Here is a 72,089-nt window from a genome sequence, read left to right as displayed (position 1 = left end):
GTCTCCCTTCCTCCCCTCCTGTCATTTAATGTCTCTGAGTTTCAAAGACTTTTTTAAAAATCCATGGGCTGCAATCTGGCTTGGTGAAAAGAATTTCCATACTTTGACATAGTTAATGTATCATACAAATAGAAATCAAAGTTCCTGACCTCCAAAAGCTAACATCTTGACAGGAGATAGCCAATGGGCGTGGTAGTTCCTTCAAGGTCCACCTCCGTTTTGTATACTGTAGCTTGCATGTTGTCTTCGCTGTTAGAGAGAGCTTCTTGAGGGCAGGAACTGTCTTTTTCCTTTCTCTTTTATTCCCAGGGCGATTACTGTATAGTAGGTGCTTAATCAATGGTTAATGTCTGTGACTGAGACATTTGGTGAGTTAGAGCCTTAGATGACAGGAGGATTCATGGAAGCGTAGGGGTGGGGAAACTAATCCTGAGAACAACAACAACAAATCTAGCACAATTTATTCCTTGGCCTTGCTTCCCCAAATGCGGTTTTGACCCTGCAGCATCCCCTAAGACAGCATGCGTCCATTAAGTAAACAAAACATTAGGGTGAGAACAGAGATGTCAACACTATCTGCTAATTTGCTGATCAGATATTCGCTGGGTTTGCAGGATTCCATGCTGATGTAAAGAAAGAAATGAGAAGGGGGGGGGGGGGGGCAGGGGAGGCAGGAGAAGCTCGCAGTCTTTCCTCCTCTAGCCATTAATCCAGAAGCCCAAGGGTTTACTGCCTGACTAGCCCCCCGCCCTTTTGCCTTAAATACAAGGGGAGCAGTGGGTTTAACGGTGCTGTGCCTTAGTCCGAAATGTCCAGCCCTTTCACCCCTGGCAAGGTGAGAGCAGACACCTTGGAGGGGGCGCGTTTTTGTGCTGTGGGAACCCTCGTGGTTGGTGTGAGAGAGTCAAGAAGGCAGCCCACGGGAAAGATGTTTGCCTCTGATTAGGGAGAGAAAGGCGAGGGAGACGGCGGAGAGCGATGCGTGAGGGTGTGTGTGCGCAGAATGCCAAGTCCAACTGGAGAACAGATTCATAGCTTAGGACCAGCCCCAAGGAAAGGCAGAAGGCCGAACCAGGTGACGCTGCTTTTCGAGGAGGTTCGGAGCCTCTGGGCCCTATCATTGCCTCTCACTCGGTGGGGAGCAGACCCCTCTCTTTGGCCGGCCCTCCTCCGCCGGCTAGAGCTACATGTCAGCAGAACCTTCCATCATGTTTCCTATCTTCCCTGCCTGCTTCCAACCCCGCTTTTGAGACATCTATTTTTCCTCCTGATCTCCCCCCCCCCCGCCATAGTGGCTTATATTTATGGGTGATGAGCCAAGCCTGTCAAAAACCGAGGTGAATACCTCTGAAAATAAATACCCCCTCCCCCCGCCGAGTCCATCCATCTACATTTAATCTACTTTGTGTTGGTTAAGAGGGAGAGAGGAGTGGGAAGGAGCTGACTAAGGAGCAGGCCGGGGCACACTGACGTGACTCCCCTTGCTGCAACCATAAAAACTGGGAATGGAGCGCATAACTTGCCAGGCTCTTGGGCTGTTATCTAACCAAGATAGTCTTTCATTTCACTGTCCCCAGATTATCGGGAATATGAAGGGGGTGGGGTGGAATTCTCCAAATGAGAAATGGAGGAAGGAAGGAAGGAAGGAAGGAAGGAAGGAAGGGAGGGAGGGAGGGAGAGAAGCTTCAGAATACAATTAATACACTCTATCACCCCCAACACACAGATCACAGAAACACATACTAACCAGAAAGATACACAGATACACTGGAAGAAACACATTCCCACTGAGAAATATTCAGATCTCTCATGAAGGTCCATATCATGCAAATGCCTAGGAAAAAGCGAAAGTGAAATTTTCTCTTCCTATTTCAAAAGCCCTTTCTTAATTCAATCTAACATTTAATAATCACAAGTTCAAGAAATGTAGTATTACAACTATAGAACCCCATTTCAACCCTGCTTAATCCATCCCACCCAAATAGCTCCTCCTTCAAGGACTTTGCTCACTTTAACTCTTCCTTAACTCTAATAGTGTTCATTGGCCCCCATTTTGTTTTACTTTGCTTTTAGAAGGGATAGAATTTTCCAATGGTTTTGTCAGACTTATTAAAAAGACCAATATTGTCTTCCCCACTTTGCCCTCCCAACTCCACTTCCAAATCCAGTTTTGTTCACCAAATATTTTTATCTCTAAAGCAGGGACTGCTTATAGCCCTGGATTACTCTCCCTATACACCTCCTCAATTCCTACTCACATGCTGCTAAATAAAGCTAGTGGAACTCGCCCAAGTGTTGACTGGGTATCCTATAAATTCATGCTATAATAATTTCAACCGGACCCTCTGCTGCAGTAAGACAATCCTTTTATTCCTCCCTAAATGATTCCCCATCTTAGTCCCTACAGCAGCTGTTCCAAACTTTCTCTTCTCTTTTCAATGTCTTCTCTTTTCCTGTTTCTCTCCCCTCAATAATTTTTTTTTTAGGATTTTTGCAAGGCAATGGGGTTAAGTGGCTTGCCCAAGGCCACACAGCTAGGTAATTATTAAATGTCTGAGGCCACATTTGAACTCAGGTACTCCTGACTCCAGGGCGGGTGCTCTATTCACTGCTACACCTAGCCACCCCAATTTCTTTCTAATCTTCATTTTCTCCCAACCTACTGTACTGGTTTCTTCTGTATTGCATTTTTGTTCTCTCTTCTTTCACCTAACTACATAAGTAATAAGTAAGCTATGACAAACTTCTCAGCTTTGTTAGCTAATATTTATATAGTATGTTAGAAGATTTTTAAGTAAATACTCTGAAGTGATCATCCCAACTCTGACTTTTACTGTAGGTTTGGGTCTCCAGAGTGTAGCTACTACATTTCCCACTTAGAATTGTAGAGGTAACCCCAAGGAGTTTAGAACAAGTCTTTTCTAGAATTATAAATCATGAGTACCCATCAGTATGCTCCTCTCCATTAATTTTCAGCAATATCATATGGCAAATCAGACTTAAATTATCTTTTAGAAACAGGTAATTACTATGGAGGTATAGTTGGTACACAGTATCCCCCACCCCCATTAAAGGCTTTGATAGACTCTTCCTCTAATATAGTACTAAGTCTAAGAAAAAGCATCTCAAACATAAAGAGCCCATATGGTAAAGGAAGAAGCTTGCTTGGTAAAAAGTCTTTTCCTTCCCTTAATGGCTGAATTTACATTCATTCTATCTTTTGCCCCTTATAGAGGTAGTGCTGTGAGCTGCTCCAGGGTTACTGATAGGAATTTGGGAAGTCTAAAATCCTCCAGACTGCCAAAATTCACCAGGTCTTCCTGTGGTCAAGGGATTAGAAGGAAGAGGAGAACTAGGCTGAGGTTAAGGTGATCTCCTTCCCTCCAAACTTTTTCAGGAATTTGGCTGAAACCATTCTCTCTTGACTTGCCACTCACTGAAAATCTCCACTTCCAGCTAGTTCCCTTGGGTAAAGTCTTACAAGGTATTTCCAAGACTCATGACCCAATTTATCATATATAAAGAGATCTTTTTCAAGCATAGTAAACCAAAGAACAAGAAGATTTCTTCTCACATGTTGACTATATATCAAGGTTAAATAGTATGGAATGATTTTGACTCTACCAAATGAACTAAATATTCCCTAAGGCCTCTTCTAGTTTTGAATTCTTTTACCTTCATGAAGATAAGGGCAAGACTGGGATAGTTTCTGAATAGTTCTCCCTACAAAATTTCAGAATTTTAAATACTTAGCAAAGACAGAGACATAATTAGAACAAGTCTCCCTTAAGGTTCATTCAAGTACTCATACTTCCACTTCTTGGTTAGATCCCCAAAAGGATGGCTGTTATGACTGTTTTAGGGACAATGTGGTGGTTACTTATCTTCCTATGCACAAATTCAATTCCCCTCCCCATTAAAGGAAGCCCCCATCCCTTTAACAATCAGCCAGTAAATTTATTTTTTAGTAAAGGCATTTATTCAAATGGTATAGGAAAAACAATAGTTTAAAAAGTACTCTTTCCAACATGAGAAGCATACTCTCAAAATACATCAAGAGTTGGGCATAGGAGAGGAAGAAAAGGAATTAATTTAATGCACAAGAGCAATTAGACATGTGTATTGAGAACATGCATGAACAAAAAAATCTACAACTCTAAAATTTCAAGGTTTTGTCCTTTTTCTAGAGGTTCCTCATAATATTTTCTGTCAAGGAAGAGTAATCTTGGTGATGGATAACTGTTGCTCCACTAGGTTAGCACTTCCTAGGATAAAGTGTCTCAATTGGATATTTTTATATTCTTATTCTATTATTCTAGTCTATTATAATATTCCATTATTATTATTATTCTATTAATTGGGTCATTCAACTGTGGGATAGGGTCAAGCAGGTCCAGTCAGTGACTGTGCTGGTTCCTTACAAGTTTGGTTGTTGCTGGACTTGGCCAGGTCCATTGCTGGGCTAGTGGTAACTAGACCACTCTATTGCTGAACTAGCTAAACTGACCACTGCCACTGGATAGCTGCTTAGATGCTAGACTATTCCTCCAGGGTACATCTCTGATGGATCAATCAATTCACTGAACCTCCTGGATATACTCTTCCAAGGGTAGGCTATAGACTTTTCCACCTGCAGTCACTGCCTTGGTTAGATGTTACTGAGCTATCTTCACTTAGCATACTACTTCATCTAGGGGAACAACTTTTAGATAAGGACCTTCAGGAACCTCTCCCCCATGACTCAGAGCCTCAACTCAGGTTATTTCTCTTCTATTTGTCCACCTAATGGTGATCAATTTAAATTCAGTCAGTCCCAGCTCCCATTATTCTTAGGAAGCCTTAATATAGTTGAGTGGCTAGGGACACTAGCCAGATATAGATGTAGTTAGTGCACTGGAAGCAAGTTCATGTTTTTGCTGGCCTCTTCACAAACAGCTGAGTTATTCAAGCCTCAGACTTTTTCTTGGGTCAGGTATGTCTATTTTGCATCTGAAGGCTTTCTCCTTTACATTTCAATGTCTTCCAGTCACTGCAAATGCACATCTTGATGAAATCTCAGAGGTGCCTCCTTTTACAAAAGTATAACATGAAATTATAGAAAGTAATTTCAAGAAGGAGAGAAAATTGACAATTGGGATAAATCAAGACAGGTTCCATGATGGAAACTAAGCTGTGCTTTGAAAGAAGCTGAGGATGCTAACAGGTGGAGCTGAAGAATACATGCATCCCACATGTAAGATCCCACAGAGAACAGCTAGCAGGCTAGGGGAAGTAGAACAAAGAATTTCCAAAAGAATAATATGAAAGGATTTTCTCTCTCCTCTCTTTCTCTCCTCTCTCTTTTTCTTCTATCTTCTCATTCCCTCTCCCCCCACCCCCACCCCCACTTCTCTCAGATGAAAGAAATGGCAACACTAATAAAAGATGGAATGAGAAGTAAGAAAAGAAGCCAAGGAGCTTTCTCTGCTCCACCAAATCCTACAGGACCTCATCCCTCAGGGTTCCATTCTACTCTCCAACTTGTGTTGTCCCCTTAAAGTTCTGTCTTTGAGCTTTTCATAAAAACTTGTAACCTTTGCCCTCTCTGGAGCCTACAGGAGTTTGCCAACTGTGTTAGCATGTGCAGGCATGATGCTGAAGGAAATCAGCAGGGTCTGGAATGATCTCTTCCTTTGATCTCCCTAGCTTCAAAGAGGGCATCTCTGAGCTTCCAGGAAGATGCCAGTCTAGAAGAAGAGAGAAGCAAAAAAAAAAAAAAGTCAGAAAACCTCTGCCAATGTGAAAATTTTGTATTGAAATGCAATTAAGGATGAGTTGGTCTATTTTCCATTCCTCCTAAGTTTTCTGCTGAGTTGAATCCTTTAGAAAAAGCTTGAAATTTCTTTTCTTTTATTGCTTTTTGAATTCGAGTGTCTGATACCTAAATCCCACTGCTTGTTTCTGCCAGCCTGAGCCAGAGATGGATTGGCAAAGCCTTTCTATGTGTGGCTTGGACAGTGCCATTCTGGAAGACAACTATCAAACATCACTTGAGCTGATAGATGTCTCTTTTCTTTTTCCATAGAGGAGAGACAAACCCCAGGAAAAAAATTCATTTCTCAGTACTTTAGAGTTGAAAGAGATCTTAGAAACCCAATTTTAAAAAAAGAAATTAAGTTAATTTAGCCTAGAGAATAGAAGGCTTATTGGGGGACATTGTCATTGTATGCAAATACCTGAAAGCTTGTCTATTGGAAGAGGCACTGAACTGGAATGAAGAACAAATGCGTAAAAATCCGTTTCAACTTGCTTCATCACATAGTTGGAAGGGATAGCTGAGGTCATCAAGTCCAATGTATTCCTAAACACGAGACACCTGTATCACACTGCCAGAAAGGGGCCATCTAGCCATTTCTTGAAAACTTCTAAAGAGTGAGAAACCACTACCTCCAGGCACCTTTCCTGTCACTTGTGAATAATTGTATTTGTTTAATTCAATTTAACAAGCATACATTTTGAAGAATTGAAGTGAATTCCAATACTCAGAAAACTGTTTTTTACATTGGTATCTTTGTAACTTCCATTCCTTGCTCTTAATTTTGCCTTCTAGGGAATTGATATGAGGAAAAACTTCCTAACAGAGCAATTCATAAGTGAAATGGTCTACCCTGGGAGGCATTGAGTTTTCCATTGCTGGAGAGCTCCAGACTAGAAAGTAGATGAGTACTTTTTTTTTGATGGGAGGATAGAGGATGGGTGAAGGGATAGCAGGGTAAAATGAGAAAGGGGATTTCTTCCAAATAGAGAACAGAGAAGATTTTAAGAGTGCAGAGAAGCATGATAGTTTAATTAATAAGCAAACTGACTGTGTGCTAAGGGGGGGAAGGGAGGAGGAAATTGTTTTTTTTTTCCTGATACTACCCTGAAGGAGATTATTTTCTAACTGGGGAGACAACATATCTTTGAGTCATTATATAAAAGTTATATATAAAGTGAATGGGGGGTGGTTAGGTGTCACAGTGGATAGAGCATCAGCCTTGGAGTCAGGAGTACCTGAGTTCAAATCCAGCCTCAGACACTTAATAATTACCTTGCAGTGTGGCCTTGGGCAAGGCACTTACCCCCACTGTCTTGAAAAAAAAAATCTAAAATTAATTAATTAATTAAAAAATAAAGTGAATAGACTAGAAGAATCACACTGATTGTTGTATTTTTAATGTAAGCATTTGCACCTCATAAATTGACAAAAAATTGCAAATCAGGGCTTGATTGATTGTTTTGTTGATTACCTAGACTTAAAAAAGTGATGGAGAAAATGATAATAATACTGGTTAAACTTAAAAGTGTATCATGCCTAAATGTCCCTTTCCTCCCAACAAGTTGGAAAAAAATTTACTTGCAGGGCTGGATAGAGGATAGCCTTAGAAAAGAAGGCATCAGCAACTTGGGTGACCAGGAACATCTTCTAGCTGAGGTGGCATTTGGGCTATATACTCAAGGAAGTCAGGTATTCTAAGAAGCACAGTTGAGGAAGGGCAATCAGTGCAAAGGTTCAGAGTTCAGAGATGAAGAATCATGGGAAAGTAATAGCAAGTAAGCTATTATGATTGGACCATAGAGTGTGAAAAGAAACATAATGTGAAAGAGGACTGGAAATATAAGAAAGGACTAAATGCTAAATGAAGGAATTTGCATTTTAACCTAGAAGTTATAGGGAAACACTGGAATTTATTGAGTAGGGACAATGATATGGTCAGACATGCATTTTAGAAAGTCAATTTGGCAGCTTGTGAAGAATGTGAATTGGCACAGGTACTAACAAGTCAAGAAAACCAAATTAAAACTTGCTACAATACTCCATGTGAAGAAGTAATGAACGCCTGTACTAGAATGGTGGCTGTGTGACTAGAGAAAAGGAAAGGTCAAGAGATGTCATCAGAAAAGAAATGACAAGATGTGTCAACCAATTGTCTATGTGGAGAAAGGGAAAGTAAGGAGACAAGATGCAAGGATGCAAACCTGAATAACCCAGAAGGATGATGAAGCCCTAGACAGTATTAGGGAAGTTTAGAAGAAGAGTAGGTTTGGGGGAAAAGACAATGCATTCTGTCCTACATACACTGAGTTTGAGATGTCTATGGGACATCCAGTTTATAATGTCTACTGGGCAATTAGTGAATGAGAACAGAGCTCAGAAGAGAGGCAAAGAGAAAATATATAAATATGGTAGTAATAAAGCTGAGATTTGAACCTAAGAGAACAAATGAGATGGATAATGGAGGCAGTAAAGATACAGACTGAACATTGTGATATGAGGAACTCCATAAAGTTCTGAAAACCTCCCTCTTCCAAAATAGTTCAGCAATTTCTCTGCAATTAATAATCTAGAGAGTTGTTCAGATGACTGAGAGATAAAATTATTTTCCCAGGGTCCCACAACAAGGATAACTCTGAAGAGGGACCTGGACCCAGATTTTCTTATCTTTTGGTTCATTCACATCATGATATATCATATCACAACATATATTATTTATATTATATGATAATATATATTATATTAGTATAATCCTTCACCATAACATACTGTATCTCAGAGTATAGAGAGAAAAGAGAAGAAGGCACAATAGTGAACTACAGGGAACACTCACAAATTAATGGGCACAACAGAAATGAAAATCCACCAAAAGAACTAAAAGCAGAGGAGAACAAGTGAGAGCCATGTCCTTAAAACTCAAAGATAGAGCCAAGATGGCAGAAAGAAGACAGGCACAGTTCTAAAGTCTCCTGATCTTCCTTCATAAATAATATGAAACAAAACTCTTAACAGAAATCCAATCAACAAAACTCAGAAAGAAAAGCCAGGAGAAGGACATCCACTTCAGGATTTGTCTTCTGCAATCGTGAATCCGGGCACAGAAGGTGGATTCAGCCAGGATCACAGACTGGTGAAAACCTGGGAGCCTGGATTAGCCACGGGTTAACCTGATTAGCAGCAGGCTGGAGCCCAGGAGCCTGAGGGCCCGAGAACCAGACCAGCTTGATCATCAGTGGGGCTAGAGCCTGGTTGACAGCAAGGGCTTGGGTCAACTAGGGAGCAGAGGCTTTGGTGGTGGTGCTGACCCTCTGGAGCTTGCCCACAGGGCTAGAGGGAGAGTTCCGGTGTGGGAGAGCTGTAGACATCAATCCCTGGGCTCCTCTGGTCAGGAGGAATTCAGAGTCCAAACCTCCATTTCAGCTGAAGCCTCTTCCCAGAACAAACACAATTACAGACTACTTCTGTCCCAGGCTCAGGTGTGTGAGCAGAAGAACCACCTCAGCTGACAGTAGGGAGAGTGATCACCTAACCCCAGGGTATAGCCCACCATTGATCGAAGACAAAAGTATTTAACAGCTTCAATCACTCCCTCCAGGCCAAAGGAGAGGGTCTCAATCAAGGTCACAGACACTCCAGAGAAAGCAACCACCACCCCCTACTGGCCAGCGGGAGATATTACACTCAGTGAGCAAATCCTCTAGCACCCCCTACTGGCAGCTGGAGATATTATACTCAATTGTAAAGCCTCTAGGGATCCCATACCAAAGGTCTGTGAACCAGTTCCTCCCCAACACAAGGTCTTAGTAAAATAAAGATAGGCCAGCAGAAGGAGGGTCCATAGAAAAATTCTTTTTTTTAATTTCTTTGTTAACATTTTATTTGTTTTAAAATTATATACAATAGTAATATGTACCTATCTTTTTGTAAGGTTTTGAATTTTACAATTTTCCCCCACCCTCCCTTCCCTCCCCCCACAGAAGGCTGTCTGATAGTCTTTACATTGTCTCCATGCTATACAATGATATAAATTGAATGTATTATAAGAGTTAACATAACCCCCCCACCCCGCAAGAAGATGAGAAACCTCAAGAATAGAGAGAAGGAAAAAAATGTACTTCAGTCTGTGCTCAGATTCCAATGGGTATGTCTCTGGGGTGAGTTGCTTTCTTCATCACAAGTGCACCACAGACCTTGCTTCAATATTTTTCCCACAGTTGCTATTACTAGCTGTACCTCCACTCTATTTCTCCCCATTCTCATTTATTCTATTCTCTCTCTCCTTTCATCCTGGCCCTGTCCAAAAGTGTGTTGAATCTGAGTACCCTCTCCCTCAATCTTCCCTCTCTTCTACCACCTATTCCCCACTCCTCCCCATTCCCCCTTATCCTGTCCCCTTCTTATTTTTCTCTAGGGTAAGATAGATTTCCTCACCCTATTAAGTGTGTATGTTATTTCCTCTCTGAGCCATTTCTGATGAGAATGAAGGCTCACTCATTTCCCCTTGCCATTCCCCTTTCTACTCCATTGAAAAAGCTTTTTCTTGACTCTTATGTGAAATTTCTTAGCTCTTCTTCATCTCCTTTTTCTTCCTCCCAGTACTCTCATTTATCACCCATTGACTTGAACTTTTGACTATATTACACCATTATATTCCACTCCTTCCTATACCCTGTCTATATATGTTCCTTCTAACAGCTCTTATAAATGAGAAAGTTCAAATGAGTTATCAATATCTTCTTCCCATGCAGGAATACAAACAGTTAAATATCATTAAGTTCCTCATAGTTAGTCCTTCTCTTCCACTCCCTCTGTGGTTCACCAGAGAGTCCTGTATTTGGAGATCAAACTTTCTGTTTGGCTTTGGTTGTTTCAATAGGAAAGTTTGAAAGTTCGCTTTTTCATTAAAAGTCCATCTTTTCCCCTGAAAGAGGATGTTCAGTTTTGCTGGGTAGTTGATTCTCGGTTGTAAACCAAGATCTTTTGCTTTCCAGAATATTATATTCCAATCCCTACAAGCCCTTAATGTAGATGCTGCCAGATCCTATGTAATCCTGACTATGGAGCCTCAGTAGTTGAATTGTTTGTTTCTGGCAGCTTTACAATTTTCTCTTTGATTTGGAGTTTTGGAATTTGGCCATAATATTCCTGAAAGTTTTTCTTTGGGGATCTCTTTCAGGAGGTGATTGGTGAATTCTATCACTTTCTATTTTACCCTCTGCTTCTAGCTCAGGGCAATTTTGCTATATTATTTCTTGAAAAATGAAGTCTAGGCTCTTCTCCTGATCATGGCTTTCAGATAGCCCAATAATTTTTAAATTATTTCTTCTGGATCTGTTTTTGAGGTCAGTTGTTTTTCAAATGCGATATTTCACATTTTCTTCTAATTTTTGGCTTTTTTGGAAGAGTTTTATTTCTTCCTGATTTCTTGAAAAGTCATCAGCTTCCTTTAGTCCCATTCTGCATTTGAAGGAGTTATTTTCTTCAGAGAGCTTTTTTTAATCTCCTTTTCCAGCAGGCCAATTCTGCTTTATAAGGCATTCTTCTCCTCATTTGCCTTTTATTTTGCTTTTTTTCCCATTAGGCCTAAACTGGTTTTTAACATATTATTTTATTCAGTATTTTTTTGTATATCTTTCCAAGCTGTTGATTTAGTTTTCATGGTTTTTCTCCATCACTCTCATTTCTCCTCCCAATCTTTCCTCCAACTCCCTTAATTGCTTTTCAAAGTCTTTTTTGACCACATCCATACTCTGAGCCCATTTTGTATTTCTCTTGGAGGTTTTGGATATAGAAGCTTCGATTTTGTCATCATCTGAGTATGTGTTTTGATCTTCCATGGGACTAAAGTAATTCTCTATGGTCATATTCTTTTTCTGTTGTTTATTCATTTCCTTAGACCAAGACAGCACTTCCAAGGCTTTGGGTTTTTTTTTTTTTGCGAAGACAACCCACTGGGACCTTCATTCCTCCAAGATCTTATGCTCTCTTGACTGTGCTTTGATATATAGATGGCCTCTGTACTTCCCTCTGCCTTGGAGCTATAAGGAAGATCCTGCTATCTTAGTATGGAAGCCCAAACTGCAACCTGGATCTGAGTGTAGGCTAGCAGCAGAGTCCTACCCCAAGAAAGAGCAGAGAAATCTCTGCCATCTTCCCTGACCCCTTACCGTCTCTGGGGGTGCAGGCTGCTTTCTCCAGATTCTCACTGCAGATTCTACAGCCAGTGCTCCCTTACTCCACACTTATTCTGGTGTAGCAGAGTTCTCTCATTGCCCCTTAAAGCTGTTGCCAGTGATCTCTGAGCTGGGCTGCACTGTGCTTAGCTGTGGCTGTGGCTTTTTTTCCAACCCCCAGTCCTAGTGAAATAGACCTTTGCTGTGGAACTTCTAAGTTATCTTGGACTGGGAAAATGTATCACTCAGTCTTTCTATGGGTTCTGGCCCTCTAAATTGTGGCTAGAGTTATCATTTGTTGATTTTTTGGAATTTGGGGAAGAAGGAGTTCCCCAGAAATTCTACCTTCACACTGCCATCTTGGATCCACCCCCTCATAGAAAAATTCTTAGAAGGAAAAGGCCCTAACTCAGAGAGACCTAGAACCTCTGAGGAGAATATGATCTGGTCCCCAGTGCAGAAAGACCTCCATGAAGAAATAAGGAAGGAGTTTAAAAATCACTTGGAAAATTTGGAAAAAGAAACCCAAGGGAAGATTAACACCTTGCAATAAGAAAACAAATCATTGGAAAATACAATTGGACAAATGCAAAAAAAATAATTCTCTCAAAACCTCAATTGGTCAAATGGAAAACTCTTTCAAAAATAGAATTGACCAATTGGGAAAGGAGTTGCAGAAGGTAAAGAAAATTCTTCTCTAAAAAAAAAAAGAATGGAGTCTGTGGAAACTAATGACTTCATGAGACAGCAAGAGCTTGTTAAACAAAACCAAAAGGTAGAAAAAAATAGAAGAAAATGTAAAATAGCTCATCAGAAAAACCACTGACCTCGAGAATAGATCCAGGAGGGAAAACCTAAGACTTGTAGGTCTTCCTGAAAACATTGAAGAGAAAAAAGGCCTGGACTTAATATTACAGGATTTAGTGATAGAAAATTGCCCTGACATCATAGAACAAGAGGGCAAAATAGTTATTGAAAGAATACATCAAGGGGCAGCTAGGTGGCACAGTGGATAAAGTACCAGCCCTGGAATCAGGAGTACCTGGGTTCAAATCCGGTCTCAAACACTTAATAATTAACTAGCTGTGTGGCCTTGGGCAAGCCACTTAACCCCATTTGCCTTGCAAAAACCTAAAAAAGAAAAAAAGAAAGAATACATCAATCCCCTCCAAAAAGAGATCCTAAAATGAAAACACCAAGGAATGTTGTGGCCAAATTCCAGAACTATCAGATAAAAGAGAAAATCCTGTAAGCAGCCAGAAAGAAACAATTTAGATTCCAAGGAGCCACAGTAAGGATTATGCAGGACCTGGTTGCTTTGACATTAAGGGATCAAAGGTCCTGGAAGAAGATATTCTGAAGAGCAAGGGGGCTTGGAATACAGCCAATAATCCACTATCTGGCAAAGCTGAGCCTTCTCTTTCAGGGGAAAAGATGGTCATTTAATGAAATGGAAGATTTCCAACAATTTCTGGTGAAAAAAACCAGAGATAATAGAAAATTTGGACATCAAACAGGAGGTTCAAGAGACACATGAAATGATAAATAAAAAGGTGGGGGAGGGGATAAAGAAAAAAATGGTATCCAATAAGATGAAACTGGCTATACCCCAGTATGGGAAAAAGATTCTCATAGCTCCTAAGAATTGTAACTCTATCAGAGAGAATATACTTAGCCAGAAATGAAGGTCACTCATGACTTTATCCATGAGACTGCTACACAATGGAATGAAACTGGAAGAAAGACTCTAATAACTCCCAAGAATTGTAACTCTATTAGAGAGAATATACTTAACCAGAAGTGATTGATACTCAGCATTTTCTATGACTCAGATAGAAAGATTTAAAAACACTTCCTCCTTAAAAAGTGGGACAGGAATGAGATAGGAGAAGGAAGGGAATTAAATGGGGTAAGTCTCATTACATTAAGAGATACAAAAGACCTATGGTAATAGAGGGGAAGATGGGAGGAAATGAGAAACAACTGATTCTTCCTCTCATCAGATTTGGCTTAAAGTTAACTTACACACACTCAGCTTAAAAAAAAATCTTACCTTTCAAGTATTAAAAGGGGAAAGGGGAGGGGGTATGGAGAGGGGGAGGGGGAGGGGGAGAAAAGGGGGAACTAACAGAAGGAAGGGAAGGGAAAAGGGAAAAAGGGAAAGGAGAAAGAAGGGGGAGGGTGTGGATATAGCAGGGCAAGCAAATTGATGGGGGTGGAATTCAGAAACAAAATACTGGGAAATATGGATAAAGGAAAAAAAGAGGGGGAAAATACAAACACAGGTAAGATAGCATGGAGGGCAATAAAGAGTTAGTAATTATAACTTAGAATGTGAATTGGATGAACTCTCCCTTAAAACATAAGCAAATATCAGACTGGATTAAAAACCAGAATCCTACAATACGCTGCTTATAATAAACTCATTTGAAGCAGGGAGATACACATAGAGAAAAGAGAAAAGATTGGAGCAAAATATATTTTGCTTCAGCTGAAGTGAAAAAAGCAGGGGGTAGCAATACTTATCTCAGATAATGGAGCTGCAAAAATAGATAGTTAAAAGAGATAAGGAAGCAAACTATATCCTCCTAAAAGGTACAATAAACAATACAATGATTTCAATACTGAATATGTATGCACTCAATGGGATAGCATCCAAATCCTTAAAAGAGAAGTTGAAAGAACTACAGGAAGACATAGACAGCAAAATTCTACTAGTGGGAGACCTCAACCTGCTGCTCTCATGTTTAGATTAATCGAACCATAAAATAAACAAGAAAGAAGTTAAGGAGGTAAAGAGATTATTAAAAAACCTATATATGATAGACGTATGGAGGAAATGGGATGGGGATAGAAATGAATATACCTTTTCCCTCTGAAGTACATGGCATTTACACAAAAATTTATCATATACTACAGCGTCAATTGAACCAAATAATAAATTTCAGTAAGGCAGAAATAGTGGATACATCTTTCTCAGATCATATGCAATATTGGGCCAGGGAGATATAGACCCAAAACTAATTGGAAACTAAATAACCTCTTTTTAAAGAATGAGTGGATCAAACAACAAATTATAGAAAGAATTAATTATTTTATCCTAGATAATAACAATAATGAAACAACATACCAAAACCTATGGGATTCACTCAAAGCAGGTGTCAGGGTGTATATTATATCTTTAAATGTTTATATGAATAAATTAGAGAAAGAGGAAATCAATGAACTAAATATGCAACTAAAAAAATTAGAGAAAGAACAAATTAAAAACCCCAATTAAATACCAAATTAGAAAATCTAAACATTAAAGGAGAACTTAATAAAGTCAAAAGCAAGAAAACTATTGAACTAATAAATAAGACCAAGAGCTGGTTTTATGAAAAAAACAATAAAATTGATAACTCTCTGGTCAATTTGATTAAAAAAAGAAAGAAAATCAAATTGCTAGTATCATCAATGAAAAAGATGAACTCACCACCAATGAGGAGGAAATTAAAGTAATAATTTGGAATTATTTTGCACAACTGTATGCTAATAAATTTGATAATCTAAGTGAAATGGGCAATTATTCACAAAAATATAAGTTGAGCAGATTAAATGAATAGGAAATTAAATACCTAAATAACCGTATCTCAGAAAAAGAAATTCAACAAGCCATTATTGAACTCCCTAAGAAAAAAATCTCCAGGACCAGGTGGATTCACAAGTGAATTCCATCAAACATTTAAAGAAAAATTAGTTCCAATTCTATGTAAATTCTTTGGAAAAACAGATGAAGATGGAACTCTGCCTAACTCTATGGCACCAATATGGTGCTGATACCTAAACCAGAAAGAGTTAAAACAGAGAAAGAAAATTATAGAGCTATGTCCCTGATGAATATAGATGCAAAAATCTTAAATAAAATCTCAGCAAAATGATTGCAACAAGTTATCACTAGGATAATACATTATGACCAAGTAGGATTTATCTCAGGAATGCAGGGTTGGTTCAATATTAGGAAAAACTGTTAGTATAATTAATTATATCAACAAATACCTATCAGAAATAATAAGATTATATCAATAGATTCTGAAAAATGTTTTGACAAAATACAGCACCCATTCCTACTAAAAGCACTAGAGAGTGTAGGAATAAATGGACTGCTCCTTAGAATAATAAGCAGTATCTATCTGAAACCATCAACAAGCATTATATTCAAGGGGGAGAGGGGAGAGGCATACCAAATAAGATCAGGGGTGAAACAAGGATGCCCATTATCACCACTACTATTCAAAATTGTATTAGAAATGTTAGCTTCAGGGGTGGCTAGGTGATACAGTGGAAAGAGCACTGGCCCTGGAGTCAGGAGCACCTGAGTTCAAATCCAGCCTCAGACACTTAAAATTACCTATCTGTGTGGCCTTAGGTAAGCCACTTAACCCCATTGCCTTGCAAAAACTAAAAAAAAAATGTTAGCTTCAGCAATAAGAGAAGAAAAATAAATTGAAGGAATTAGAATTGGGAAGGAAGAGACAAAACTCTTACTCTTTGCAGATTACATGATGGTATACCTAGAGCATCCCAAAAAATCATCTAAAAAACTACTAGAAATAATTAACAACTTTAGCAAAGTTGCAGGATATTAAATTAACCCTCATAAATCCTCAACATTTCTATATATGACTAGCAAGATGCAGCAGAAAGAGCTAGAAAGAGGACTCCCATTCAAAGTAACCTCAGACAATATAAAATACCTGGGAGTCTATTTGCCAAGGTAGACTCAGAAACTTTTTTGGAAACAATTACAAAATACTTCTCACACAAATATAATCAGATTTAAATAAGAGGGAAAATATCAACTGCTCATGGATAGGCTGAGCTAATTTTTAAAAAAATGTTAATTCTACCAAAGTTAAACTACTTATTTAATGCCCTACCAATCAAAATTCCAAAAAATTACTTTAATGAGTTAGAAAAAATTGTAAGTAAATTCATATGGAGAAATAAAAAGTCAAGAATTCCCAGAGATTTAATGGGAAAAAGTACAAAAGAAGGTGGCTTAGCCCTACCAGATCTAAAATTATATTGTAAAATATCAGTCATCAAAACTATCTGGTACTGGCTAAGAAATAGAGAGGTGGATCAATGGAATAGACTATGAGCAACAGCAGGAAATGATTATAGTAATCTGCTGTTTGATAAACCCAAAGAGTCCAGTTATTGTGATAAAAACTGTCTTCATTAGAAACTGCTGTGAAAATTGGAAGTCAGTATGGCAGAAACTTGGATTAGACCAACATCTCATACCCTAAACTAAGATAAGATCAAAATGGATACAGGATTTAGACATAAAAAAAATATATTATAAGCAAGCTAGGAGATCAAGGAATAGTTTACCTGCCAGATCTATGGAAAGGGAAGCAGTTTATGACCAAGAAAGAGATGGAGAACATCATTAAAAACAAACTAGACAATTTTGATTATATTAAATTAAAAAGCTTTTGCACAGACAAAACCACTGTAACCAAGATCAAAAGAAATGTAGCAAATTGGGAAACAATTTTTGCAACTAGTATTTCTGACAAGGACTCATTTCTAAAAATATACAGAGAACTCAGTCAAAATTTCAAAAAAACAAGCCATTCTCCAATTGACAAATGTTCAAAGGATATACAAAGGCAATTTACAGATGAGGGGTTCAAAGTGATTCATAGTCACATGAAAAATTGCTCTAAATCATTACTTATTAGAGAAATGAAAATTAAAGCATCTCTGAGGTACCACCTCACACCTATCGAACTGGCCAATATGAACAGAAAGGACAATGATTATTGTTGGAGGGGCTGTGGGAAATCTGGGACACTAATACATTGTTGGTGGACCTGTGAACTCATCCAACCTTTCTAGAGAACAATTTGAGACTACACCCAAAGGGCAACAAAAATGTGCATACCCTTTGATCCAGCAATACCACTGCTGGATCTATACCCTGAAGAGATGATGAAAAAGGGTAAAAACATCACTTGTACAAAAATATTCATAGCAGCCCTGTTTGCGGTGGCAAAGAATTGGAAATGAAGTAAATGTCCTTCAATTGGGGAATGGCTTAGCAAACAGTGGTATATGTATGTCATGGAACACTACTGTTCTATTAGAAACCAGGAGGGATGGGAATTCAGGGAAGCCTGGAGGGATTTGCATGAGCTGATGCTGAGCAAGATGAGCAGAATCAGAAGAACACTGTACACCCTAATAGCAACATGGAAGTGATGATCAACCTTGATGGACTCACTCATTCCCTCAGTACAACAATCAGGGACAATTTGGAGCTGTCTGCATATCCAGAGAAAGAACTGTGGAGTTTGAACAAAGACCAAAAACTATTACCTTTAATTTAGAAAAAATATACTGATGTCTTATTGTCTGATCTTGCTATCTCTTATACTTTATGTTTCTTCCTTAATGATATGATTTCTCTCTTATCACATTCAATTTGGATCAATGTATACCATGGAAACAATGTAAAGATTGGCCAATTGCCTTCTGTGGGGGGTGGGGAGAGGGAAGTAAGATTAGGGGAAAAATTGCAAATCTGAAAATAAATAAAATCTTTACAAAAGTAACTCTAGGAAAATGTTAGTTAATGAGACTAAGAAAAAATGTTAATAAGACTAAATGGGAAGATAGTATTGTAACTCTTGAGAATTATATTTCTCTTAGGACAGTTGGAAGGAGCATTAATTAGACAGAGAACATGGTTATAAAATGATCATAATGTGATGATTTACTTTAGCTCATGAGGGTTGCATTTCTATGGGGAAAGTTGAAGGGAGTGTTCTTGAACAGAGGATGTAAGTACAAATTGATCATAATGGAGATAATGGCTCTTGAGAATTGTATGTGTATCAGGATAGTTGAAAGGAGTATACTTTGACAGAATATAAAAGCAGGGTACCAGACAGGTATAAAATAAGTAAGATATGAAGAAAAGGATTATATTGGGAGAAGAAGGTAGAGGCATTAGAAGTTACTTAATACTTCATGAAGAGGCACTAAGGACCTATAGAGGGAAAGAAGAGAGATTGTAAACACTCTTATTCTCAACTGATTTGGTTAAAAAAGGGAATGATATACATTTCCATTTGGTTTAGATATTTGTCCTACCCTTGGAGGAAGTAGGAGGGGAAAAGGGAAAGGACAGTGTGAGACTTGCAGCAGTCAGAAACAAAACAATGGTGAAGAGGAATAAGGGGAAAGAAGAAAGAAAATTTCAAATAGAGAAAAGATAGGATAGAAGGGAATAAAAAAATTTTGATGCTATTTCTTTCTCTTTCATGATCTTCTCCCCCTTCCAGTTCTAATTCTTTTTTCACAACATACCTAATATGGAAATATGTCAAACATGACTGTGCATATATAACCCATATCAGATGATTCACTACCATAGGGAAGAGGGAAGGAAAACAGGATGGTAGAAAAATGTGAAATTCAAAAACTTGCAAAAGAAAAAATGTTGAAAAACATCTTTCCTTGTGATTGGGGGAAAAAACTAAAATTAAATTGTAAATGGTTTAGAAGAGAGCGAGAGGAAAAAAGTGAAGATACCTATTGTAGCCCTCCTTATCAAATTGTTTAGCCCCCAAAGGGAAGAAAGAAGTAAGATTTTAGGTTGTGTACAAGGATGAGAGTTTTCAAGGATGGGAAAGATATAAGAATGTTTGTCAGCAGTATGAAAGGAGCCAGTATATAAGAAGCAATTAAAGATTGAGAAAATAGAGATGAAAGTGGGATTATGCTGCTGAAAACAATGAAATAGAATGGATCATTTATGCATGTTGAATTTGCCTTGGCAAGAAAGGTTACCTCTTCATATGAAATAGAGGTAAAGCAAGAAATAGTGTTAGACAGTTTCTGAATGATATGTGATGAGAAAGGAAGAAAAAGAAGTTCTCTGTGAATGAACTCATTTTTTTTTCAGTAACATGAAATAAGGCCCTTAATTGAAGGGGAAGAAGAGGGAGAACTGAAAGACATTTGAGAAGGGGTGAAAAGGATTGGAAAAGTCACTGTGATGAGTGGTACAGTAATCACTTAGAGGGGTGTAAAAGAATAGCTTTGCTATAGTAAGGGTTCAGTTGAGGTTATTTAATGTAAACTTTTAGTAGATTCCATTCATCACAGTTTTGTGATTTTTCTCCAGCTTTGTTCAATCCTGTGTGAATAGGAGCAAAGGCAGCAGAAGATGAGAATCCAAGGCTAGGATTTGCTTGGAAGGGCAAATCTTCAGTGGTATAAAGGGATAAAATATTCAAGAGAAGAAGACAGTATAGAGTTGAACTGATTCACCAAGAGATCTAGATGGAAAAGAGAAGAGAGAGTAGCCAGGGCAGGGCAAGGACAATGGCCTGGAAATGATTTCAGAGATAGAGGGATTGAAGGTCAGCGAGAGAACAAGAATAAATTTAGGAAGAGTCAGGCAAAGAAAGAGAGATGGAATAATATATTATGATAGAATAAAGGAATTTCAGAATTCTTGATCATGGAAGTCAACCATATGTGAGTGATGGTAATAACAAGATGTGATCATCCTTATGTGCAGCTGATATATAATGGAGAAGGAGGTAATAAGAGTTGGATTGATTAATAAACTGGAAGGTGAGAATGTTTTCATTTACACTGACATCCATTGGTCTAAGGGCAAGAGTTAGGGTGGAGAGAAGGATTGTGAGCCAAGGATTGAACTTCACAAAGAAGGGAGAATGACTGGAGTCCAGGAGATGACCTGCATTAGAAACTAAATTGTGTGATAAATTTTGATAACAAGAACTTCAGAGGAGGAGAGGATTTTAAGTCTTAAAATAGCTAGTGAGGTAAATACTATATAATTTATAATCCCCATTTTAGAGATGAGGAAACAGAGTCTAAGGAATAGCATACTTTACTCAGGGACACACATCTAATAAATTTTAGAGGTGCAATTTAAAACCAAATCTTTCTTATTTCAAGTCCTAGTTCTTTTCACTATACTACAAACTTTTTTCAATTATATATAATTCACCCAACCATTAAATTAGCATATCATACCATACTATGAAAAATATTCTATGTAATAATTGAAATATATCTCCAGGACAAGAAATTGTTTGTCTGTACATATGTATATATCAATATATAAAATATATACACATATTTGTATGCTAGGAGGAGATTGTGGATGAAGTACAAAGAAGGAATATGAATGCTTAAAGGATTATGGGTGAGATAGTTTATTACCCAGAAGCATGCAAGGATGCTATTCTCCAGTCCTATAGTCCCAGAGACAAGCACACATGGTAGTATGCGTACAATGTAGGCTACTTACCCTGATTCTGATCTTAGATCTTTGGGTCTCTGCCCTTGGATCTGATTGCTATTACTGGGTTTATAGAGTGTGGAAGTGCTTAGGAACAATCAATCATGAATTGGCTTGAACTGCAACTCCCAACTTTTCAACCACAGGGCCATTACTATTAGGAAAGTTTGCTAACCTTGCATACCTGGAGTAGATGAATTTTGCTATACTAATTATGAGTAGTATAGTCTTTCCTTCCTTGCTTCAATGAATATAACTAAATCAATATTGGACACATAGACCTTCTCTAAATAGAGGGGATATCAAACATGGCATAACTTCTGTTAGCTAGTACCAAACAGTCTTTTCATATTTATGTGAACAAGAAGAGGAAGAAGAGGGGAAGAAAAAGAAATGAAGAAGAAGAAAGGCAGAAAAGTTGAAGAATAGATGAAGAAGAAAAAAGAAGAGGAAAAGGAGGAGGAGGAGGAAAAGGAGAAAGACAAGATGGAAAAAATATATCTTCCTTATTTGAAGAGATGGGGGTCTAGCGGGACAGTACTGGAACAAGCTCCTACCTGAGTCAATTCTTAAATTTTCAGTATGAATATTTACACATAGGAAACTAGTAAATGCTGCAAATCATAGATTAATTTACTGTTTTGCTGATTGTCTAAACTTAAGAAAATAATGGAATAAAATCCTAATAGTGCCGATTAAATTTAAAAGTATACCTTGCATTTTTTCAGAGAGCTTATTCTTAAACATTTACCAGCATACCCTGAATATGGGTATGTACAGCTATATATATTGACAGACTCTGCTGAGTAAAAATGGTTAATTTTGCTGAACTGCTCTCTCTCTCTCTCTCTCTCTCTCTCTCTCTCTCTCTCTTTCTCTTTATTCTTTGTTATAAGAGATGGCTCTCTGGGGAACATATGAGAGAGATGTATTTGGCAATGAAGGTGATATAAAAACTAAACATATCAATAAAATGCTTAAAAAATAATAAAGCACACAATTTTTCCTCCATTGTAGGTAAGAAGTAAACCTTACTAGAATCCCATGTAGTCTGATTTAGGTGATGGGAATGAGAACAAGAAAAAAAAGCAATTAAAGAAGCTTATATGCCAATTTCACTACAGATATGAAATACATTTATATATCATTAAATATAATCAAATATATATTTATCTATCTATACATTATATTTGTGAGTAGAGATACATAAAATAATATATTATGATGATATAAAATTTTCCAATATACACATATATAAAATGTATCTATATGTATGTTCATATATGTCCATATAGTATATATTATGAAAACATTTCTATAGAATGAGTTGTAATAGCTCTCCAGCACAAGAAAATCATTTGTGTATAATTCTTTCAATAGAAATTTTTTCATAATTTCATAATGCATGTTTTATAATTTCATGATTTTATATATTGATTAGATTTATATATTTATTAGATTCCTAGAAATGAGCATTAATAATAGAGTAGTAAAAAGATCCCTGATTAAAGTCAGAACACCTAGATTCTCTCTCTAACCCAGATCCTATTCAGCGGTACAATGAGACAGTTGTACTAGATGATCTCTCATGCCTTGACTCTAAATCTTTGAACCTATCCTAGCCATCAGACCCCAAGGAATAAGGTGAGGAGGGAGGGTGTGACAGTTCAGAAACTTGGAGAGAGAAAATTCAATTCAAAACTAAAAATACACATATGTGTCTTATCTGGGGGAATCAGAGAAGGAACTTGTCAGCAAATATCCTCAGGTTGATTCAACAGCACAAGTAGAAAGAGAAGGGAGGGTGGCCTACATTTCCTTTTGTTAAACTTGCAACAGCAAAGCCAATACCACAGACAAGCTGACACATCTTCCTCCCACTAGAAAAGATTAGCCTGTTACCTAGTGAGCATCAGGGGTACTTTCAGAAGCCTGAAGCTGGTGCTGCCTTTCAGAGGGATAGAACCATGTCTAAATAGGATCCAATGTGTACTTGCCCATCTGGGTCCAATGAGGTGAGGCCTTGCTGAAGTCTGACAGCCCTATGAGAAAAAGAAGCTTGAACAACCTGGGAAAGAAGCAAAGATGTAACTATGAATTTTTACACATGAGGCAAAGTCTGCTGGGGCAGAGAAACATCACAGTGAAACAACAAAATGAATGCTAGATTTGAAATCACTGGACCTGAGATTGATTTCTTGTTCTTTCTCTTTCTACTTAGAGGACCTTTGGAAAGTCATTTTAATCTCTTGGGTCTCAGTTGTGTCATCTACAAAATAAAAGGCTTGAACTAGATGACCTATAACCACCTTCCATTTCTAAATCTATGAGCACATAATCATCTTTCCCAGATGTAGTCATAAAGAAGAAAAGGTGGTCTGTACTTCAAAAACATTGTCAATAGTCCCAGCCTCTTAACATCCTGCTTGGGAAGAAGAAGAAGGAGGGAAAGCAGATACAAAATATGAGTGGTAGAGAGGAAAAGGGAGGAGTTACTGGGAAAACAATCCTTGAACTTAAAATACTGATCAAAGCAAAGACCAATCATAATTCCAGAGCATTGATGATGAAGCCCACTATCTACCTACTGGGAGATGTGTGGAACCACACACGCAAAAAATAAAACAAAACAAAAAAAACCATACTTTTTTTGACCCAACCAAGGTAGAAATTTGTTTTGCTTGCTCGTAAATATTTGTTATAAGCACTTTTTTTCCCAATGGGAGAAGGTAGGAAGGAAAGGGGTGATAAGGGTAGAGTAAAAAAAAAAATCACACAAGAGAACAGAAGGAAGGTCAGGAAAAAAACCCATAGACAAGGGCACATATTGAATTTATTATGTGTTTGAAAGAAAAACAAAGCTAGATAATAGTGATTTGTAGTTTCATACACAAGCCTCTTATTCTATTATGTCAGTCAACAAGTATTGATTACACTGAGTACTCTGCTAAGTTCTGGGAATACAAATAGTCAAAAAGAAAGACAGATCCTGCCCTCATGGGGAAGAAAACACATAAAAAGAAGTTGATAGGTAGAGGAGAGAAGATATTCAGTATCCCTGAGTATCACAGGGAAAAGGGGGTTACAGTTGCATTCCTATTGAAAAACATCCTCTCTATATGGAAGTTCTGGGAAGAGCTTTCAAATCAGAAGGAGGAGCCTGAGGGGAAGAAGGCATTATTTATTTGAAAATGCCCATTTTGTTTGGTGTTTAATTTTTGATAATAAGAATTAATGAATGAATAAATGAATGAATGAGAAAAGAAGAGAGTTCTTGGTAAGCTGTCCTTGTATGAGGCAACTGAAAACCAGACCAGAGAATAGGGATGTAATGTATAAAAGAGATGTATGACTTTGGAATCTCTATAAGGAGAAAGTACCCACACACATACCATCATCTCAACACCTAGGAACAATTGGAACTCTAGATAGAAGGCATTCTAATGCAATTTCATGTAATATTGAAAATTAGAGTGATTTCTGTTGATGTCTTGCAGCTCTATGATGCTGTAAATTTATTTATGTCAGAGTAAACTTTGACTCTTCTCCCAGAATCTAGCACCTAAAATAGCCTTTAACAAATGTATGTTGATTGGATTTGTTGTTGTTATCAACTCTGCCAAGTTTTCACTTCTACACTGGGAAGTAACTCTCCTTTGGGCTTCAAAGAGAGCATTTCTCCCTAAAAGGGCTTAAGTAGGAAAGAGCAAAGGAATGAATAAGCCTCTGAGTTGATTAACTTCTAGTGCTATCCATCCTTTTTGACTTCCCTGGGGAGCTACATTGGAGGGGAAAGTCAGAATCAAAATTAACCTACAAAATCAAGCAAGTGAACCAGGAGAGTTCTTTAAAGAAGAACTATCACTTCACTTAGGCTTTATCACATAGCTAAGGCAGCAATGGGGATGGAAGAATCACACAACACATACCCAAAAGGGAGAAGGAAGGCTAAAAAGAAATTGAGGATTATTTAAAGACCAAAAAGGAATTTTTTGTGTCTTCATAGGAGATAAAGGCTAATTTACTTGTGAGTTTCTTGCAAGTCTAGATATCACCTTCCTGATGTCATCGACCTCTTCAAAAATGGACAAACAACAGCAATAACAATGCTACATGATATGATTAAGAGGACATGGGGAGGTAGAGGTCTACTATTTCTTTAGGAAGAATGAAGTTTGGTGTCAGAGATTGAATGTATATGTCCCAGTCTTTAGAACCTTATTGGTTCTTGTTCAGAAATTTTTTTTTATTTCCTCCCTAGGTCTGCATGAGAATTTATTCAAAGAGGATGGCAGTAAGGAACAGGATCCAAGATGGGGAAAGAGAGAAAGAGGAAAGAATAAATTATCTTGGCAATAATTGCATTTTGGGAACTATGGACTGATAAGGTAAGACAGCTCTCACCAAATTACCCGGGCTTTAATTCACTCACACTCTGCTATCAGACAAATTGGTTTTCTGTCTGATCCATCATCTTCCCTCTTCCTGCCTTTGAACTGGTCATATCTCATGCCTGGAATGTACTTCTTCCTCACCTCCACCTCATCAAATCTCCTTCTTCCTTAAAAATAGTCCTCAAGCATCACTTTCTAAGTCAAGGATTCTTTTTGTTTCAATTGATTTTTTTATTTTTCCAAATACATGTTATGAAAGTTTTTCAACATTCATCCACATTCATATCATATTCCTAAGTTACATAATTTCCCTCCACCCTCCCTTCCCACCCCACTCCTCTCAGCAGTGAACAGTCTGCTGAATATTATACATGTATATTTGAGTTTAACATGTTTACAGATTAGTCATTTTCTGTATGTGGAATTAGGACTAAGAAAAAAATGAGAGAAATTTTCAAAAAGTGTATGTAAGGTTCATTCATATTCTTATAGTTTTTTTTATTTTGTTTTCTTTTGTTTTTCTTCCTCTGTGTGGACAGCATTGTCCATAACAGGGTTGTCCTATTTCTCTGAACTGCCAAGAGGAGCTGCATTCATCAAAGTTGATAATGTTCTCTTGGTTCTGCTCCCTTCACTCAGAGTCATTTCCTGTAATTCATTCCATACTTCTCTAGAGTCTGGCCATTCATAGTTTCTTATAGAACAAAAGTACTCCATAAAATTCATATACTTTAATTTGTTCAGCAGTTCCTCAATTGATAGATATCCCCTTAATTTCCAATTCTTTGCCACTACAAAAAGAGCTGCAATGAAAATTTTGGAACATATGGTTCTTTTCCCATTTTTTATTATTTCTACTGAATATAGGACTAGTATTGATATGGCTGGATCAAAGATTATGATCAGTTTTATTTCTATTTGGGCATAGTATCATATTGCTCTCCAGAATGGCTGGATTAGCTTACAATTCCACCAACACTGCATTAATGTCCCAATCCTTCCATAACTTCCACAAAACTGATGGTTTTCCTTTTTTTGTCATCTTAGCCAGTTTGAGAGTAATCAGTAATGATTTGGAGCATTTTTTCAAATGATTATATACTGTTTTCATTTCTTTGTTTGAAAACTCCCTGTTCATACCCTTTGATTGTTTATCAATTGGGGATTGTAAGTCAGGGATTCTTGACTTTTTATTCTTATCGACTACTTTAGTAGTTTAATGAAGTTTCTGGATCCCTTCCCAGAATAATGTTTTTAAATGCATAAAATAAATATATAGGATTACAAAGGAAACAATTATATTTTTTAAAAAGTTAATGAAATATTTTAAATTTTTTATTTATTTAAGGCAATGAGGTTAAGTGACTTTTCCAAGGTCACACAGCTAGGCAACTATTAAGTGTCTGAGGCCAGATTTGAACTCAAGTACTCCTGACTCCAGGTCTGGGCTCTGTCCACTGCACCACCTACTTGCCCCTTGAAATATTTTTTTAAATAAAATAAAGATTTTATTTATTTTGAATTTTACTATTTTCCTCCAATCTTGCTTCCTTCTCCCTACCCCCCACAGAAGGTAGACTGTCAGTCTTTACATTGATTCCATGGTATACACTGATCTAAGTTGAATGTGATGAGAGAGAAATCATATCCTTAAGGAAGAAAAATAGTATAAGAGATAGCAAAATTACATAATAAGATATTTTTTTAATTAAAGATAATAGTCTTTGATCTTTGTTCAAACTCCACAATTCTTTCTCTGGATACAGATGGTGTTTTTCATCACAGATAGCCCAAAATTGTGCCTGATTGTTGCACTGATGGAATGAACAAGTCCATCAAGGTTGATCATCACTCCCATGTTGCTGTTAGGATGTACAATGTTCTTCTGGTTCTGCTCATCTCAGCATCAGTTCATGAAAATCCTTCCAGGCTTCCCTGAATTCCCATCCTTCCTGGTTTCTAATAGAACAATAGTGTTCCATGCCATACATATACCACAGTTTGTTAAGCCATTCCCCAAATGAAGGACATTCCCTTAATTTCCAGTTCTTTGCCACCACAAACAGGGCTACTATGAATATTTTGTACAAGTGATGTTTTTACCCTTTTTCATCATCTCTTCAAGGTATAGACCCAGTAGTGGTATTGGTGGTATTTTCTGGACTCTTATATTGAATCCCCTTCTGGACTCCCTCAGTCTTTCTCCAGGTGAGTGTTGAAGGGGCAGGAGAAAAGGAAGATAAGGACAAGTTTTCCAAAATCTCCAAGTACTCCAAGGTCTCCATTTATTTACCAAAATACCAGTGCTTAAATATCTCCCCATTCTCTAATCTACTCCCACTCCTGTGGCACTCAGTAAGATAAGGCTCTGGTGCTCAAGGACACCAGGTGAAGATAATTTATAGTGCTGCCTGTAACATATCCTCCTTCTTGTCCTTTTATGAAACAAAATTATTACATAATGAATGCCACATAAATTGTAAACAAATGTCAATGGTAAAAACCAATACTCCTAAATTCCTTGAAATGCATTTTATCCCCAACTTACAAAAATTACAAAGTTTTTTCTTTTGTCATCAAAAAACCTTCAAAGCAATCAAATTCAAAATTCAAACCAAAAGGAATAACTTTTAACTTTACTTAACTATTTCAGAGTTTAGACACTAACACAAACACAGAAAACAATTCTCTTGTATCACATTTACCAGTCTGAGACTGATACCCTGGCCAGTACCAGATCTCAGAATGTAGAAACATTCTCCCACCTCCCTAGGCCAAGAGAGAGAGATATAAAATGCCCTATAGATGTTCAAATACATACATACACACATAACTAATCAAGACTGATCAACAGAAAGACAAATTTCATATTTCCCAATCCCAGAAAAAAATCTTCTTCCCCTTTCAAAGCTTCCCAATCAATAGCCTATTGAAAAACATAGTCATTGACCAACCTCCCCCTTTCCTCCCCAAACCAGGAAGAAGGCATGGGGGTCCAGGAAGAAGGCATGGGGGTCCCTTAATTTCTAAAATAAGTTTTTGAGACATGGGTTTGAGTTTTGAAGTTCCAAAAAGAAAGCTTTCCCTTCTCCTTCCCCCCTCCCTCTGCAGAGGGTGGGAACAGCAGAGAATGAGAGAAAGCATTTGAAATTACTTGAGATGTTGACAGTACAATTTGGAATTGTTGCACTTTGTGAACAGTAGCCATCACCGTAACAAACTGTCCAATATCATGTGACACCTTCACTCAGCTAGTGTTCCATTCATAGCCATCTGCTGCTGGAACAATGACTGAAGTGAAGCCAGGTTGTGACTTCTGGAGTGCAATTTGTTCTCAGTGTTGGGGTCTGTGTCAAAGTCTGCATCAGAGTCTGTGTCAGGGTCTGCATCAGCAACGAAAAGTCTCTGAAGTTGACCATAGATTTAGGAGTTTGGATTGTGTTTAACACATATAAGCGCAATCAGGCCTGCAGCCATAGCCAAAAGGAGCAGCATCCCATCCATGGTGCTGGTACAGACTCCTGCTGAGGAAATAACTCTGTCCCTGCAGCACTGCCTCAGAGGCTCTACTTCCCTCTGATTCCTCAATGCTGAATTCTTAATACTTTCTCACTTCCGCTTTATACCTCTTTGTTTAAAATTAGCCCCCTAAATAACAAATCAGCCTGTTACTTTCTCCAGAATCCTCTTCTCTGGGATGTCACCTGGTTCTCTTGCTTGTATCTGCTATGTCCTTATTCCAGACTTTACTCAGATAACTCCACCTTCCTATCCCTTTATGGGTACCATACTTTTAGTTCCAGTTCAGACGCCAATATGTTGAGTCCCAGTTTGGACATCATATGATGAGTCCCTTTCCTGGACTCTTATGTTGAGTCCCCTTCTGGACTCCCTCAATCTTCCCCAGGTGAGCATTGGAGGGGTGGGAGACAAGGAAGACAAGGGAGACAAGTACTCCATCAAGATCTCCAAGTGCTCCATTTATTCACCAAAACATCAGTGCTTAAATACCTTTCCCAGTACCTAATCCACTCCCACTATAAGACTCTGATGCTCAAGGACACCAGGTGATGATAGTTTACAATGCTTCCATACACAACAGTCCCCAACAGGTATGTACATTTTTGTTGCCCTTTGGGCATAGTCTCAAATTGTTCTCCAGAAAGGTTGGATGAGCTCACAGTTCCACCAATAATGCACAAGTGTTCCAGATTTCCCACATCCCTTCCAACACTGATCCAGTCTGAGAGGTGTGAGGTGGTATCTCAGAGATACTTTAATTTGCATTTCTTTAATTAAGTAGTGATTTGGAGCAATTTTTCATGACTATGGATCATTTGGATTTCCTCATCTGTTAATTGCCTTTGCACATCTTTGAACATTTGCCAATTGGGGAATGGCTTGATTATTTGAAATTTGACTCAGTTCTCTGTATATTTTAGAAATGAGTCCTTGTCAGAAATACTAGTTGCAAAAATTGTTTCCCAATTTACTACATCTCTTTTGATCTTGGTTACAGTGGTTTTGTCTGTGCAAAAGCTTTTTAATTTAATATAATCAAAATTGTCTAGTTTGTTTTTAATAATGTTCTCCATCTCTTCCTTGGTTATAAACTGCTTCCCTTTTCATAGATCTGACAGGTAAACTATTCTTTGATCTCCTAGTTTGCTTATAATATTTTTTATGTCTAAATCCTGTATCCATTTTGATCTTATCTTGGTATAGGGTATGAGGTGTTGGTCTAATCCAAGTTTCCGCCATACTAACTTCCAATTTTCCCAACAGTTTTTAATGAAGAGAGAGTTTTTATTACAATAACTGGACTCTTTGGGTTTATCAAACAGCAGATTACTATAATCATTTCCTGCTATTGTACCTAGTCTATTCCACTGATCCACCTCTCTATTTCATAGCCAATACCAGACAGTTTTGATGGCTAATACTTTATAATATAATTTTAGATCTGGTAGGGCTAAGTCACCTTCTTTTGTACTTTTTTTCCATTAAATCTCTGGAAATTCTTGACTTTTTATTTCTCCATATGAATTTACTTACAATTTTTTCTAACTCATTAAAAGAAATTTTTTGGAATTTTGATTGGTAGGGCATTAAATAAGTAGTTTAATTTTGGTAGAATTATCACATTTTTATATTAGCTCAGCCTATCCATGAGCAGCTGATATTTGCACACTTATTTAAATCTGATTTTATTTGTGTGAGAAGTGTTTTGTAATTGTTTTCAAAAAGTTTCTGAGTCTGACTTGGCAGGTAGACCCCTAGGTATATTATATTGTCTGAGGTTACTTTGAATGGGATTCCTCTTTCTAGATCTTTCTGTTGCATCTTGCTAATCATATATAGAAATGTTGAGGATTTATGAGGGTTAATTTAATATCCTGCAACTTTGCTAAAGTTGTTAATTATTTCTAGTAGTTTTTTAGATGATTATTTGGGATTCTCTAGATATACCATCATGTAATCTGCAAAGAGTAAGAGTTTTGTCTCTTCCTTCCCAATTCTAATTCCTTCAATTTCTCTTTCTTCTCTTATTGCTGAAGCTAATATTTCTAATAAAATATTGAATAGTAGTGGTGTTAATGGGCATCCTTGTTTCACCCCTGATCTTACTGGGAATGACTCTAGTGTATCCCCATTGCATATAATGCTTGTTGATAGTTTCAAATAGATACTGCTTATTATTCTAAGGAACAATCTATTTATTCCTATGCTCTCTGTTTTTAGTAGGAATGGGTGCTGTATTTTGTCAAAAGCTTTTTCAGCATCTATTGATATAATCATATGATTTCTGGTGTTTGTTATTGATATAATTATACTTAAAGTTTTCCTAATATTGAACCAACCCTGTATTCCTGTGATTAAATTGTGATAACTTGTAATCTTTTTGCTAAGATTTTATTTAAGATTTTTGCATCTATATTCATCAGGGACATAGGTCTACAATTTTCTTTCTCTGTTTTAACTCTTCCTGGTTTAGGTATCAGCACCATATTGGTGTCATAGAGTTAGGCAGCGTTCCATCTTCATCTATTTTTCCAAAGAGTTTACATAAAATTGGAACCAATTTTTCTTTAAATGTTTGATGGAGTCCAGCCATTGGGATAAAAACTCCTTCTTTGATAAAAACTGCTGGGATAATTGGAAGTTAGTATGGAAGAAACTTAGATTAGACCAACACCTAATACCTTTACCAAGATAAGATCCAAATGGTTACAGAACTTAGACATAAAAAAACAATACTATAAGCAAATTAGAAGATCAAGGACTAGTTTACCTGTCAGATCTATGGAAAGGGGAGCAGTTTATGACTAAGGAAGAGTTGGAGAACATCACCAAAAACAATTAGATGATTTCTATTACATTAAATTAAAAAGCTTTTGCACAGATAAAACCACTGTAACCAAGAGCAAAAGAAATGTAGTAAATTGGGAAGCAATCTTTACAACTAATGATTCTGACAAAGGACTCATTTCTAAAATATACAGAGAACTGAGTCATATTGTTTAAAACAAAAAGCCATTCCCCAATTGACAAATGGTCAAAGGCTATGCAAAGGCAATTTACAGATGAGGAGATCAAAGCAATCCATAGCCATATGAAAAATTGCTCTAAATCATTACTTATTAGAGAAATGCAAATTAAAGCACCTCTGAGGTACCACCTCACACCTCTCAGATTGGCCAATATGACCAGAAAGGATAATGATCATTGTTGGAAGGGTTGTGGGAAATCTGGGACACTATATCCAACCTTTCTGGAGAGCTATTTGGAACTATGCCCAAAGGGCAACAAAAATGTGCATACCCTTTGACCCAGCAATACCACTACTGGGTCTCTACCCTGAAGAGATGATGAAAAAGGATAAAAACATCACTTGTACAAAAATATTTATAGCAGACCTGTTTGTGGTGGCAAAGAATTGGAAATCAAGTAAATGTCCTTCAATTGGAGAATGGCTTAGCAAACTGTGGTATATGTATGTCATGGAACACTATTGTTCTATTAGAAATCGGGAGGTATGGGATTTCAGGGAAGCCTGGAGGGATTTGTATGAACTGATGCTGAGTGAGATGAGCAGAACTGGAAAAACACTGTATACCCTAATTGCAACATGGGAGTGATGAGCAACCTTGAAGGACTCGCTCATTCCATCAGTGCAACAATCAGGAACAACTATGGGCTGTCTGTAAAGGAGAGTGCCATCTGTACCCAGATAAGGAGCTGTGGAGTTTGAACAAAGTTCAAGGACTATTCCCTTTAATGTAGAAAAAAACAGATATCTTATTGTCTGATCTTGTTACCTCTTAGATTTCTTGTCTCTTCTTTAAGAATATGATTTCTCTCATCACACTCAATTTGGATCAACATACAACATGGAAACAAAGACTGACATATTCTTTTCCATGGGCGGGGGTAAGATTGGGGGGGAAATTTGTAAAACTCAAATAATATCTTTAATAAAAAGTTAAAAAATGTTCGATGGAATTCACTTGTGAATGCATCTGGCCCTAGAGATTTTTTCTTAGGGAGTTCAATAATGGCTTGTTGAATTTCTTTTTATGAGATAAGATTATTTAAGTATTTAATTTCCTGTTCATTTAACCTGCTCAACTTATATTTTTGTAAATAATTGCCCATTTCACTTAGATTATCAAATTTATTAGCATACAGTTGTGCAAAATAATTCCAAATTATTATTTTAATTTCCTCCTCATTGGTGGTGAGTTCACCGTTTTCATTGATGATACCAGCAATTTGGTTTTCTTTCTTTTTTTATCGAATTGACCACAGATTTATCAATTTTATTGGTTTTTTCATAAAACCAGCTCTTGATTTTATTTATTAGTTCAATAGTTTTCTTGCTTTTGAATTTATTAAGTTCTCCTTTAATGTTTAGATTTTCTATTTGGTATTTAATTAGGTGTTATTAATTTGTTCTTTCTCTAATTTTTTTAGTTGTATATTTAGTTCATTGATTTCCTCTTTCTCTAATTTATTCATGTAAGCATTTAAAGATATAATATATCCCCTGACAGCTGCCTTGAGTGAAGCCCACAGGTTTTGGTATGTTGTTTCATTATTGTCATTATCTAGGATGAAATAATTCATTCTTTCTATAATTTGTTGTTTGATCCATTCTTTCCTTAAAATGAGGTTATTCAGTTTCCAATTAGTTCTGGGTCTATATCTCCCTGGCCCAGTACTGCATATGATTTTTATTGCATTATGATCTGAGAAAGATGTAGTCACTATTTCTGCCTTTCTGCAATTGATCATTAGGTTTTTAATGCCCTAGTACATGGTCAATTTTTGTGTAAGTGCCATATACTGCAGGAAAAAAAGCATATTCCTTTCTATCCCCATTCAATTTCCTCCATAAGTCTATCATATCTAGGTTTTCTAACAATCTACCTCTTTAACTTCCTTCTTGTATATTTTGTGATTAGAGTTATCTAAATCTGAGAGCAGGAGTTTGAAGTCTCCCACCAGTAGAGTTTTGCTATCTATATCTTCCTGTAACTACTTCAACTTATCCTCTAAGAATTTGGATGCTATACCATTGGGTACATACATATTTTGTATCAAAATTACTTTATTGTCTATGGTACCTTTTAGGAGGATATAGTTTGCCTCCTTATCTCTTTCAATGCTATTTATTTTTACAGTGGCTTTATCTGAGATAAGGATTGCTACCCTGCTTTTTTCCCTTCAGTTGAAGCAAAATATATTTTGTTACAACCTTTTACCTTTACTGCATATGTATCTCTCTGCTTCAAATGAGTTTCTTGTAAGCAGCATATGGTAGGATTCTGGTTTTTAATCCAGTCTGCTATTTGCTTACATTTTAAGGGAAAATTCATCCCATTCACATTCAAAATTATAATTACTCTTTCTTGCTCTCCATACTATCTTCTCTCTGTTTAGATTTCCTCCCTTTTTTCACTTATCCATATTCCCCAGTATTTTGTTTCTTTATACCACCACCTTCAGTGTGTTTGCCCTCCTATAGCTAACCCCTCACCTTTCTTTCCCCTTTCCCTTTGCCCCTTCTTCCTTACCTTCGTTCTGTTAGTCCCCTTTTCTTCTCCCCTCCCCTTTTCTTCTTTTAATACTTGAAAGGTAAGATAAGTTTCTTAACTGAGTTTGTATATGTTAACTTTAAGACAAATCTAATGAGAGTAAGATTGAGAAGGTTCTCACCCTCTCGCTTCTTCCCCTCTATTGCAATAGGTTTTTTGTATCTCATAATGTAATAAGATTTACCCCCATTCAATCTCCTTCATCCTCCTGATGCCTTACTGTCCCCCTTTTTAAGGAGGTATTGTTTTTAAATCATTCTATCTGAATCACAGAAAAGTCATGAGTGCCCTTCACTTCTGGCTAACTTTATTCTCTCTGATAGAGTTACAATTCTCAAGAATTATGAGAATCTTTCTCCCAGATGGGTATATAGCCAGTTTCATCTTATTGGATAGCAGTTTTTTTCTTTACCCCCTTTTATTTTACCTTTTCATGTGTCTCTTGAATCTCCTGTTTGAAGCCCAAATTTTCTATTAAGCTCTGGTCTTTTCATCAGGAAAAGTTGGAAGTCTCCTATTTCATTAAATGTTCATTTTTTGCCCTGGAAGAGAAGGCTCAGCTTTGCCAGATAGTGGATTCTTAGCTGCATTCCAAGCTCCCTTGCTTTTCAGAATATTGCATTCCAGGCCCTTTGATCCTTTAATGTTAATGCTGCTGGGTCCAATGTAATTCTTACTGTGGCTCCTTGGTATTTAAATTGTTTCTTTATGGCTGCTTGAAGGATTTTCTCTTTTTTATCTGATAGTTCTAGAATTTGGCTACAATATTCCTTGGTGTTTTCAATTTGGGATCCCTTTCCAGAGGGGATCGATTTATTTTTTTCAATAACTATTTTGCCCTCTGGTTCCATGATATCAGGGCAGTTTTCCATCACTGAATCCTCTAATATTGAATCCAGGCTTTTTATCTCTTCAGTGTTTTCAGGAAAACCAATAAGTTTTAAGTTATTTTTCTTTGATCTATTCTTGAGGTCAGTGGGTTTGCTAATGAGGTATTTAACATTTTCTTCTATTTTTTTTTTCAATTTTTTTTTGTTTTGTTTAACAAATTCTTGTCTCATGAAGTCATTGGTTTCCATAGACTCCATTCTTTTTTTAGGGAAGAATTTTCTTCATTTACCTTTTGCAACTCCTTTTCCAGTTGGTCAATTCTATTTTTGTAAGAGTTCCCTTTGATCATTTGAGGATCTGAGAGAATTATTCTCATTTTGTATTTGTCCAATTGTATTTTCCAAGGATTTATTTTCTTGTTGCAAGATGTTAATTTTCTCTTGAGTTTCTTTTCCCAATTTTTCCAATAGATTTTTAAATTCCTTCCTGATTTCTTCAAGGAAGTCTTTCTTGGATGGATACCAGTTCACATTCTCCTCAGAATTTCTATATCTCTCTGGGTTAGAATCTGTGCTTTCAAAGTAATTCTCAATGAGCCTCCCTTTCCAAACTGGCCTTTCTTCATTTTCCTAGGAATTTGTGTTGGGGGAGGGGCTGGTTCTCAGAGGTTTGCTTTTGAATACCCTAGAGTCTTTGTTCACTTGGCTTAGTAGCTCCAAGTGGGCTGGCCAGCAGGTGTCACTGGTTGTTTCTCTGGAGTGTTTGAGGCTCTCTCCCTAGGGCTGGAGGGAGTCTGAATTGTCCTTAAACATTGGGATGGGCCCTGAGGAAGGTAGTTAAATCTCCCTTTCAGCTGAGGGAATTCTGGTGCCCACACCTGAGCCTGAGGGGGGTGGAGGGGTAGTTACTGTTTGTTCTGGGAAGAGGGCTCTGCTAAAAGTATGGAGCTCAGGCCCCCCTGCAGGTTGATGTCTAGCTATGCTCTGAAACTCTGTGCTGGAACTTGCCCTCCAACCCCACTGGGGCTCACCAGACCTCTGCTACCCCAGCCAAAGGTTCTGTAGCTTAAGTTGGTCCTTGGACCTGACACTCATCAAAGCTTCCAAGACTTAGACCTTCACCCCAGCACTGCTATCCCTGCTGTCTGCTCTCCACTCCCAGTTCACCCACGGTCCCTTGAGACAGACCTTGAGGTAGATGTTCTTCACCTAGCTTCTTTTTCTGGGTTTTGTGGATCAAATTTCTGTTAAGAGGTTTCTTTCATGTTATTTTTGAGGGGAAACCAGGAAACCTTAGCATAGTGTGTCTTTTCTCTGTCATATTGGCCAGAACTCCTTTGAAATATTTTTAAAACAAGTAAACAGACTCCAGGTGAAGAACCCCTTTCCTGATCACCTCAATTGCTAGTGTCTTCTCTCTTAAATTATCTTCTATTTTTAGTTATACAATCACTATTAAGATTCTACTATGGCAGGGCAGCTAGGTGGTACAGAGTACCGGCCCTGGAGTCAGGAGTACCTGAGTTCAAATCCAGCCTCAGACACTTAATAATTACCTAGCTGTGTGGTCTTGAGCAAGCCACGTAACCCCATTTGCCTTGCAAAAATTTTTTTTAAAAAAAAGGGGAAAAAAAATTCTACTATGTCCCAGGCTGGGCAGATAGATGGCACAGTACATAGTTCTCTAGACTTAGACTCCGGAAACCTGATTTGATGAAGTTTGAAAGAGCTTGAATAGTGAATGAAATCCAGAGAGACTCAAGACTCAGAAATATAAGGGATATATAAGTTTTATTATACAGTTGCAGAATTATTGCAAAACCAGTCTGATCCTTAAGGGAAAAGCAGCTATTGGGGAAATATGTTATTGCTTACATGGGGAAACAAGCCATGGAGTGCATGTTAAAAAGGGATGGGGTTGGGGCAGGGGTAGTTTAATAGATTATGTGAGGATGCTCAAGAATAATTAGCTCATTTAGGGTAACAAAGACTCATTTTGGGTATCAGTATTCTCTTTTGGGCTTCAGCTTGTACCTCCTTGTCCTTGTATTTTCTTTCCTAGTAGAATGAAAGTTTCTTAAGAGTAGAAATTGTGGTGCAGTGGATAGAGCACTGGTCCTGGAGTCAGGAGTACCTGAGTTCAAATCTAGCCTCAGGTACTTAATAATTACCTAGCTGTGCAGCCTTGGGCAAGACACTTAACCCCATTGCCTTGCAAATTAAACCTTAAAAAAAGAGTAGGAATTGTGAAACTCAAAAGCCTTCAAAAAGATGAATGTTGTATGCTATCTTTGAATGTAATTGGGAAAAAAATAAAATAAAATAGCAATTAAAAAATTAAAAACACATACAAAAGAGTAGGAATTGTTTCATTCTTTGTATTGGTATCACCCGTACTTAGTACAGTGCCTAGAGTATAGCAGATGCTTAATAAATACTTGTAGATTGATATAGCATCTACCTGATAGAGGTTGTTAAAGATTTAAGCACTTTGAAATCTATAAATGCCAGCTAAATGTCAGTTTAAAGCAAAAAGATGTTCATAGGAGAGCTTCAGACAAAAGACTATGGGAATTCAGAGAAATTAGTTAATCTCTTTTAGATCTTTTGATGAAAGGTTCATGTTGGTATCTAGTTGGAGTTACAGAAGGAAAAGGTTGGGTGGAAATCATTGTGTTGTCTTTCTGGAAACTCTAAGACTTAGTTATTGAAGATGAGGGAACAGAGGGCAAAGTATACATATTGGGCCTTGTCTTCTCCAGAGCTCCGTCATGGATCTCAGATAAACCACTCTGGAGACTTTACAACCATGATACTGAAATTGTGTCTTCATGCCCCTCAAACAACTAGTCTAAAAAATGAAAAAAAAAATCATTCAAGCAATAGATAATTCAATCTTCACAGTCCTTAATGGCCAAATTTATTTTGCTAAGTTTACTGAATTCACCACTGATTACAAACAACCTTTGGAAACAAGGGAGGGCATTTAATCCTCAGGGGCCCTAGAACATGGCATTATCCTACACCTCATTTCCCCATCTGTACAGTGGGAGCAAATTGGCTGGTCTCCCTTCCCACATTTGGTATTCTGAGTGCCTACTTCCTCAGTAACAGGTTTTATTGTGTTTTGTTTTAAAGTCACATTCATTTATTTACAAATAATATTCTAGTATTGCAGAATCCTGAGGGGAAACTTTAAAGAAAAAAATTCACATATATTTTGTTTCATCCCTATCAGAGTGTCTGCTCTTCTCAGTGCTCCCCACCCCCAGTACCTTTCTTTACTCTCCTCTTTTCCTCCCCATTATTTGTTCTTTTTCCACTTAAGGAAATTTGCATGAAAGCTGATCTTGGTTTTCTAACAGTTCATTTGTGCCAAAGCTAGATTCTCTGGTTCCCCACCTGGACTCATCAGCCCAGAGGCGGCTGTCCTCAGTCATAAAGCAATCCACCAAAGGGGAAGCATAGAGATGATCTGTTTGGAAAATTGCTTTCTAAAGAGAACAGGCACTTCTAAAAAGTCTCAGTTCTACTCTGTAAGATCCTTGCCAAGGACCTGACCCGCCACTGGGGAAGAATTGATTGCCCCTTCTTGGCCTCGTGGCTTTGCTCCATTTTCCTATAGGCAGAGAAAAAAAACCCAAGTTATTGTGAATGGTATTTGGGTTCTGGTAATAATAAACACACTGAGCAAATTGAAGTCTCACTTTGGAACAACTAATCTTGATGCAAAGCCTTTCTTCTCTGCACCAGAGGGGAAAAAACTATAGTAAATAGAAGGGGGAAAAAAATCAATTTCTAATGCACTTTGTTCATTGAATGAGAGAATCTCAATCCGAGCCTGTCCTTTCTTGTCTTCCATTAACTTTGTCAATTTCACATCCCCCCCATTCCCCTCCCCTCCCCTGTGAATTGGCAGCTTGGGCTAGTTCAGGCGAGGAAAGTGAGGATGGAGGCTTGGGGGAAGAGGTGAACATAGGGAGGACTGGCCCCTACAATGAAATCCCACCACCATCACTTCCCCTCCATTAAGCTTCTGCTCTCTATCCCTCCATTGCCTCAATTATAAAATGAAGAAGTTGGACTATTTAACCTGAAATGTCCCTTCATGCTCTGATGGTCTCTGATTTTCTCTGATAAAAATGCCTTCACAACCATTATCTCATTTGATCTTCCTAACAACCCTGAAGGGTAAGTGTTATTATCCCCATTTTGCAGATATTAGAAGTTAAGTGATTTGGTCAGTTGATGTTGTCCTTCATTCTTAAAGGGAACTAAAATGATAACACTATGTGGAGGTCAAGGTGTATTACATTGCATGCTGATCATCTGATCTTCCAGTGCAAGCTTGGAAGGTTCTAGCATAGGTCAGGCACAAATAGTCCAAAAGTTCAGGGTCAAACAGATAGCAGCCTATTGTTATTTGAAGGAAGATTCAAACCCAACTCTTCCTTTTTTTTTTTAGACAAACCCAATTCTTTCCAATGCTAGGATAAAATAAATATCTGATCCCAATACCTCCAAGTCATGAATGGTAAGAACCCTAAAAGTTGGGTGAACTAAGGTCTAACTGCCTGCTCTGTTATTAATTAGCTAGGTCCCTTTCCATGTAAGTCTCAACTCTCTCATCTGTAAAATAAGATGGTTGGACTGGGCCAGGAGTTTTTTTTAATGTCATTTAATTTTATTTTTTTCAATCACATGCAAGACTAATTTTTGGCATTCATCCTTTGTAAGCTTTTGAGTTCCACATTTTTCTACCACCCTCCCTACCACAGTGAGTAATCTGATGTAGTACACCGTTTAACATATTTTCATAGTAGTCTTATTTTCTGAAAGAAGAATCAGTTCTAAAGGGGAAAAAATATAAGAAAGAAAGAAAAAATAAAACAAGTTTTAAACAGTGAATATATGTATATCAAACTAAGCTTTGGTTTATATTCAGACTTCACAGTTTTTTCTCTGGATGTGGATGACATTTTCCATCACAAATTCTTTTAGGATTGTCCTTGATTAATGAATTTCTGAGAAGAGCCAAATTCATCATAGTTGGTCATCTCACAGTGTTGCTGTTAATGTGTATGATGTTCTCCTGATTCTTCCATCCTCATTCAGCATCAGTTCATGAAAGTCTTTCCAAGTTTTTCTGAAGTCTTGTCACTCATGATTTCTTACAGAACAATAGTGTTCCATCATGTTCATATACCATAATTTTTCGGTCATTTTCCAGTGAGCATCCCCTAAATTTTCAATTCTTTGCCACTACCAAAAGAGCTGCTATAAATATTTTTGTGCATGTGGGTCTTTTCCCTTTTTTTAAGATCTCTTTGGATTATAGACCTAGTAGTAGTATTACTGGATTTAAGAGTAGGCACAATTTTATTGCCCTTCAGGCATAGTTCCAAAATATTCTCCAGAAAAATTGGGTCAATTCACAACTCTACCAATAGTGTATCAGTGTCTCAGTTTTCCCACAGCCCCTCCAATATTGATCATTTGTCATTTTAGCCAATCTGACAAGTGAGAAGTGATACTTCAGAGTTGTTTTAATTTGTATTTCTCTAATCAATAATGATTTGGAGCATTTTTATATGACTTACAGTTTTAATTTCTTCATCTGAAAACTGTCAGTTCATATCCTTTGAATATTTATCAATCATAGAATGACTTGTAATCTTATACATTTAATTCAGTTTTCTGTATATTTTAGAAATGAGTCCTTTATCAGAAACACTATCTGTGAAAATTGTTTCCTGGCTTTCTGCATTCCTTCTAATTTTGATTGCATTGGTTTTATTTGTATAAAACCTTTCTAATTTAATGTAATCAAAATTATCCATTTTGCATTTTATAGTGTTCTCTATCTCATTTTATCATAAACTCCTCCCCTCTCCATAGAACTGGCAGATAAACTAATCCTTGTTCCAACTGGCTAGATCAGGAGTTTTTAACCTGAGGTCTATCATCCTCCTAAAGGGTCCATGAATAATGTCAGTGAGTCTGTGAATTTGGATGGGGAGAAGAAGGGAGAATTATACCTTTATTTTCAGTAATCTCTATCTGAAATTTAGCTTTTTCTTCTTGTGTATTTTTTTAAAAGCATTGGTCTGAAAAGGGGATCATAGACTTTTCCAGTTTGCCAAAAGAATCCATGGTAAAGAAAATCATTAAGAGAACACCTGTGGACCAAGATTCTTTCTGACTCTAATAGTCTATGTTTCTGATGGTTTATGGAGAGCATAGCAAAGTGTGGTCTCAGAAGGAAACTGATTATGCCTTGGACTCTGCCAAAAAAGTAAAGAATATTTAAATCAGGAGTTCTTAACTTTTTAGTATGTCATAGATCCCTTTGGCAGTCTAAAGCCTATGGGACAATTTCTAAGAAGAATTCTTTTAGATAATTGAAGGAAATGCTAAATTTAATTTAGAGATGTAATTAGTTGGTTCTAATATGATGTAATTTTTTTCCCCTTTAAGTTCACAGATCCCGCTGAAATCTATGGTCTGTGGACTTCAGACTGAGAATTTTTGTCTTAAATGGCCTCAGAACCCAGGTAATAAGGGAATGATCACTTCCTGGCTGTAAATCTTAAGGGTGTGATGCTGGAAAAGGAGAGAAATGATCAGAGTTTCTAGACATCCTTGAAACAAATGCAGAGCCCTTTTAGAAGGAATATTTAAGAAAGATTCATTTTGAAGGGTCGAGAGAATACCCCTCTGATGGTAAATCTCTATTAAAAGGACAGTCTCTTTATTTTCAAATACCAATGCCCATGGGGACTTCTAAAACAGCAATTCATTCTCTCTTGGAAGTCATTACACCTCATTCTCTATAAGCCAAGGTCTCCTTTCAAGAGAGAATACCCCAGAAGTCACTTTGGCATTGGAAGGAGGGTCAACTGAGGAAGAAGCACCAACAACAATCTGAATTGCTCAATTCTGCCTCCCCATAGTCTCCAGTGACATCACTTGTGGTGGCATCAATCCTTGGAAGCTCTGGCCCCTGGAAGTGAGGTGCTTGGAGAAAATATTTAATGTTCTGGTTTCAGTAGAAAAAATGAACAGCAGTCTATAGAATCAGAAAAGAAAAAATCTGAATTCAAATCTTGCCTCCGACACTGGCAGCATCTCTTTGAGTCTCAGTATTCTCCAAATGATAAAATTATGATGATAACTATTTCACTGATCAGGTTATTGTGCCAATGAAATAATGTCTATAAAGTATTCTATAAACTTTAAAGCCCTGTATCACAAGATCAGAAATTCAGAATTGGAAAAGATACTCTTTCTAATCCAACTTCCTGTTTTTTACAGATTAAGGAAATAGAAGTTGAGAAAGAGGAAGAGTGACTTGACCAAAACAAATTAGCATAATTATTAAAACAATCTGAATGAGTGCTCTCTGCCATTTTAAAATGAGAAAGAAATTTAATCAGTTTCTGCTACCTATTTCAATTCCTGTATTTGCTGGCAAAAGGACTCTTGGAATGAGTGATTATGTGGTAATTCAGAGTCTGCACTGGAGAAAGAAAATGGAGAAAACCCATACACAAAATGTATGTGACCAAATTATACTCTTTAAAGTGGGTTCTGAACAACCTACTGTGTCCTCAGGAAAGCTAGAGACCAAAATGTTATATTACAATCCTCCAAATCCATGTCTAAATTGGGGCAGTGGTTTGTTGGCTCTCAGAAATGGTTTCCTGACTTGGCCTTTTTAATACAAGACAACAAGAATTTATTAAGCATCTGCCATGTCCCACATACTATACCAAGAACTGGAGACACAGAGAAAAGCAAAAAAAAATAACAATAATTCCTCAAAGAGCTCACAATCTATTGGGGGGTGACAAACTACAAACAACTATATATACAAAGATGATATCTATAGGGGAAAAAATCAGAAGAAATCTCAAAGAAAAGGTACTAAGAATAAGGAGGGCCAGGAAAGTTTTCTTGCAGGAGGTAGAATTTTAGCTAGGACTTGAAGGAAACTAGGGAAACAAGGAGGCAATCTAGAGTCAGGAACTGGAATGTTCTATGGGATAAAACAAGGAAACCAATGTCATCAAACTGAAGAGTACATGGAGAGGTATAACTGGAAAGGTAGGAAGAGGCAAGATTGTAAAATATTTGAAAAGGTGAACAGAAGTTTTTTTATATATGATCATAGAATAATAATAATAATAAGTATCAGGGAGTTTCTGTGCTTTCCTGAATGGATGGCATAGTCAAACCTGCACTTTAAGAAAATCAGTTTGAGAGCTAAGTGGGAAGAGACTTGAGATAGGGAAGCCAAGAAAGCTACTGCAATAGTCCAGATGGGAAGTGATGAGGGAATGCACCAGGGTGCAGGCAGTTTCACAGGAAGGAGGAAAGATTGGGGAGGAGAGATGGGGAAGAGGTTCTATATAAGAGATGGGACAATGGTAGAAATCACATCTCTGACATCTTTTAGGGGATGCTCCCTTTTTTTTGGACCATTCTAGTTATTGGTGGGAACTAATGTATCTATTACCCTCACTTCCAAATCTGCTGTTTGGTATTTTTGAGTGCCATAATTGGTTGAGGAAGATGAGAATCATAGGATTAAAATGTTCTTCCGTCTACTCAAGGTCAGCTATCAAAGGAAGTACTGAAGAGCTTATCTATGACACCAGGCACTATTTGGATCAAAATTACCACCATCCTGTGAAGTTGGGGAGATAGAAACTTCATCTGTTTTTAGAGTTTAGCAAAAGATAAAAAATAAAATTAAAATTACATGGTTACTCAGGATAGTAGTCAATTAATGTAGCTATGGTATTATCTTGACCATACTTCCTGTGGGTATTGCCAATGAGATCAGGACATAAAAGGTGGATATCTGCAAATACAGGTAGTGATTTCCCAGTAGACTCTTCTTTGACCCCTGCTAAAAAGTTTTACCCTGATCTGGAAGGTGAAGAGACTGATGGAAGCAAAAGGCAGGAAAAGAGAAGTTGAGTGAGATTGAGAAGAAGGAGGTCTCTGCTGGGAAAAAAAGAGACAGAAAGAGACAGACAGAGACAGAGGCAAGAGAGAGTCAGAGTCAGATTCAGACAAAGATAGAGACAGAAAGACAGAGAGAGGAGAGAGACAGAAAGACAGAGAGAGACGGAGACAGAGAGAGAGACAGAGGGGGAAGAGAGAGAGAGACAGAGAGAAAGAGACAAAGACAGAGGCAAAGAGAGAGACAGAAAGAGTCAGACTGATACAGAGAGACAAAGAAAGAGAGAGCTAGAGAGAAGGGAGACTGCAAATTGGGTGAGATTAAGTTTACACCAAAAGCTTCAACTCCCTTAAGAGTTCTGTCAGGTGGCAAAGAAGACTGCAGTTCAATGGTTCAGGACAGCCCAGAGATTGCTAGTATTGATTGACTTGAGAGCATCTGGTGTCTGTTGGTGATGCTGACATTGGAGATTTTCTCCTGTGCTTTCTGGTAGAGAAGTTGCATCCCCTCACACTACACAAATCTATTCCCTGCCTTCATCCATCCTCACATTCTCTTACTTTTCTTTCTCCAGCCTAAGGAACTGTGACTTAGAACTGTTATCGCCTTTAACAATACCTTTTTAGAGGGTTTTGTTGTGCTTTTGGAAAATGTATTTTTAAAAGATAGCTATCTTGTCGTTGTCAGTTATATTTGTCTGAATGCATGTGTGAGATTAGGTGTTTACAGAAAGAGAAAAAACAGAAGGAAGGAGATCTAAAGTGTCAGAGTTTATTTCTATAAAATTCAAGTTATCCTTGGCAGAGCAAGATTTTTGTCTGGGAATTCAAAGAACCAAGCATTTAAGAGAAATGACAATTTATTTGAGGGAAAAGGAGAAGAATCCTCAGGATCCAAATCTTCCAAACCATTTGGTAGTCATAGCAATGGGTAGGAAGCAATTCAGGATGTGTTTTCCCCCTTTACCCTAAATGTTCCTGCTAGACTTGAAAGGAAAAGCCATACCTCTGAAAGGGAAAACTGGTAGAAATGTGCGCCCCCCCCCCTCCACAATGGGGGGGGGGGGGCGAGTTGAAGACCTGATGGCTCAGCCTGCTTTGCTCAACTGTGCCATCTGGTGGTTGGCTTCTATGAAAGAAGGAGTGAGAGAAGAAAAGAAATTAAGTTGAATAAGGAGATGGTGGCTGGTGAAGGCAACTAGGGAAGGAAGTTTTGAAGGAGAAAGTTGGTGAGAAATTGAGGAAACTTTAAAGAAGAATATTCTTCAGACCACGTTACTGATCCAGGTTCTGCTTCTATGTCCATTTGAAAGAGACACAAAAATACTGAGGATCAAGGGGGATGAGCAAAGAATTGAAAAACGTCTATTAAGCACTTGTGCTATCCACAGGCACTGGCATTATAAGGTTACTTTCCTTACTTTCTTTTTTTCCTAGGGTTTTTTTTTTGCAAGGCAATGGAGTTAAGTGACTTGCCCAAGGCCACACAGCTAGGCAATTATTAAGTGTCTAAGATCAGATTTGAACTCAGGTCCTCCTGACTCCAGGGCCAGTGCTCTATCCACTGTGCCACCCAGCCACCCCAACAATCCTTACTTTCCATAAGCTTCGATTATAATGAAAAAAATATGTGTGTACAATAATGCATATATACAAATAAAGAATAAACATATAAGTACACAAAATATGGACACAAATAAGAACACAAGCATAAAATTAATAAATACAAACATATATTAAAATTAGTTAAATATAAGATAATTTCACAAGTGCCCTTGTAGTTAGTAGGAATCAAGAAAGGCTTCATACAGAAGATTTTTCCCAAATTACATTTTAAAGAAAGAAAGGAAATTTATGATTTGAAATTAAGCAAGAAAGACATTCCAGGGATGAAAAATGACCAAGAGCAGAACTGTTCTAGAACTGATTATAGCCAATTTATCCCTCAGAAATTAGCAACCATTGCAAATCAGGGCTTAATCTATCATTTTGTTGATTGGCTAGACTTAAGAAAGTTTTAATAATGCATATAAAGTTTTTTCCTTGGAGCATCTGGTTGTTAAATATTTGCCAGCATATTTCTGTCTTATAATAGCTAGCTAATAATAGCTAGCATTTTGTAGCACTTTAGGATTTACAAAGTGCTTTACATGTACTATTTCACTTGATTATCACAGCAATCTTGTGAATTAGGTGATATTGTTATCCCCATTTTACAGATGAGGATACTGAGGTAGAGAGAGGTTAAGTGATTTGTCCAGGGTCATATAACTAAAGAAATGGACATATCTGAGGATAGGTTTTGAATTCAAGTCTTCCTGACTCTAAGTCTAGCATTCTAACTACTTTGTCAGCAAACTACTTCAAACATACCCCACAAACATTGTTCAAGATCAATAGGATTGCAGTAAAAGACTCAGGGAATGAAATTTTCTCTAAACTTGAGGTCTGTTGACTGTAGAATAACAAAAAGAGTGATGATGATGGTGATGATGATGATGGTGGTGATGACAATTGATATTTTTATGGTGCTTTTAGATTTATGAAGTGCTTTATATACATTATATCACTTGAGCTTCACAATACCCCTAATTATGATTTATGGGAGATAAAATGCTGAGGGTCATGTGAGCATCATAAACAAGGCCATTTTGGTTAGATCACAGCTTAGAGAATAGCACTGAGCACAGTGACTCAAGAAAGACAGAGAGAAGGGCAGCTAGGTGGCTCAGTGGATAGAGTACCAGCCCTGGAATCAGGAGGACCTGAGTTCAAATATGGACTCAGACACTTAATAATTACCTAGCTGTGTGACTGAGCAAATCACTTAACCCCATTGCCTTGCAAAAGAAAAGAAAGAAAAGAAAGAAAGAAAAAGAAAGAAAGAGAGATAGAAGGCAAAATTGGAAAGACAAGTCTGACTAAGAGAAAGAAATTGATAGAATGGTTTGGTGGGTGAGGCAATTTGGTAAAACAGACTGGAGGGAGGTGGAAATGACTATGGAATAACTGAGGAAAGGATGCTAAGGGAGGCATTTTCACGTTTTCAAAAAGACAATAATTGGCTGCAAAACCAAATACTTAGAATTTACCAACTATTTAGAGCTGAGGTTTAAATAGGCACCCATGCCTCAAAAAAATCAGAAATGACAAAACTCAATCATTATGGAAAATGTGAAGTGACTTGCATCCTTACTTCTGCCATGGTTGAGTAACTGTTTCAAGAGTAGGCTGAACTCCCTCCTGGAGTAGGTGAAGAGAGTTAAGAACACATCTGCACATTAGGTTCTTAGGGGAAACAAAGAGTTCCTAAAGGAAATGGAAGTGATGCTTCATTGATGGAGGAAAAGGATCTTAAGTGGAAGGGAAACTTTATTCTTGTCAAGATGCTGGAAAATTGGAAAAGCATCACACAGGGGAAGTGAAGGGGAAAGAAAAGGACAACTTCATAAATAGAGTCTAAAAATAGAACTGAGGTTCTTCCTGAAGACAAAGAAGTTAGATGCTTTATGAGTGAAGAAGCTATTTATCCTTCTGTAATGGGGTCTGAACTATTACAAACTCCATCAACTTGCTTGGCTAATGCAACATCTCTATGTGTGTTATAGCACAGGAGAATTATGATGATTCTGTAACTGCTTCTGCCAGTTTACCATGTGATGGAGAGATGGCTTTTTGATTAGCTGAAAAGGCATTCAAAAAATCTTGTCAGTTTTATCTACTTTCTCTTTTGCCTCATTCACTCTTGAGAGATCTCAGTGATTCTGGCTACTCACATTTGATGAAAGCCCAAACTAGAAGGGGAGAACCTATGTGGCCCCAAAAAACAGATCTTAGTCCTTGATCTCCATGTCTGTTCTTTTCTATTCTAGATAAAGGGAATTAAATTTCTGACCTTGGGAGTTTCAAAAGGTCAAGATAGTGAGCTACAGAAAGGGAATGACCTTCAGGATCCCATTCCAACAACAGAAGAACTCATATAGTTGAGATGGCACCTTTGGATGTGAACTTAGCACAATCAAATGCTATAAAGAAACTGAGCTAAGTTTTGAACTTATTCACCTGGAGAACAAAGTGATGCCAGGGAGACTTCTATCTTAAGGTATTGAGGAAAATGTTTAGACATTTGTTCTTTATATCCCTTTATAAAACCAATTGGTTTTAAGTGGTTAAATGGAACTGGATCCTCACAATCTCTCAAATCTCTCCAAAATAAGAACTATACATAAAAGAGAAAGCAATTTTAGATATTTCCAAAGTCTAGGACACCAAGAACTCCAACAAAGTAACAATTCAATGAATCAACATCAGAAAAGGGTAATCCCTAATCCATAACATTCTCAGTTTTCCCTCTCCTACTACTCATCACATTCTGGCAGCAGGTTTGTTCAAGTTGATCTGAATACTTGCAACATAAGTGAATCCTTCCCACCCATTACCACCATGTGCTTAAAGACAAAACTCCCTTCAACAAAAAAACAGGGGCAGCTATGTGGTTCAACGGAGAGAGCACTAGCCCTGGAGTCAGGAGGACTTAGACACTTAATAATTGCCTAGCATGTGACCTTGGGCAAGTCACTTAACCCCATTGCCTTAAATAAATTTTAAAAAATTTAAAAAAAAACAAAAAGGAGAAATTTGTATTAAAACACTAGAAAATCAGCACTTTATGCTACAACAGAAGGATAAAAGAAACAGGGTAGGGTATATAGTGTGGTACTCCACAAAGTCTGAGATAAAGATTCCAGCATCATTTGGAACCAGTTCTGTCTTCCCAGACACCACTTGGAACAGAGACTGAGACCTAAGAAGTGTCATTTGAGCATTGTGGAAAGAGGCTGAGACAGGCTGATTTTACCACCAAAGGGGAGACTATAATGAGGGAGGACTGAAATTACCAAAGATCTCAAGAGGAAGAAAACTCAATTAAAGGCCTTAAGCATAAGAAGATAAGCCCCAAGGAAGATATTAATATAAGTGAAGAATATGACTTCCATATCAGCTAAAAGAGTCCAAACATCTATGAAAAAATATTATTAAAGGAAAATGAATCAATGCCTTATGAAGCAGAGGACTTTGTGGGTTCACAAGAGAGCTTTGAATCATAGTTGGATATTATTGATTAGTTTAAAAGAGAAATAAGTATTATGAAAGCAGAATTTATGATCTGCAAAGTACAAATAATTAGCAGAACAGAAAAATTTGAATCCATAAATAGCAAGTCTCAACAAAGAAACAAAAGAAAGAATCATGATAAGAAACGCAAATACACAAAAATGAAGGACTATCTAGGAGAAGAAAAGTCAAAGGCAATAACATAAAAAAACATGATCTTTATGCAAGAAAAAATATTGGTCTTGATGGAAAGATATGTCAAAGTAATATATGAAACATATATTTTAGAAGGACACAAGTCAAAAAATCTGAATTCTACAAAACAAAACAAAATCAATTCAGTAAAACACTCAGAACATCTGAATAAAGAAAGCAAATTGCTAATTGAAGGAATCCACAGATTACCTCCAGAAAAGAAAAGGAAAAAAAATCTATGCTGCTAACTCCAGAATTATATAGCAGTTAAATTAAATAATTACATTGATACTCAATAAATTCCACAAGGGGCCAGGTTAGAGACCTTCAAACTTAAAGGAAAGGAAATTTGAATAATACAGACTATTTATTCTCTTTTCACCAGAAATTGTTGAATAAAAAGGAATGTATTCAAAAGAGCAAAGGAGACCAAAATACAACTCAACATAACACACTTTGCAAACCTAATTGTAACTTTTAATAGAGGAAAAATGGATATTCACTTAAAAATTAAGGAACTGCTAGAAAGAAAAACAGACTTGAAAAAACTTATCAAACATCCCAGACAACTGATATGCATGAAAGGTAAACAAATACAGTAACCAAGGACAACAACAACAACAAAATAAGAAGAGACTTCTTCAATTAAGAAATTTCCTTCTAAAAAAGTGCACAATGAAATAAGAGTGAAAGCATACTTCAAATATAAGTGATACTGTCATATGATACACAGCAGCAAACTATTATAGTAAACTTGTGCTTGACAAATGTACAATAATATGCTTTGGGAATAAGAATTCATTTTTTGGTTAAAATGTTTGGGAAAGCTGGAAAGTCTGGTAGAATTGGGCATAAACACTATCTTATGTCATTTACCAAGATAAGGTCAAACTGGACACATGACCCAGATATAAATTAGACATAAATCTTGACTAATTAATTGGGAAGGGGGAAAGTAGAGAAGAATTAGATAACTAAAAGAAATTAATAAGTCAAGTAAAAATCAAAACTAAGAAAGGGCAACAAATGAAGGAGAGAAGTCAAAGCTGAGAGGAGGAGAGTTGGTAGCTTTACCTTAAAGTAGATTAAACTAAAATAACTTGGGGAACAAAGATTACTGGGTATACAGAGGAAGGCAGGAGAGGGAAAACTCCTAATTTGAGGGAGAAAATATTAAAGACAAATGAAGGAAAATCTAAATATAAACCTTATAATTTTAAATGTGAATGAATTAACAATCCAATAAAACAAAAAAGAGTGACAGATTGAATAACAAAATAATACCCTACAATCTGTTGATTACAAGAAATACATTGAAAACATGTTCATACACAGTATAAAAATGAGGAACTAAAAGGAACTGGGACACTAATGCCCAAACAATAGAGGGAATCCAAACCACAGGAACTCAAGTAACTGGCAGCAGAGGAGAAACTTCTGCAAACACTTGAGGTTACCTATGAATCCTGAAAGGAGGATATGGCCAACCTGACTCCAATATATTAAGCTAGAATACATACTCCATATTTTAAAGAATAATATATAGCACCATTTTAACTATGAGGTGAAAAGATCATCCAGTAAGGGTTAAAGAACGAAAATAGTAGTAGAACTACTTCATGATTATCTGCTCAAGAGTACTGAGGAAGCTTTGTTAACCTTGTAATAATAATAGAGAAGTCTATTGTCTTCTAGAGCATGTATCCAAGATATAATAGAGAAACTCCCAAGACTTATCAAAACAATTAACAACTGCATACTTTTTACATAGAAACAAATAACACTGGGGTGGCTAGGTGGCACAGTGGATAGAGCACCGGCCCTGGAGCCAGGAGTGAGTTCAAATCCGGCTTCAGACACTTAATAATTACCTAGCTGTTTGGCCTTGGGCAAGTCACTTAACCCCATTTACCTTGCAAAATTCTAAAAAAAAAAAAAAGAAAGAAAGAAACAAATAACACTGCCAGAAGAAAACTTTTTTTTAAAATATTGCCAGTGATTATGAAATCTTGGACCAGAAACTTCAGACCATATGGGTACCAGTTGTGTTTTTCTTAATGTTGCGATCTGAAGGCAGAGAATGCAGAAGAGAAAAATTAATTTAGGGAGTCAACAACTGGTCAAAACAATGAGGTGTGAAAATTTGGATTTCTGGACCTTGGCTGGAAATATAAGGATGGCAGATTCCTGGCCAGAGAAGGAGCACCTCTAACAAAGGCTATTAAGAATGTATTTGTAGGATATCTTGAAAACCTAATCAAAATGACTAAACTAAAAACAACAAAAGGAGAGACAGTTTAGTTATGAAATGTTCCAAAAGTCTTAGGGCAGTTTTAGACTACAAAAGCTTGACATCTTTCATCCTTAAATTTCAAACCATGTTCCAGAAATCTACATCTCATTCTCATACATTACTGTCTTGGCCAGTTATTGACTTTTCAAATTAATTTAGTGATGAATTTAAGCTACAAAAGCTTAAAATTGCAATAACTTTTGGAATATCTTGCTTATTCTTTAAGTTAGATACTTTAGAGAGTCTAACCTGAATTCCAACCAAGCCTGAGACATTAACAGTGCAGAAAGATATATGACTTTAGACTGGTGGGAGAATGCTGACTGTTATACAAAATTGCATAAGGAACCTACTGAGTTGGTACTAACCCATATTTGAGGCAGACTGGTAGATTCTGCTTGGAAATAGCACACGTGCATGGAAGTCAGCCCTATCTCATCTCTGGACTTGCTTGGAATTCTAGAAACTTCCCGACTGGTCCTCCTCTGAATAAGATTGTTTTCTCCTGGTTCTGTCTAATATTTCATCTTGCTCCCAGCCAGATAGTTTACTCAGTCTTGTATATTCTTAGTAAATTCTAATCTGTATAAATTTTCTGATTAATTTGTCACTTTTCTTGGATAAATGAATTTGTTCACTATTTACTGTTATGGTCTTTTATGTAACCAGTGCTTATTGAGAAAGAGCTAAGAGTATATAAACTAAAGGATACTTTATCCTTTCCAGCAAACAGGGAAGTCCCTTTCTTTCAGAATTTAGAATGATTACCAGCTTTGAGAGTAGTTAGATATAAATAATTCTAATCTAGTTTTCCTCTTGAAGACCAGAAACAAAACCACTCTTGGAACTGCTTGCTCCTCCACTCCAGCCATTGAGCTGGGAGGACAGGTCTGGTTCCTGGCTTACCTCCTCTCTGCAGATGAAGACCAGACCTCAGATTGTGTTTATCTACACCACCCCCAAGCCATGTCTATACATTTAGATAACAGATGTTGGTATATTTATCTTACATGAGTAGCTACAAAGCTGAAAGAAGAATAGCAACTGAGACTCCCAGAAGTTTACAAAAGACAAAATCCAAGAAAGAATTAAAATCTATACCCTCAAATGTCAATACAGTAATAATAATAATAATTATTATTATAGCTAACATTTATATGGAAAACTCTCTTGTGTGGTAAGGTTCATGGAAGTAATAAAGCCCACATGTTGTAAGGTCTATGCCCCAAATGTAAATGGCAGGGGGGAGGGGGGATTATTTGTAACTCAGAGAGTAACATAATAGAAATCTCTAATCTCTTCTACCTCTTTTCTTCTCCAAGAGAGATTTTCATTCCTGCTGGGAGGAGAAGCAGAAACTGGGACCAGATTCTTGACCATTCTGTTCTCCTTGGAGAAAGGGGTTCTTGACTAGAATTATATCTATCTAATCCCTTAAATACCATTAATCTAGGAGATATGATTTTTCAGGTTCAAGCTAACTTCTGATAGTTGATTATTGGGAAAAAGCTGAACTCCAAGCTTTATATCCAAAGCTTGACTCTCTTCCCACCAAATATTCATTCCACAATGAACTTATAACAATTATCAAAGAAGCCCATTTATCCAATTCCATAGAAAAAACAGAATTCAGAGAAAGTATACTTAGGGGAATACATACCAGACAATACAGAGGGAAAGAATTTTATCTTTGAGAGAGAGATAACTCAGCTTATCTGAGAGAAGAGACCGAGATATCACTCAAAGGGTAGTTTCCCCAAAGGCTTTATTGTAGTTAATTGGGGTACAGGATATGATGGGGGGGGTTAAAGGACCCTTATTGTCCTGACCAATCCAATGTTTCAGGAGACATACCATCATCCTCCAGTGAACCAGAAAACAGCATTATGTCACCACCAACATATATTTATCCAAATGACCACTTGTAGTTGCTCCAATCTCTCTCTAGAACTTCATTGGTGTATCCATGCCTAGACCACAGTGGTACATCAGCATAGGCCTTGGCTAAAAACCTGGCACTACTCAGGTAAGATTCTTCCACAAGGAACAAATCTAATTGTTCCAAATATAGGTAGCATATATTCAGTCTACCAAAATCATCTCTTTTAGGCATTTCACCCCCTCCCTTTTCAACTCCAATCAGGAAACTGGTTGCTTTGCAGGGCCAAGTATGTACAATTCCCCAATAATGACCCCCCTAAAAATAAAGAGTCCCTGACTAATTCACAAAAATAATTTTCTTTGAGTTTACCAAGCTGGAACTCTGCCAAACTTTGCCCCATTAGACTATACTCTCATTTATCATCATTCTGTTTCATCTTTAGATTATTGTTGAAAATTTTCCTATAACAGCCCAAGTTCCTTGATTATGAAAGTCTACCCACTCTCAGTCTACTCTGTGGAGGTCATAACAGGGAGAGCCAAAGACTCTAACAGTTCCAGGGTAGATGCCTAATTTTCATTCTTGCTTCTCTCATTGTCTTACAACCTTTTAACCTGTTCTCTCAGTAACTCTAAATAAATTTTCCCACAAGATTGTTGGGTTGTGTGACAAGCTTTACTTGCCTGGAGTCTGCCAATCTTAGTTCCATTTTACTTGTGCTGTTAAGAAATCCATAAGCTTCCATTCCGACTTTAGGGAACAACCCTTTAAATAAAAAACCTCAAAAATCAGAAGGAAAAAAAAAAACAAAGTAAATGAAACCTATCTCCAGTTGTTAGACATTCAGTGATATTTTACCTCATTTATTTACCTTATGCTGGTGATCTAGCTTTACTAGGAGTATTAACAATAACCAGGGAATTCTCCTCTTGGCATTATCTAAGCTGTTCCTTTATATCACTCTTCTTTAGCAACACCAAGCTCTTTAGAGAGAACTCATCTTCAGTAGTCACAGGGTACCAGTCTTCTACATGGGACTATTTAATCACCCAAGACTCTGCTGCTTTCATATCTCCCTTTCCCCACTGCATCCACAATAGCTCCATTACTGTCAACTATTCATAAGTGTGGTGGTGGTTGTTCAGTCATTTTAGTCATGTACGACTCTTTTGGGGATGTTTTGGCAAAGATGCTAGAGTGGTTTGCCATTCCCTTTTCCAACTCATTTTACAGATAAGGAAACTGAGGTAAACAGGGTTAAGTTACTTGCCCAAGGTCACTCAGCTAGTAAGTATCTGACTCCAGATTCAAACTCAGAAAGAGGAGTCCTCCTGACTCCACATCCAGCACACTATCCCCTGAACCACTTATCTACTCCTACAAGTAAATATTATAGGCAAGTCCTGATGTAGTTTTGGATTCAGACTTGAAACAAATGAGACACAGATTTTTATGAAAAATTTTAAACTAACAAAAAGTAGTTTGCTTAGTCATAGCATGGAAAGAATATTCTGCAAGGAAACAGCATTGATTCAATTGGGCACAGTTTCCCTGTCTATTTGCCATAGTGGCATGCCAGTGTGAAAAAAAAGAACTTCTGATTTTCCTCAATCTTGGGTTTTTATACTAAAGGAATCAGGAAGCTGATTCAGATGGTCAAGTTTTAGTTGGCCCTTTTTTTTGGCTAGTAAGTATCTGAGGCCACATTAGAACTCAGGTCCTCAAGACTCCAGGCCCAGTACTGTATCACTGCACCACCACCAAACTACCCCTTCCAATACCTTTTAAGGAAAAATTAGCCAGCCTGCCTTAGAAGAAAACTTTAACCAAAACTGAAGGCCCTCATAAATATTGCTCCTGCCACACCCTCAAATACAGTTATATAAATTCAAACAACATTTCACAGTGTTTATAATCTTTAGAGTAAAGCTCTTAAGACCTATAGTCCATTCATTCACATTTGTCTCTTTATTTTCCAAGTCCACTTAGTCTGTGGGGGCTCCTTTCCTGTCACATTGAGAGGATTCATGATATTTAGCCAGTAGCATTGCCTTCCCAAGGGGTAAGAGACTCACATCAGGTAGTCCAGTCACCATGAGCTCACCATTCCCCCATTTCAAGCTTGAAAGCAGTTCCTGGGTCATTTTGATCCAGTTCTGTCAGCTATTATACTAAATGTTCTGGGTCTGGCTCATTTCAGGAGAATGAAATGAGACACTTACAGAACATCTAACATTTAACTAAAAGTTTAATAACAATAACATGAAAAGGACATTAGACAATCATTCAGCATTATTGATATGATGGGAAATAGTTCCCACGCCTCCACTGATGCCACATTGGCACAGCCAATCAGTGAGATGTGTCTAGCCTGAGGAGTCTCTAACTCTCCATTCATAAGTGGTCAACAGTTAAAGCCTTAGTTTCTCAGGCCAATTAAATGTGAAGAATGATTTCATTACCTTTTAGAGGAAAACTAGCCTAGCCAGTCTGGGATAAATGTTACTAGTACCACAATAGGGATAAATGTAAATAAAGTTGTGACCTACAGCATAAAAAAATCAACTTTCACAAATGCAAGATGGCAGAGGCATGGTTAGGCAATAGTTGTTCTACAAAACATCTAAGTAATTTTAGAAGGCTTTAAGGTCAACATAAGTCAGCAGTATGTCAAAGATGCTCCACCTCCACCAAAAAAGCTAATATAATCTAAGACTGTATTAAGAAGGGGAAGAGGGGAATATTTATATGTTTTATAAATATTATTTATTTTGATCCTCACAATAATCCTGATTATAATAATAATTATTTTAATATAATTATTATAACATAATACTAATAATAATATATTATTATCCCAAGTTTACAATTGAGGAAACTGAGGCAAATAGAGATGAAATGACTTGCCCAGAGTCACACAGAGATAGTAATTGTCTAAAGTTGGATTTAAACCCAGGTCTTCCTGACTCAAATACACCTAGTTGTTTTAAGAGAGATAAAACTTTTGGGAATAGGGAGGTGATCATTGTCTGTACTCAACACTTATTGGTCCTCTTCTGCAGCATTATGTTCAATTCTACAAACCACAATTAAAGAGAGACATTAATTCATTGAAGAGTATGTTGCTGTTGTCTATCCTTCATTTTTGAAGAGGACCAATGATGTCAGAAAGGTGATAGCTTGACTTTTGAATGAATTGGGTTTAAGTGAGACAGAGCTGTGTAGTCATCAGCCTCTCCTCTAGAGTCATCTGGACCAGTGGCAAAATATGGATCAGTATGACTGGAGAGTTAGAAGAGAGTAACCACAGAGGTTAAAAGGCCTTGAATCCATGCCATAGGAGGATAGGTTGAAAGAACTAAAGAGATAATTCAGGAAATATCCAATATCTGTCTTCAAGTATCTGAAGGACTGGCATCTGGAGGAAGAGGCTTGTTCTTCAGCCATAAAGAGCAAGACAAGAAACTTTAGGAGGAAGATGCAAGAGGCAAATCTAGACTTGATAACGGGAAAAACTTTCAACATTTTGAGCTGTCCAAAAGAGGAATGGTCTGCCTCAGGAGATGGAGAGAGGACTGAATGACCACTTGTGGAGAATCAGTTCAATTAGGGTTGACCTAAATGACCACCAAGGCCCCTACTAACTCTTAAATCCTGAGATTCTGCTATATGAGCATGTTTTCCTATCTAAATTGCTTGGTCATTTCCAGAAGTATGGTCTTGAACTGTGTTCCTCCAAGGAGTCTCTCTCATGGAGGTGTTTAAAGACTTTTTTTACAATTTCTATTCTAAAGGAGAGAGGAAAATCAATTTTCAATACATAAAGATCCTAACACCAGAGGAAAAGGCTTCAATTGTTAATGTGGCTATGCAAAAATGGCATGCATACATTGATATATTTTCAAGCAAACTATCAATTCATTTGCATTCTACAGAAGAAATTACATAATTCTAAGAAGCAAATATATCCCTCTAGCATAAAAGCATGCATGTATGTGAGCAAGAAAGAATGGAAGAAAACCATTTAGTATATGGTTTTGTCAGACACTGAACATCTGAAAAGGAGTCAGTTCCTGCCTTCAAGGAGCTTACATTATAATGCTATGGGACAACTAGGTGGCATAGTAGATAGGGCACTGGTCCTGGAATCAGGAGAACCTGAGTTCAAATCCAGCCTTAGACACTTAATAATTACCTAGCTGTGTGATCTTGGGCAAGTCACTTAACCCCATTACCTTACAAGAACCCCCCCCAAAAAAAGCAATAACATTATGACATTAGGGTGCTATCCAGTCCTTTCAGTCATGTCTGCCTCTTCTTTCTTGACAAAGATATTGGAGTGATTTGTCATTTCCCTTTTCAGTTCAATTTAAACATAAAGAAACTGAGGCAAAGAGAAGTTAAGTGATTTGTCCAGGGTCATACAACTTATAAGTATCTATGACTGGTTCTGAACCCAGGTCTTCCTTACTACAGATCTGCTATGCTATACATTGTACCACCTAGCTGCCGCTGAATTATAATAGGAAACAAAGGAAATTATGAAGTATACCTGTAGGGAGAATAAAAATGTCCAGACTCAGATGTGGTAGTAAGTTTAGCAACTGAAGGGTTCAATTTCAGGACAGATAGCATGGCCCAAGTTTTCAAAGGGATCAGCATCAGGGAATATAATAAACCCAGATGTCTGGAGAGTGATCATCATGAATAAGTCAATGTAGCTGGTGAATCCTTGCTTTTGAGGCTGCTGGGTGGCATGGTGGATAGAGTGTTAGCCTAAAAAAGGACCTGAGTTGAAATCATGCCTGTGATCCAGGGCAAGTGACTTCATATTTCTCAACCTCAGTTTCCCCATCAGTCAAAATGAGATAATAGCAAGATTGCTATTATCTCACAGGCATGATCAAATGAAGATCAAATGAGATAATTTATGCAAATACATGGAAAATAATTTGTTAAGCTTAAAGCATTATATAAATATTAATCATTATTATTTAATTCATCATAGCCTGGACCTATTCCACTGGTTTCTGAGTAGTCACATCTATTCTGGGGGACCTAAAGGGCTCAAGACCATAATAAATTAATAATAATAATAATAATAATAATAATAACAACAACAACAATAATAATTACTATTTATATAGCCATTACTATTGTCAGACACTGGGTTAAGAACTTGACAAATATTATTTCTTTTTTGTTTGCTTTGTTTTTGCAAGGCAGTGGAATTAAGTGACTTTCCCAAAGTCACACAGCTAATTAATGTCTGAAGCTACATTAGAACCCAGGTTCTCCTGATCTAGGGCTGGTGTTCTATCCACTGTGTCACCTAGTTGCCCCCAACAAATATTATTTCATTTGATCAACCCTCAGAAGGTGTTATCTCTGTTTTACAAATGAGGAAACTGAGCCAATGTTTTTTGTTTCTCTGTTTTTGAGTGTTTTATATTGTTATCAAATTACCCCTTTGACAGGATTAGTAACCAACAGATGGAGGCAATATGGTATTGGAGACAGCAGGGAACTTAGAAGCAGAAAACCTGAGTTCAAATTGTATTTAATATTTGTAAGACTGAAGCAAACCACCCTCTCTGTAAAACTGAGGTCTAGGGAGTCAGAGAGAGAGACTAGAAGCTCCATTAAGTCCCCTTGCAGCCAAGGGTGTGCTGAAGCTAGCTCTAACCAGCTTCAGAGCACTATTGTGGAATTTTCAATGTGAGTATCTACACTTCAGAAATCTGCAAAACAGCAAATCAGGGCTTGATTTATTAGTTGTTGATTTCTAGATTTAAGTAAGTAATGGAGAAAATACTGAGAATGTAGAATAGATTTTAAAATGTCATAGGAATTTTTTTCTCTTGGAGAGTCAGTTGTTAAACGTTTACTAGCACTATCCTGCTTGCGACCCTAACATTGTGTAGCAGCCTTGGAGAGAAAAGATTTATAGGTATCACAGAACTGGAGAAAATAGGTGAGCATAAGGTAATTCTGGGTTTGGGAATGTTGAGAGTTCTGGGGGAACCATGCAAATAATAAGCAAATCTCAATGAAAACAAAAGTCATTATTCAAAGGTCATATTGCCCTATAAAGTCTAATCTAATCTCTAATAAGAGAAACCTGTGAATTACTCTGCTAGGTCTTAGGAGTCAAGGCAGCTAGCTCTAGGCATTCTTGCCTTTCTCCCCCTCCCCCCTCCCCATTAATCAGGGTCTCCAAAGCTTTTCTATGTACAACTTCAAAGAAGAGAATTAGAAATAGATGAATAGAGGAAAACCAAGGGCCCAGAATCCTAATGCAGGCAGGATTGGAAATTGTCTTTGGGGCAATGGAGCTAGAGGAAAAAGAACCAGGACTAAAGCTCGGAGACGGAGAGAGGAAGAGATGGGACTTAACATTTTGATCGGCAACATTTCCACGTCCGCACGGCTGTTGCTCATATCCCCGGGTCCCCTTGGAAGAATTAGCTCTTCTCCGTTAGAGAGCGCACACAAACTGTCATATATTAGAGAGGAGCATGTGTTGTGGCTCAGAGCTCTTAAAGTAATGGGGAGATGAGCCTCGATCCACCCCACCCCTCATGAACGCAGACACTTACTGCATCCCCACCAAAGACAGGAAAAATGGCTTGCGATGTCTGTACATTAAGAATTGTATAATTATGCATAATAAAAATACGCCTGCCCTGGTGTATATAAACACAGCTTTGACTGAGTACCCTTTCCCAAACAGCCCTTCTGGCTTACAACAGCATGGCAATAAACTGTCTAGAACATATGGCTGCTATCCAAGCGGGCAGGGCAGCCCTTGAGCTTGCCTGGGCTGAAAAATAGAGGCCCTGGGCGGGGAGGGTGTCTCTCTACAGATATCCGTTGAGTGGGGGGAGAGACCTAGCATATGTCACCTTGATGCGGTGAAGAGAGTTCAGACTTTGGTGTAAGAGGAATTGAATTCAAATCCTGACTTACCACTTCTGCATGACCTTGAACAAGTGTCAACCTTCCCTAGGGTCTCAGTTCTCTAATTTGTGAAATGATGAGGGCGGTCTAGATTGCTTTCCTTCAACTCAGTGGTCTTTTGATCTCAAGGTCAGATGAATAAATCCCATTAAAATGAGCCTTATTATGTTTATCCTGTCCCTTCCACTTTGGATTGGATCACCCTCTAGAATGGTCCCACCATTAGGGCAGAACAGCTTTGTAGGTGATTTAAAGGGTAATTCCCTGGGGGTAGCATCTTTTCCTGATTGCTCCACCCCCAAGTGCAGAAGCATCTTCCTTACTTCTCTCTCCTCCACCTCCAAATTCATATTTCATAGATGGTACAACTGAGTCACTGGAGAATGTTCAAGATGCACACCTCCAGCCTTTGCCCACCCTTCTCCTCAGTAGCCACTAATCTTTAAAGAGTGTGGAAAATTTGTCCTTTCTGTCCCCCCTCCCCAGCTTCTGCATTAGACTACAGTTGTCACAATGAATAAACCTGGGGGCTTAGAATCAGGAAAATTCATTTTCATTAATTCAAATCTGGCCTTAGACATTTACTAGCTGTTTATCTCTAGGTAAGTCACTTAACCCTCTCTGCCTCAGTTTTCTCATCTGTAAAAATGAGTTGGCAAAGGAAATGGCAAATCATTCCAGTATACTCACTAAAAAAAAAAAAAGAAAAAACGGCAAATGGGATCATGAAGAGTCAAATGGAAATTGACTCAACAACCACAGCATAGCATACCTGCAGCTAGGTGGTGCACTGGATAGAGAGCTAGGCCTGGACTCAGAAAGACCAGAGAGTTCAAATTTGATCTCAAATATTTACCAGTTGTGTGACCATGAGCAAGTCATTTAACCTCTGTTTGCTTCAGTTTTCTAAACTATAAAATGGAAAAATCATAGTAACTTCCTCCCAAAATTGTTGTAAAGATCAAATGAGATCATATTTATAAGGTTCTAAACCAGGACCTTGCACACAGTAGGGACTATTGCTCAATACTAGGTGGTGCAATGAATAAAGCACTGGCCTTGGAATGAGGAGGACGGAATTAGAATCCAGTCTCAGACAACTGACACTTATTAGCTGTGGGACTTTGGGCAATTCACTTAACCCTGATTGCCTCCCTTCCAGGGCCATCTCCAATCTTCCCAATACAAATCTGACCATTGGATCCAGATGGCTCTGGAGGTGAAACTGAGACTGGCGACTTAGCAAAGCATCCCCCTCCTCACTCAAATCCAATTCATGTGCTTGTCATGGTATCTCCCTTGATGTCATGGACTTCTTCAAGAATGAAAGACAAGTATCATTATTATTAAAATATATTTTAGCATTAGAGAACTCAGATTCAGTTCCTGATTCTGCTAGGTCCTACTTGAGCAAGTGACTCTCTGGGACTCAGTTTCCTCTGTAAAATAAGGTGGGATGGTGAACTAGATGAACTCTAAAGTCATATGACCCTAAAATGAATCTCCTTTTTCTGTCAATACTTGCCCAGAAAAAAAGATGGTTAGGTATGACTCTTCCTACCAAGACCTCAATGGGGTTCTGGAAATTCCCTCAACTTTTCTGAAGCAGAAGAGGGGAGAAGAGAGGGGAGAAAATTGCTCTATTCTGACTTTACATTCCCTCAGCCCACCCTTGGCATCACTCAGGACTCCACCAAGTGTGCTCCTACCTCCCCTCCTGGAGGCTTTTGTGGGGAAAAGAAATTTGATCCTTGGTAACTCAATCAGTCAAAATGCATTTATAAAGTACCTACTATGGGGGCGGCTAGGTGGCGCAGTGGATAAAGCACCGGCCCTGGAGTCAGGAGTACCTGAGTTCAAATCTGGCCTCAGACACTTAATAATTACCTAGCTGTGTGGCCTTGGGCAAGCCACTTAACCCCGTTTGTCTTGCAAAATCCTAAAAAAAAAATAAAAATAAATAAATAAATAAAGTACCTACTATGGACTAAGTATTGTGCTGAGGTTATAAAGAAAGGTCAAAGACAGACCCTGTCCTCAAGAAACTCACAATCTAATGCACAAAGATGGCACATTCCTTTCAGCTCTTTGAAAGATATTGCTGGGGCAGCTAGGTGGCGCAGTGGATAGAGCACTGGCCCTGGAGTCAGGAGTACCTGAGTTCAAATCTGACCTCAGACACTTAATAATTACCTAGCTGTGTGGCCTTGGGCAAGCCACTTAACCCTGTTTGTCTTGCAAAAACCTAAAAAAAAAAAAAAAAAAAAAGATATTGCTGCTATAGAATCACAGAATCTCCAGGTAAGAAAAGAACTAGGCAGTCATGTGTTCAACCTAAACAATGCACCACCCTTTATAAGTGGTGGGGAGATGGGGATCTCATTATCTTCTATGTCAGCTGGTTACTACCTCTAATTGTTAGGAAATTTTTCATTACATGGAGTCAAAATATGCCTCTATAACTTTTGCTGATATTGATATGTCTCCTTTACCCTGTAGACCCAAACTCAGAGCCCAGCCCTTGATTAAACTGTGAAGTAAGTAGACTTAACTGGCATTCTCCTGTTATCTCTTCAGTGATTTTTGTGCTTATGATTCCCCTCCCACCATGATATCATGCCCTGGAGGTTTGCTTTCCATAGAAGAATCATGGAATCCCTCCCCTGCCCTTCTTCCTAAAAATCAATACATCACCAGTCCTCTGTCCTGGTTTGCTCAGGGACCTGCTTTGGTCTTCCATTTTCCAAGATATGATAGATCTATATGTGTGTGTGTGTGTATATACATATATATATATATATATATATATATATATATATATATATATATATATTTGAGTATGCATTTGTATATATATTCAGATTTATGAATATATTTGTATATATTTATATACAAATCTATATATAGATGTGTAAATGTATATATAAATGTGCAAGAAGGCTTGTATGTATACATGTATATATGTGCACACACAATACATACATTTTCTATATATCTATAAATATAGATATATAGATAAATAAAACACATAGATAAGCCTTAGCCAATTGTCTGAAGCTCAAAAAGGATAAGTGATTTGTTAGGAGTAGGATCTGAACCCAGATTTTTCTTACCCCAGGTCTGGAGTAGATCCACTCTGGCATGAAACCTCTTAAATAGGAAATCTGTTCAATTAGACCATATGACTTAGCAGAATGACTTAGATAAATGAACTCAAGGCTTCTGACTCTGACAGTTGTTACCAGATGTGTAACTATAGGCAAAACAATTAACCTTTCTGATCCTTCATTTCTTCATCTGTAAAATGAGGAAATAATACCTGTACCATCTCCCTCCCAGGATTATTGTAAAGAAATCATCTTAAAAACCTAAAAGCAGTCTGAAAATGCAAGCTATTATTAATGGTATTAATAATGATAATAAATTATTAATGGTATTAATAATAATAGTAAAAATAATAATTGATTTATATTGATGGGTTAATGGGCATTGTGTTCAAGGAAAAGAGCTGATTTTTAAGATCTTCCAGGTAGGGACAGCTAAGTGGCCCTGAGCTTTAATTTGACCTCAGACACTTACTAGTGGCATGACCCTGGGAAAATCATTTAACCCTGATTACCTCCTAATTAAAAAAAAAAAAGATTAGGCATTATACATGGGGTTTTAACAGTGATCTCCTAGAGACAATCATAACACATTTTAAAATTTTAGTTTAGTTTTAACTCCCTAAAAGTCTTTCAAATAGTAGAATTATGAATGAATGAATGGAAAAGCATTTTATCAAGTGTTATCAAGTTATTTTGTGCCAAGTGCTGAGAAAAATTCAAGGAATACATATGTATTTGTTTAGTTTTGGGGGAAAGGGTAGTTGTCATTCATCATAATATTTCTTTATTTGAATGCTATTTTATTTTACTTTTTTCAGTTATTTGCAAAGATAGTTTCAACATTCATTTTTTGTAAGATTTAGTTCCACATTTTTCTGTCTCCTTCCCTTCCCTTGTCCATTCCCATGATAGTAAGTATAATCTCATAAAGATTATAAATATGCAATCATGTTTGCCATATTTCCATATTATTCATGTTGTGAAAGAAGAATCAGAACTAAAAGAAAAAGAAAATTATGTGAAAAAGAAAAAATATATGAAATAAGTTTTAAAAAGTGAACATAGTATTCTGTGATATGCATTCATACTGCATAGTTTTTTATTTGTCTGTGGATGACATTTTCTGTCATGGGTGTTTTAGAATTGCCCTTGATCAATGAAATGCTGAGAGGAGTTGAGTCAATCGTAGTTGATCATCACACAATGTTGTTGCCAATATATATATATAATGTTCTCTTGGTTCTGCTTTCTCAGCCTCAGTTCATGAAAGTCCTTCCAGGTTTCTCTAAAGTTTGACTTCTCATGATTTCTTACAGAACAATAGTATTCCATCACACACACACACACACACACACACACACACACACACACACGTATCATAATTTGTTCAGTCATTCTCCAATTGATGGGCATCCCTTCAATTTCCAATTCTTTGCTACTGCAAAGAGAGTTGTTACAAATGCTTTTATATATGTGGGTCTTTTCTCCTTTTTTTATGTTCTCTTTGGGATACAGACATAGTAGTGATATTTCTGGATCAAAGGGCACGCACAATTTTATAACCCTTTGGATTGGGGATACAAAAAATATTAAAAACAGTTCCTGTCCTCAAGAGTTTGTTTTTCCAGTAGGATAAGACCACCAATATAGGGGAATGTTGACTGGGAGGGGGAGTGGAAGTTACAGAGGACACTGAATTGATCTCACTAAGCTCTCAATTGTCCACCCTTCTCAGTGAAACTCCTTGAGAAAGCTCTTTATATATAACAGGTGCCTCCATATACTTTTCTTTCATTCTCTTCTAATCTCTGTGCAATCTGGTTTCTAACCACATCACTCAATTAAAACAATTCTCTCCAAATTTATCAATGATCTCTTAATTGCAATAAACCTAATGGTCTTTTCTTGGTTCTGGTGCTTCTTGTCTTCTGTGCATTATTGTTTTGTTGATCACTATCTCCTACTGTACTCTCTGGGTTAGGCTTTCGAGATATTGTTCTCTCCTAGATTCTTCCTGGGGCAGCTGGGTGTGCAGTGGAGAATACACCAGGATTGGAGTTGAGAAGACTGATCTTCCTGAATTCAAATCTGAGCTCAGACCTTGGGCAAGTCACTTAACCCTTGCCTCAGTTTTCTGATCTGTAAAGTAAGTTGGAAAAGGAAATGGCAAACTATGAAAGAATCTTTGACAAGAAAACCAAGAAAACCCCAAATGGCATTATGAAAAGTCAAAAACTCCTGGACAACAGCAACCCAGTTTCTTTCTACCTGTCTAACCATTTCTTTTCCATCTTCTCTGCTGGATCTTCATTCATGACTAACATGCTTACTGTGGTCATCTCCTAAGAATCCCAAGAATCTTTTCTCTTCCCTCTATAATCTCTCCCTTGGGTTGAATTATTATCTCTTTATGCAGTAGATTCCTGGGTCTATAAATTCAGTTTGAGCCTCCCCTGAGCTCCAGCCTAGCATCATCAATTTCCTTTTGTACATCTTGAACTGATCCACAGGAAGACCTTCCTTACTTCTCCCTCCCCCACCAGAAAATTCATTTTTCATACATGGCACAACTGAGAAATGTGGTGGGAGGAGGAGGGATGGGTCCCAGGATGCATACCCCCAGCCCTTGCCCACCCTCCTCCCCAATAGCGGTCAGTCCGTATATAATATAGAGACCTTAAGATGTCCTGGAATTTGCTTCCTCATATCATTCCTCTGTCACCCTACCTCCTAAACTAATGCTGTGCAATAATTTTTGTAACTAGGATTTTCTAGGTACTATTTTCTAGGGATCAGGCTAAAAGCCTTATAAATATTATCTCATTTGATCCTCATAAAAATCTTGGGAGATAGGTAAAATTGTTATTTCCATTTATGGCTGAGGAAACTGAAGCAAATATAGCTTAAGTGAATTGCTCAACATCACACAGCTGGTAAATACCTGAGACCAAATTTGAACTCAGTTCTTCTTGAGAATTTATGCTCACAGATGTTCCACAGACATTTTAAATTCAACATATCCAAATCAGAACTTATGGTCTTCCCTCTTCCTTCCCCCTCCACTAAAAACAAACCAAAAAACCCACCAACTCAATTCCTCTTCCTCTATACTTTTAAGATCACTATTAGCCTCCCAGTCACTTGGGCTTAAAAAGTCAGTTATGATTCTCCTCACTCTTGCTCACCCTACTTCCAATTTGTTGCCAATCTTTATCCTTCCTATCTTCACAACATTTCTGGTATATAGTCTCCTTTCCACAACTTCAATGGACTGGCCACATTATTAGAATGCTAAACATACACTTGTCTAAAAGACTATTTTATAGAGACCTCACACAAGGCAAGCACTCACATGGAAGTCAGAAGAAGTGATACAAGAATATCCTCAAAATCTCTCTAAATAACTTTATAATGACTTCAGTGACATGGAAGACACTAGCAAAGTACAATGTGCCCATATCAAAGAAGGAACTGTCCTTTTTGAGCAAGGCAGAATTACAGTAGCTCAAAAGTATTATAAGACATGCAGACTTAGAGCCATCGCCGCTCTGAATGTTCATGAGGACCATTTGTGCCTGACCCGTGGTAGAATCTTCCGAGTTCATCTTGATCTGATCAGCTATAGTCAGATACACTGTACCTAACATAGTCATGTTATTTTGATGCTCTTCTAGCATGAAGGAGAACAACCAACCAGCTAACTCCACACACACACACACACACACACAACTACCTCTCTAGTTGAGAACCTCATCACTTCTTACCTGGACTATCGCAATAACATTCTAATTGATCTCTCTTCTTTGAATGTCTTCCCATGCCAGCGCATCCATGCCGAAGTAATTTTCTTAAAGCACAGGTTGAACATGTCATCATCCTTCTCAATGCTCCATCAAATAGGAATTTTTCTTTCTAGCATTTAAATCCTTTCACAACCTGCTTTTCCAGTCTTCTTTCATAGTGCTGCCCTCCACAACTCTTCCACTGGCTGACTTTTTTTTGGACATAGGACATTCCATTTACATCTCTTTACCTTTGCATTGGCTATCCTCTATTCATGAAATTATTTCCCTTTTCCACATCTTTGCCTTCCAAACTTTTTTCATCTCAGCTCAATTCAAATCTCACCTTTATCAGGACACCTTTCTTATCCAACCCCCATACTCATGAGTTCTTCCCTTTGAGAATACATCTGCTTCCCTACATTCACTCTATTGGTATCTCATATGTCCTTGGTTATTTATATGATGACTCTCTCCATCAGAATAGGAATTCCTTGAGGGCAGAAGTAGTTTTTTTTATCATTTTTTTTATTTGTAAATGGAAAATTCTTTATAAATTGATTAATTGACTGGTTCTGTCACTGACCTCTAGGTAATTTCCTCTTGTTCCCTAAATCAGTAAGTCAACAATCAAGTGTTTACTATATATCAAGAGCCTGGGGGCTATATACATATATATTAAAGCCTGGGGACCTCAGTTGTACCATTATGAAATGTGGCCAATAGATCTTGTTTTTCAACATGACAAGAATAAAACTGATGAGAGGTAAAGTTTTCACATCAATACCAGGAACAGAATTATAATAGTTTAGAGAACTGAGGAGGGTGTTATCTGTGACCCTATTTGGGAATTTCTTGACAAAGATACTGGAGGTTTGCCATTTTCTTTTTCAGTTCATTTTACAGATAAGGAACCTGAAATAAAAAGGGTTAAGTGACTTGCCCAGAGTTACACAGTAAGTATCTAAGGCCAAATTTGAACTCAAGAAATTGAATCTTTCTGACTTTAGTTCCAGTAGTCTATTCACTGAGTCACCTAATTGCTACACTTTACAGCATATAAAGTCTTTTTCTCAAAACACCAGTGAAGTAAGCATTGTACTGTTCACTCATTCTATAGATGAGTAAACTAAGGCTCAGTTAGATTATATGATTCATAGACTTGAGGAATGAATTTTGGAAGAATGAAAGTAGTGAAAACTCAAATTATTGTAAATACACTCCAGTGATCCAAGAATCTGTATTTTCATCCCTCTACTAATCAATCCAATTCAATCCAACAAGCATTTCTGAAATACTTTTTCTGGGCAAAATATTATACTGGTGCTGAGTCAAGTACTTTCCTAGGGTCACACAGCTAGTTTGAAGTTAGATTTGAACTCATGTCTTCCCAGTTCCAACCAAGGCTCTACTCATTGAGTCATCTGGACATCTGTATAGAAAATGAGATGGAACACTGAATAGAGCACCAACCCTGGACTCAGGAGGACCTGAGTTCAAATCCAGCCTCAAACAGTTGAAACTTACTGTGTGTCTTTGGGCAAGTCACTTAACCTAATTGCCTTGCATCCAGGGCCATCTCCAGTCATCTTGATTCATATCTGGCCACTGGATCCAGAAAGCTCTCAAGGAGAAAGTGAGGCTGGTGACTTAGTACTGCAGCCCCCTCACTGAAATCCGATTCACTTGCTTGTCATGACAACACTTCCTTCATGCCATGGCTTTCTTCTAGAATGAAAGACAAACATCACCATCATCATTATCATCATCATCATGGTAGGTGCTATGAGTACACAGGCAAATAGGAAACAGATCCTGTCTTTGCTGGAGGAATATAAGTTATAAAAATAAAAAAGATAAGCACATGAATCATGAATTGAGAGAGAGAAAGAGCAATAATTTAGCAAAACTTTGGAGGTATTTTTCCCAAATCCCACTTGACCTTGAAATATGGATCTCAGAATACATCTCCCTCTCAGAAATATACTAATTCTATGTGTTCCCTTGAGGAGTTGCAGTGTCTTTATATTGTTCTTAGAGCAAGCCCATTGGAATGGTCCAATGTGTCTTCCCACTATTAATTTTCTATCTCTTCAATGTCATCCAACAAGCACCCATTATTATCTCCTCAATATCAGTGCCAGTATTGAGGACAAATTACTAATTTAATGAGCTGATTTCTCCTTAATATCCCTAAGCCAATTAGTATCTCAGCTGGAGGATCACTGTTTGTCTGGGTCTTATAAGTATTACTGGTATACCTGGCTCAGTGGTTAGTAAACTCATATGGACTCCAATTTCTGGACCTCTACTGGTTCTTCTGACTTTTTGAAGTTCAAAAACATCATTGTCTAAACTATTCAGTCTTCCAATTCTCCATCACCTAAGAGTTAAAAAAGATACACAACAAAGAAAGAAGCACTAGCAGGGTCATGTTTATGGGTCACTTGTTGGCCCAGGTGGGGAATAGAGTCTATTGGGACTACCTCTCTCCCATCTGGAGGACCTTACCTCTATCACCACCAAATAAGATTGTTCTTAGTCAGTTAGTGCTTTTTTTGGTGTGGGCACTTAGTTCTGACTCACAAGTCAATTAAAAGGCTTTTCTTCACTCTATAGTAAGCAGACAGAAAACAAGCACAGAATACCCCCACATGCTCTAAATCTGGAAGTAAGGATCTTCTCTTGCATATCTTCATATACTTCCGAAAAAAGGTTCTCCAAGAAATCACAAGGTTTGGCTTTAGGCAGATACCTCTACCCACATATTCCCATTGGTTGTTTTTTCATGTTACCCTAACAACCAAGGGGATGCGGAAGGGATTCCTGTTAGAGAAGTCACAGAAGTTAAGTGTTGAAAGCCTATAACAATTCCTTTGAAGCTTAGTAACATGGAACTCAAGAGCTGCTGTGGTAACAAATTCATTACTAATGTGGCTAAATTAGTGATAAACCTCTTTGTACATAGTGAGGTAGCAAACATACACTCCAACACTGAGCCTTCAGTCAAAGACTTTCCACCTTGGCAGGACTAACATAATATTTAAGAAACTTGGGGCAACTAGGTGGCAAAGTGGATAGCGCATCAGTCCTGGAGTCAGGAGGACCTGAGTTGAAATCTGGCCTCAGATACTTAATAATTACCTAGCTGTATGACCTTGGGCAAGTCACTTAACCCCATTGCCTTGCCAAAAAAAACCCAAACAGAATGAAGAATGAATATTTGAGAAACTTGGGTCATCTGCCCACTATGATGAAGCATCAGGTGGGACTTTAGTATAGAAAAATAATTTAGACAAATAGCTAGTGGAACATGTGGATAAGACCCTGGTCTAGAATTAAAAAGACCTGACTTCAAATACAGCCTCAGACACTTACTAGATCTGTGACACTAGGAAAGTCACTTAACCCTGTTTGCCTCAGTTTTCTCACCTATAAAAATTTTCTGGAGTATGGAATAGAAAACCACTCCAGTATCCTTGCCAAACAAAGCCCAAAATAGGTTTGTTTCTGCTGAAAAATTCAACAGAAGGAAAAAAGAATTTTATTTCCCCAGTGCCATGCACAATAGAATCTTGGAATTTTGCTCATTTGTGGCATTTGAAAGGAGTCAGGAATCAAGGACAGAAGCCTTGGAAATAAAGTACAGGAATAGGTATACAGCCCAAAGAGGTCAAAACACAGAGGGAAAGTACATATGAACAAAAAGTATTTATAACAGTTCTTAATGTGTTTGCAAAGAAATGAAAAGAGAATAGGTTCCCATTCAATTATCAATGAATAAATTTCAGTATATGTAATCATAGATTTTTATAGAGAATCATAGAAAAGACCTCAGAGGTCATCAAGTCCACTCCCTTCATTTTATCCAGATGCTCAAAGAAGTGTGAATGAAATGTGATATCGTAGGAAGAAAGGAGTGGATTCAAAGAAACCCAAGGTGACTTGGTTGAATTGAAACAGAATGAAATGAGCAAAACCAGAACCATTTATATGACTATGATAACAAAGAGGAAAACAACTCTGAAGGACTTAAGAATGTTAACTGAAACAAAGACCAATCTCAATTCTAGAAGATGGATGATGAAATGTATTACTTATCTCTTGGTAGAGAGGTCATTGCCTAGAAGTACAAAATGAGTTATAAATTCTCAGACACAGA

General features: G+C 37.5%; 1 long non-coding RNA gene across 1 annotated transcript; it reads left to right on the top strand.

Annotated features, from left to right (window-relative positions):
- The first annotated feature begins 20,521 nt into the window (after positions 1 to 20,521).
- Positions 20,522 to 42,180, top strand: LOC141511418 (uncharacterized). The gene is made up of 3 exons (XR_012475328.1): positions 20,522 to 20,604; positions 25,563 to 25,689; positions 42,101 to 42,180. It is a non-coding gene; the product is annotated as an uncharacterized LOC141511418 (long non-coding RNA).
- Positions 42,181 to 72,089: the final 29,909 nt, after the last annotated feature.

The sequence above is a fragment of the Macrotis lagotis genome, chromosome 2, assembly GCF_037893015.1.
Source record: "Macrotis lagotis isolate mMagLag1 chromosome 2, bilby.v1.9.chrom.fasta, whole genome shotgun sequence".
NCBI classification, from domain to species: Eukaryota; Metazoa; Chordata; class Mammalia; order Peramelemorphia; family Peramelidae; genus Macrotis; species Macrotis lagotis.
This window is presented reverse-complemented; position numbering and strand designations above follow the sequence as displayed.